This window comes from Desmodus rotundus, chromosome 5, assembly GCF_022682495.2.
Source record: "Desmodus rotundus isolate HL8 chromosome 5, HLdesRot8A.1, whole genome shotgun sequence".
In the NCBI taxonomy this organism is placed as follows: Eukaryota; Metazoa; Chordata; class Mammalia; order Chiroptera; family Phyllostomidae; genus Desmodus; species Desmodus rotundus.
Window position 1 is genome coordinate 11,148,275 of NC_071391.1, and position 63,894 is coordinate 11,212,168.

General features: G+C 37.3%; 7 protein-coding genes across 9 annotated transcripts in view; all 7 read right to left on the minus strand.

Annotated features, from left to right (window-relative positions):
- Nucleotides 1-1,787: 1,787 nt before the first annotated feature.
- Nucleotides 1,788-6,280, minus strand: LOC112319918 (olfactory receptor 8K3). Its single transcript, XM_024577311.4, has 2 exons — nt 6,257-6,280; nt 1,788-3,490 (listed from the first exon to the last, which is right to left on the minus strand). Exon 2 carries the CDS (start codon nt 3,465-3,467, stop codon nt 2,526-2,528), a length of 942 nt encoding a protein of 313 aa, XP_024433079.2. The 5' UTR covers nt 3,468-3,490; nt 6,257-6,280; the 3' UTR covers nt 1,788-2,525.
- A 4,082-nt stretch (nt 6,281-10,362) lies between these two features.
- Nucleotides 10,363-11,384, minus strand: LOC112319928 (olfactory receptor 8K3-like). The gene has a single exon (XM_024577321.3). It carries the CDS (start codon nt 11,382-11,384, stop codon nt 10,422-10,424), a length of 963 nt encoding a protein of 320 aa, XP_024433089.3. The 3' UTR covers nt 10,363-10,421.
- An 8,448-nt stretch (nt 11,385-19,832) lies between these two features.
- On the minus strand, nt 19,833-24,883 carry LOC112319927 (olfactory receptor 8J2). 2 transcript variants are annotated; one of them, XM_045185314.2, is made up of 3 exons: nt 24,837-24,883; nt 23,956-24,110; nt 19,833-21,726 (listed from the first exon to the last, which is right to left on the minus strand). In XM_045185314.2, the coding sequence occupies exons 2-3, from the start codon at nt 24,035-24,037 to the stop codon at nt 20,768-20,770; spliced, it is 1,041 nt and encodes a 346-aa protein (XP_045041249.2). In that variant the 5' UTR covers nt 24,038-24,110; nt 24,837-24,883; the 3' UTR covers nt 19,833-20,767. The 2 variants fall into 2 exon arrangements, with proteins under 2 accessions (XP_045041249.2, XP_045041250.2); XM_045185315.2 differs by lacking the exon at nt 24,837-24,883 and having other exon boundaries at nt 19,833-21,722; nt 23,956-24,042.
- A 5,011-nt stretch (nt 24,884-29,894) lies between these two features.
- LOC112306645 (olfactory receptor 5T7) lies at nt 29,895-34,243 on the minus strand. 2 transcript variants are annotated; one of them, XM_071221619.1, is made up of 2 exons: nt 34,226-34,243; nt 29,895-30,859 (listed from the first exon to the last, which is right to left on the minus strand). In XM_071221619.1, exons 1-2 carry the CDS (start codon nt 34,241-34,243, stop codon nt 29,915-29,917), a joined length of 963 nt encoding a protein of 320 aa, XP_071077720.1. In that variant the 3' UTR covers nt 29,895-29,914. The 2 variants fall into 2 exon arrangements, with proteins under 2 accessions (XP_071077720.1, XP_024418362.2); XM_024562594.2 differs by lacking the exon at nt 34,226-34,243 and having other exon boundaries at nt 29,895-30,865.
- Nucleotides 34,244-39,623: 5,380 nt separating this feature from the next.
- Nucleotides 39,624-43,290, minus strand: LOC112306646 (olfactory receptor 8J2-like). The gene is made up of 2 exons (XM_053924996.1): nt 43,142-43,290; nt 39,624-40,913 (listed from the first exon to the last, which is right to left on the minus strand). The coding sequence occupies exons 1-2, from the start codon at nt 43,221-43,223 to the stop codon at nt 39,955-39,957; spliced, it is 1,041 nt and encodes a 346-aa protein (XP_053780971.1). The 5' UTR covers nt 43,224-43,290; the 3' UTR covers nt 39,624-39,954.
- Nucleotides 43,291-48,976: 5,686 nt separating this feature from the next.
- LOC112319925 (olfactory receptor 5T2) lies at nt 48,977-52,143 on the minus strand. Its single transcript, XM_024577319.3, has 2 exons — nt 52,123-52,143; nt 48,977-50,050 (listed from the first exon to the last, which is right to left on the minus strand). The coding sequence occupies exons 1-2, from the start codon at nt 52,135-52,137 to the stop codon at nt 49,106-49,108; spliced, it is 960 nt and encodes a 319-aa protein (XP_024433087.3). The 5' UTR covers nt 52,138-52,143; the 3' UTR covers nt 48,977-49,105.
- A 7,946-nt stretch (nt 52,144-60,089) lies between these two features.
- The window catches only part of LOC112319946 (olfactory receptor 5T9-like), a 4,802-nt gene continuing 997 nt past the window's right edge, over nt 60,090-63,894 (minus strand). Inside the window, exon 2 of the mRNA XM_024577339.3 lies at nt 60,090-61,235. Coding sequence (XP_024433107.2) covers nt 60,090-61,082 — 993 coding nt within the window. The 5' untranslated portion in view covers nt 61,083-61,235. The remainder of the gene's footprint in view (nt 61,236-63,894) is intronic.

Below are 63,894 nucleotides of genomic sequence, written 5' to 3' on the forward strand. Positions count from 1 at the left end.
ATTAGCTTTTTCACTTAGTAATATACATTTCAGATTTTACCACATTTTTTATTGCTTGATAGCTCATTTCTTTTTAGTGCTCAATAAAATATCATTGTCTGGATGTACTATAGTTTATTTGCCCCTCCACCTATTGAAGTACATCTTGGTTGATTTGTATGATGCACTTTTAAAATTTTATTCCAGTGAAGTATTTTAAGTGTGCTTTGGCTGAACATTGAATGTTATTGCAGGATAGTGAGCAAAGCAAATATTGTAGACAAATAACTTTAATAAAATCCCAGAAATATTAAGAAAAATAAAAATACACAAAAGAAAAATAGCATATTAAAAGTAAGCATATGGGAAAACTTGGAGAGTGACATGGAGCTACTATGCACAAAAGGCAAAATGACCACACCCTTGGTATGTATTAGACTGCACTTACATTAGAAATATGCCATCGTGCAAACAGCAGGATTATTTTTCTTTGCTTCCCACAATAATCAATCAATGCAGTTAAACAATAAAAGCCAGTTAAAACACAGTGCTTAATCAATAGTGATCAAAATCAGGAAATATAGAACTAAGACTCAACAAGAAGAGGGTATATGCAGCCCGCACAGTGGGTGCATCTCAAGTACCCAGTTTGGGTGATAGGGGAGGCTGTGCACTGGACCCTACAGGACACCTACTACATTAGGCCACACTACCGAGACATGGAGTCAAAACAGCTCTACTTAATACATAGAAGCAAACACAGGGAGCCTGCCAAAATGAGGACACAAAGAAACATGGCCCAAATGAAAGAACATATCAAAACCCCAGAAAAAGAGCTAAATGAAATGGAGATAAGCCCATCAGATGCAGAGTTCAAAACACTGGTGATAAGGGTGCTCAAAGAAATTAGTGAGGACCTCAGCAACATAAAAAAGACCCAGTCAGAAACAAAGGACACATTAATTGAAATAAAGAACTATTTACAGGGAAACAACAGTAGAATGGATGAAGCCAAGAATCAAATAAATGATTTGAGTCATAAGAAAGCAAAAAACAACCATAAAGGACAAGAAGAAAAAATAATCCAAAAAAAAACGAGAATAGTATATATAATTAGCCTCTGGGACAAGTTTAACAGGTCCAACATTTGCTTCATAAGGGGGCCAGAAAGAGAAGAGAAAGAGCAAGAAATTGAAAATCTATCTGAAAAAACAGTGAAAGAAAACTTCCCTAATTTGGTGAAGGAAATATACATGCAAGCCCAGGAATCTCAGAGAGTCCCAACCAAGATGAATGCACAGAGGCCCACGCCAAGACACATCATTATTAAAGAGCCAAAGGTTAAAGATAAAGAAATATAAAGATAAGAAAGAAAGAAAAAAAGAAAGGAAGGGAAGAAGGAAGGAAGGTAAGTTAGTTACCAGAAAGTTGCCAGATGAGAGGGGGGAGGGAGAGAATGGTTGAAGAGATGAGGGGATGAAAAAGCACAAATAAGTACTTACAGAATAGACACGGGGGTGTAAAGTACAGGGAAATGGAGCAGTCAAAGAACTTATGCTCATCATCCATGGACATGAAAAATGGTGGGGGGATTGCCGGAGGGACTGGGGGTTGCTGGGTGGAGGGGGCAAAGGGGGAAAATCAGGACAACTGTAATAGCACAACCAACAAAATATAATTTAAAAAATTTGGAAATATCAACTTAAGAAAAGGGGAACAGCACAATTAATGTTCATAGGATAGTTCCCTTACCCAAGGTTACCAAAAATAGCTTTTAAACATGGATAATTACTTTTTTCAAAGAGATAAGGAAATACTACAATCTCAAAAACGGAATAGCCAGTAATTAAGCAACAACTAGTTGAGGGGAAAACAGTACTAGGGATTTCTATGTGGCCTCAGAAATTTCTCTTACTTTAAATTCTCTGATATCAACAAAATAGACCAATTAAGACAAAACTAGGTGCCAGTCAGAGCCTATGGACGGCTGAATTAGAAGTATATTCAGTTAATAGACTCAGACTTGGAAAAAGTGGGATCCCAATGTTTGGAAGGGGTACTTGAGCAGAGTAATATGACTGAGAACGTCAAATCATCAGATATCACAGACACAACCATCAGTAAGTACAGTTCTGAAACATACCGGAGAAGGGCATGAAAGCTGAGACAAAAGGAAGAAAGGGCACACACACTCACACTCACACTCACACTCACACATACCCATGCTGGGATTTTATTCTGATGGATGAAGAAACATCAGAATCCTTGACAGTTTTTTCTATATTCACCTAACACGTTCTGCTACATTATAACACTTATGTAATTTAAGTATATAATTTATCTTTCCCCTGAAGAAAGAATTTTTTTTTTACTATTTTGTTCATTAATCTATTTACAGGAATTAGACATGCCTAGCATCTGTAAGAAAATTGATAAATATATGTCAAACTCAGTTGTGCTTGCTATCTCTTTAGGAGGTACATACAGCAAAATTTAAAGTCCTTAATCTAGGTCCTAGTTTATAGGAATCATATTGTATGCAAACCTTACGAAAAAGTGTTGCATAGCTTTGTCCACACCCTTTGTAGTGCACATTTGACATCTTTGTTCCTCAAGCTGTAGATCAAGGGATTCAACATGGGGATCACAAGGGTATAAAATAGGGAAGCCACTTTATCACTGTCAAAGGAATGACTGGACTCGGGTTGCACATACATAAATATCAAAGTCCCATAGAATACAATGACCACAGTCAGGTGGGATCCACAGGTAGAAAAAGCCTTGTGCCGACCCTCAGCGGAGTTCATCCTGAGAATGGATACCAGAATGAGGAAGTAAGACACAAGAACTATCAGAAGGGATGAAATCAAATCAAAACCTGCTAAAATCAGAATAATCATTTCAATTTCATGCGTATTGGAGCAGAGTAAAGATAACAAGGGGAGACTGTCACAGTAGAAATGTCGGACAACATTGTAGCCACAGAAAGATAAATTAAAAATCTTTGTGGTGACTAGAAGAGCAACAAATGTGCTGTAGAGATAGGGAACAGCCACCAGCAGCTGACATGTCCTTTGTGACATGATGACTGGGTAGAGCAGAGGGTTACAGATGGCCACGTAGCGGTCGTAGGACATGGCGGATAGAATAAAAATTTCACTAACAATGAACACAAGAAAGAAAGCCAGTTGGATAGCACAGAAACAATAGGAGATTGTATTTTGATCCGCAACAAAATTTACTAACATTTTGGGTCCTACAGTTGTTGAATAACCAAGATCAGTGAGAGCCAGGTGTCTGAGAAAGAAGTACATGGGTGTCTGGAGCCCCGAGTCCACCTTGGTGAGGATGATCATGCCCAAGTTGCCCACCACTGAGATGACGTAGATAAGGAAGAAGAGCCCAAACAAGGGAGCCTGCAGCTCAGGGCGGTCTGTGATCCCCGTGAGAATGAATTCACTAAACACTGTTAAATTTTGTGTTTCCATGCAGTGTTTTCAGGAAAGTTATTCTGGAAAAAGACATCAGCATAGTTAATAGATTTCACATTTTATACCTGGCAAATATTTAGCGTGCAAAGCTAGTATAAATAAGATAAATCCAAATTTTCTAATTCAGAATATATGAAAATAGGCCTGCCCCACAAAAATAATATTCATAAATAGAGCTAGAAACAGATAGTCAGGTGTTCTCAACTGGAGGTGATTTTACTGAGCAACAACACTGACCAATATCTAGAAGACATTTCGGTTGTCACAACTCGGAGGTAGGGTGCAACTGGCACGTAGTGTTAGAGTCAGTTATGCTTCTAAACATTCTGTAATACCCAATTTTTAGCCCAAAATATCAACAGTGCCAAGGCTGGGAAACCAGAATGGTAAGCTAAATATATTATAAAGATAGATGATAGATAGATAGATGATAGAAAGAAATAGATGATTAATAGGAAGATGGATAAACAGATACATAGAAACACAGAAAGATACATAGATAGAGATGGGCATACAGTACATAGATAGAAATACATATAGATATAGACATATATATAGATATATAAAGAAAATATAAAAAGAGTTAAAACTACACTAAAAATTTGGGTGTTGTATAAATTATTGTTGTGCTATTCTTTAGCGTTTTCTTTAGTCACTTATAAAATTGCAATCATATAGTGGCAGTTGTAAATTACATGTAATAATGACTTAATACATATGCCAAGTCTATAATAAATTATATTGTACAATTCAATAATAATGATAGTGACAATTTTAAACCACAAATTCCAAAAATATATGGAACCCACTACTTGAACACATAATCCTGCAAAATTCCTTATGCCTACAGGTGATACAGGCTGAAACCCTAATACAATTGACAGAAATTAGACACTGTATAAATAAAAAAACTATAACAAATTGCAGCGAGAATTATTTGCCTTTATATGGAGAAATATTGTGTGTGTGACAACTGAAATGTCTTATACATATATGCGTATATATATATAATGTCAGTTATATCTCCGTTTATGGTAAACACAAAAATTTGGGCAAATATTTAACTTTTTCAATACTCTCACATGTAAAACCAATACTTTGGATCATTTAATTTTCATTGATCCCTCCCAACAAAACTGCAATTAAGTATTGGCATTGTTTATAATGAAAATTTATAAAAACTCCCTTTAGATAAAGAGATACTGTACTCTTTGATGTACGTTTAAAAGTGTGTGCATTGAATATAATAGCTTTAAGTCACTCTGTTACACAACACTGCAGAGGAGAAATAAAATATACTAAAGATGAAAGATCCACGGATTCTTGAGTATTACTTTAAATTCTTCTACACCTTAAGGCCTCAAGTATGCCTTCAAAGTCTGACATAATACAAAACACAGATAAACATTTTATAAAATCAAATAAAAATGTATCTGAATACCCTTAATAACACACAGATTAAGAATGTATAAAGAACCCATGGACAAAGACAACAGGGAGGGGAGGATTGAAGGTTGGAGGTGGGGGTGGGTAGGGCAGGGGAAAGTAAAGGGAGAAAAATGGGGACAACTGTAACTGAACAACAATAAAAATATATACCAGAGTAAGTGGTGAATGGCAGATTAAGGTAATTATTAGATTTAAAACATTGTGAGCATGAATGCTTCCTTAAAAATATAGAAATAATACTGGTTACATAAAAACTGCAGTGACAGCAGTCCTCAAGTAGTCTAAAAAGGAAAAAAACTTCATAACATTAAATATAAAAGTCATCACATGAAATTTGCATTTAAATCACCTAAAGTATTGCTCATAACCATGTGACCTCCTGAGAGTCTACCCTGCTTCGCTTTTCTCATATCAGAAATGTGGACATGTGCATTAAAAGGTAGTAATTTTAGAAAAATATCTTCAGTGAATTTAATAAGAAGCAGTATAAATCTTGTTTTGTGTGTTTTTGTTTCATTTTGTAAATACCGAAGGCTGAGAAAAATCCTACTTGTTAAGTTTCAGTTTTTCTATGTGGTAAGGAAAGATGAAAGTGTGTGTATCTTTTTTTCTCACACCAAATTGTTCTTTCGTAGTTTAACATCTTTGTTGCATATTGACTTACTATTTTTTAAAAGCTATACTCTTTGAGATAATTATATCTGCTTTCTGTCAGATTCAACCCGAAATTTAAAACCATGCTGAATTATCATAATACTGGGTACTTAAAAGTCTTCTAATATCCACATAATGTCTTTCATATCTCCATATGATGTGGAAAGAATCCGATTTATGCATTTATTTGACTAATCAATTATTAAATATTATTTTATATCAAGAGTGTCACAAAAAAGAGCCTAGAACCACTAAATAACTAAAAGTTTGAAAGATATCAACATGATAGATTGAATACCTGCAGCTTTGTAATTTTGCCAATTTTTAAAAGTTCATATTTAGTTATGCTTGATTTGCACTCAGTTTTGGCCTGCATTTCAAATATAATTATTCATATAAAACAAATATAAGCAACAGCATCATGATATTTCAAAGATCCTTCTGAACATTTAGTCCATCAACCCATGTGAAAACACTCAAAAACATTAATATGTTAAGATAAGGAAAGGGGTTCTATTCCTGATCAGGCATTATGGGGTAGTAGACAGCAAAAGAACCACATCAGAAATGGAAACATTCTGCTAGAATTTGTCATTGAATTAAAGTGACACTTTGCATATGTCACTGAAACATTGTGAATATTGGTAACATAGGACACCACATGAAATGTTCTATCTTTTTACCTGTGATGAAATCTCTCTCTTGACTCCCTCATGTGTTTCTTACGTGGCTCAGTGAGGACCATTTATGGATGTTTTTTGCCTTTTGAGACTGTCCCTGAGGAGATGACAAGCAATCTGTTGATTGTCCCTGCAGTATTTAATAGCACAATTAAAAGCCTGGAAGTTGTCTTTTAATTGTTATGGACAATTGGTATTCACCTTCTTTTCCTTCCTCTCCTTCTTCCTCCCTCCCTCCCTCCCTCCCTTCCTTCCTGCCATGTTTCACTCTTAACCTTCCTTTTGTACTAGACAGGACTCCTGACTGTGATACTGTATCCTAAGCAGGCCCATGAACACTCCTCATTTACACAACGGTCTCCTCAAATGAGTGACACTGTAGAAATGTGTAAATACTGTCCTACTATTTGAAAACGTGTAGGGAATTAAAATAATATAGTGCTTCTTTGATTGGCTTGTCATGTTGTTACTGGTCCAAAGTCCATATCCCAACACTTTTAAGAGGCCAAAACTCAAATCATCAGAGTTTGGAGTAAGGAAAGATTTATTGATTGAGAAGGTGCCAGCTAAGAAGATGAGAGCTTTAATGTTCAAATCCATCTGAAGAAAGTACCAACTTCAGGCTGGTTTTTTTTTTTTTTTTTTTTTGTCAAGGGAAGGGAAAATAGGAGGGGCTTTTTGGAAAATCAAGCCTCAGGCAGGATTCCACTAATGATTAGCATGTCTATGTGAAAGACAAAGGCAGAACTCTTAGCCTGGAGGCCATGAGAACAATGCGGGCCTGAATAATATTAAGTCAGAGAAACTGAGCAGTTCACTCTGTTGCAATGTAATTTTTTGCCTTAAGGAACAGAAATTAGCTACTGTTACTTCTCATTTCATTGTGCGATTTTATCATCTGTCTTTTCACCACTTGTCATTTTCTTTACAGCTTATTGCACAATTTCAGTTACTCTGTGCAGACCCACTCCCATAGAGGTATATTCCATTAAACCAAAGTTCCCTCTGGCAACTCCTTTACAGCCACATGCTGTGCACTGATCTCAGCCAGTTAATAGTCAAAGTTGTAGCTGGACCAGCCCCTGTGGTTTTTATGATTGATTGAAAGATGCCCTCAGCAATAACCTCCAGGAAACTTTGAAAAGGTACAGTTTTATTATTTACAAGACCTGCAAATGATACAGCATATCTGGGCCACACAGTAAGTTCTGGGTATGGTGGTGGAGAAGGGAAGGAAAGCTGAGGGGAAAGGAGAAGAGGGAGGGGAGGAGAACAGGGACCTGGGGCAATCAAAGCTTAAATCCATCACTTGTATTACAAAAAAAGAAAAAAAATACCGGGGTTACAGTATAACCTCCTCCTCTGCCACTGTTTCTAACCCTTGGCAATCACTAATCTGATTCCATCACTCTGTTTTTGTCATTTGAAGAATGCTGATGAATAATGGCATACCACTGGCAATATTTGGGGACTGGGTTTTTCCACTCAACCTAATTCTCTTATGATTTATTTGTCCCTTTGTGTGTATAAATCACTTGTTCCTCTATTGTTGCTGAGTAGTATTCCTTGGTAGGGAAGGTTCAGTTTTCTTAGCCAATCACTCATAGACGGGCATGTGGGTTCTTCCCAGTTTTCAAGTATGATGAATAAAACTTCCTGGGACATTCACTCAAAGATGACTATATAACATTCATTTCATTCCCTTGGGGTGAGCTCCCAAGAGTGTGATTGGTAGGTTGTTTTAATGTTGATAAAGTCCATTTACCAAGCTGTTGTACAGATTATGCTTTTGATGTCATGCTGTTATTGGTGAACAGTCTGCCTGAAGTGCCAGGGAGTCTTCCCCATTGGCCATGAAGGCAGCAGAAGGAGGTTCTTATATTCCTCCTTCCTGAGGAGTCTAAGAAAAGCTGGAAACATCAATGGATAGGGCCTGAGTGTAAAAAGGTAGCAAGAGAATGGGATAGAGAAAGCCCTTCCCCTGCCAACCAAATTATGGGTGGGACCAGGGGAAGGCAGGCACAGGTGCCATAAAAGTCAAAATGGTGCAAGGGGAGGTACTGACCAAAGAGGCCTGTCAGTCTAGCCTGGGAAAAGGAGGGATTGGTTTGGAGGTGGACCCACCCAAAGTGTGCTAAAGTTTGGGACGTTGACTGGCTATTTGGGGAAAGCACCAGGCCTGTTTCACACCCAAGTTAATATAATCCCAGGGAAACAGAGGCTTGGGCTCATGGCTCTTTTGCTGGTGACCTGCAGTTGCCCTCACCTGTTCTCTCCATGGGCCATGTGGCCTTAGCAGGTCTCACTCCCTCTGGGCCATCTGGTGATGTACCCGCTGGTGCATTTCTGCACTCTCCTGACAGTGTGACTCTGCAGCCCTAGCAGCTGCATGACTCATGGCTGGGTGGTCTCACATGCAGGCTCCAGCAGGGAGCCTAAAATGAACACCAGCCAGGAGCAAACTAAGCTACCTGGGTGGGGACTGGGACTGTTTAGCAGCTGCCTTCAGTCTCCAAGGGACTGTACTTTGAAATGGAGCAGGAAGTCTGGACGCTGGCTTTTGGCTTGGTCTTGCCAAGGAGATGGGTTTTGAGACAGGAGTTCGCCATTCTCCCAGGTCGTGCAGCACCTGACTAAAAGCTCTTTCCTTGTGCACCAGCATCTGCCTCACGTGTTTGGCTTTTGTGGTGACTGGCAACCAAACCCCTGCTTCTGTTTCGTTACACCATCTATACACTTTGTTCCTCTGTCACAGAGTCTTTCCTTGACTGCTTAGGTTTTATTTACCAAGAGCTGTGAGAAATTTGATTATGATGTGACTTTACATAGTTGTTTATGTGCTGTTTGTATCCAGGGCTTGTTAATATTCTTCAGTCTGAAGGTTTTACATTTTTATCATATTTGAACATTTTCACAATATTTTCTTTAAATATATTGCCCATTTCTCATTCTGCCTATTTCTGTTTTTTCTCTAAGCCCCATAAAGAGAGGGGTTTAGGTTGTTCAATTGACAATATGTGTTTATTACCTTGAATGAACCCATTTCTATAAAATCTATCACGCATTCTTTTTAATGCCTTTCACCATGTTAGGCGCTACAGATACAACTACGAAGGTGATGTCAGAGTCCCTGGCTTTCTAAAAATAACTGTCTAGTGCAGGAGAAATGCATTTCGCTATCCATGAAGAATAGCAACAATCTGATTTGAAATTAAATATAGGTTAGTATGTGAAGCATGAACAGGAAATAACCATCTGTTAGTGATATATTTTTTATCATGCAGATGGCAAATAGACTATGAAAAGATGCTCCACATCACTAAATCATCAGAGAAACCACAACAAGGTATCATCTCACATCTGTCAGAATGGCTATAATCAATGCATCAATGAATAACAATTGTTGGTGAGGATGTGGAGAAACGGGAACCCTTGTACACTGTTGATGGGAATACAGATTGGTGCAGCCACTCTGGAAAACAGTATGGAGATACCTCAAAAATTGAAAATGGATCTGCCTTTTGACCCAGCAATCCCACTTCTGGGAATATACCCAGAGAAGTCCGAAACACTAATTGAAAAGAACGTAAGCACCCCTGTCTTCATTGCAATGTTTTTTACAATCGCCAAGATATGGAAGCAGGAGAGGTGGTGTCCATCAGTGAATGGGTGGATACAACAACTCTGGGTAATTTATACAATGGAGCACTACTCAGCCATAAAAATGAAGAAAATTCTACCTTTTGTGGCAGCATGGATGGACTTGGAGAATATTATGCTAGGGGAAATAAGCCAGTCAGAGAAAGACAAAGACTGTATGATTTCATTTATATGTGGACTCTAATGAACAAACTGAACTAACAAGCAAAATAGAGACAGACTCACAGAGAGAGAGGAGGATAGCAGCCTGGGTGGGAGGAGAGGTCAGAGGGTGGAGGGATGGAGCAAAAAGGAAAAAGGACAACAGTATGGTGATTGTAGGGGAAGGGGGTGGGTATAAGGGAGCTAAATGATAATGGAAAAATATGCAATACAATTTTTTATAAAAAAATTTATGTATATTTTTTTATTTCTAGGTTTATACATCTATTCTTTCTCATGCCATGGAGATAACAGTATAAGTTTAAAGCAATCCAGTTATTGCATACATTGGTCGATACATCAGTTGCTAGCGTATCCTACAGTGGATTTCAAATAGAATATTTGCACACATTCCCCAGGTTCTACTTAGGGCATTCTTCACCTCTTTGTTCCGCAAACTGTAAATCAATGGATTCAGCATGGGGATGACCAAAGTGTAAAATAAAGAGGCCATTTTATCAGTATCAAGTGAATGACTGGACTTGGGTCTCACATACATAAATAACAGGCTACCATAGAAGATGACAATGACTGTCAGGTGAGAGCCACAGATGGAGAAAGCCTTGTGCCTGCCCTCTGCAGAGTTCATCCTGAGGATGGCACCCAGGATCAGAATGTAGGACATAAGCACTATCAGAAGAGAATAAGTCAAAGTAAAAGCTGCAAAAAGCAGAATGATCAATTTAATTTCATGTGTGTCCGAGCAGAGCAAAGATATCAATGGCAGACTATCACAGTAGAAATGCCTGATGACATGATAGCCACAAAATGATGAAATGAAAATTTTTATGGTGGTCAGCAAAGATAAAAAGACACTGTACAGGTAGGGTATAGCCACCAGCAAGTGACATAATCTTTGTGACATGATGACTCTGTAGAGCAGAGGGTTACAGATGGCCACATAGCGGTCATAGGCCATTGCTGACAGAATAAGATTTTCACTAGTGATAAACATACTGAAGAAAGTGAGTTGGACAGCACACCAATTATAGGAGATTGTATGCTGATTTACAGCTAAATCTACTAGCATTTTGGGTCCTACAGCAGTCGAACAACTGAGATCACTGAAAGCCAGGTGTCTGAGAAAGAAGTACATGGGTGTTTGTAGCCTGGAGTCTATCTTGGTAAGGATGATCAAGCCCAGGTTACCCACCATGGAGACCATGTACACAATGAGGAACAGCCCAAACAATGGAGCCTGCAGCTCTGGGAGGTCCGTGACCCCCAGCAGAATGAATCCATTCAACATTGTTAGATTGTGTTTGTCCATCCAGACTATTCAGGGAATCTGTAACAGGAAAAAATAGAAAAATAGTCATTAACTTTCATGAGTTATGACTGAGATTACCATTGTAACAAGTGATTAAAGGCTTAAATTATTCATTTATAGCTTGTGGCATTAACTGGCTACTCTCTAACGCTTGGCGGCTCAATTCTCGGTCTCTCTCAGCTCAGTGAAGCTCTTGACAGGTTTCTTACATCTGACATGAAAAGCACAAAGAACAAAAATAAAAATAGGTAAATTGGACTTTATCAAAAATGGTAAAACAGACATTTGTGCACCAAAGAATGAAAAGATGACCCACACAAAGAAAAAAATGCAAATTATTTATCTAGTAATAGCTTAGTAGGTAGAATATCAAAGGCCTTTTGTTACTCAACAACAAAAATGAACAATCCAAATTTATTTTTTATTTTAATTTTTAAAATAATTTATTTATTTTATTATTTTTTTAGCAATTAAAAAAATTTTTTTGGTATTCAATTACAGTTGTCTGCATTTTCTCCCCTCCCCCCACCCCACCCCAGCCAAACCCACCTCCCTCCTCAGCCTCCACCCTACCCCTTGATTTTGTCCATGTGTCCTTCATAATAGTAGTTCCTGTAAACTCCTCTCCCCACTGTCCCCTCCCCACTCCCCTCTGGCTGAACAATCCAAATTTAAAAGCAGGCGAAAGACTTAGACAGAAGATTTACATATTTCTTACAGAAGATAAACAAATAGCCAAAAGCACATGAAAAGATGTTCAACATTTCTAGTCATTAAGAAAATGCAAATCAAAACCACAATGAGACACCACTTTATACCTCCGAGGATGGCTATAAGAAAAAAGATTACAGATGTTACAAATGCTGGCAAATGTTAGGAAAGATTAGAACCTTTGAACATTTGTGCAAGTAACATAAAATAAAATAGCCACCATGAGAAGAGTTATGCAGAACGGCCTCATTCACAAGAGTCAAAAATGGGAACAACCCCAAAGTCAATGAACTGGCGAATAGATAACACGAGTATTATGTGCAAACGATAGAACATTAATGCGCTATAAAAAGGAAAAAGGATTGATACATGCTACAACATGGAATAGGTGTTAAAACATCTAATGGTAAGTGAAAAAAATAAAAGCTATATATTGTACCTATTGTACAATTGCATCCTATGAAAAATCCAGAATAAACATATTTGTAGAGATAGAAAGCAGAAAATGTATGGTTTGTTCAGGAACACTGAATTAATTCTTAAGAGAGACAATACACTTAGGTACATTTTCTTTTTTACTGGATATCTAAAGTATTATAAATCTCATGGAATAAATGAGAGTTTTAAAAATTGTGCTCTTTTCTAAATCTCTGCTAGTAAATACCAGTCACCCATATGTGAGAAAAGATATTTTTCTCATCATTTTTAGAGTTGTATGTAAAACACAAAACCTCTTTTAATATTGCAATACATTCATTTATATTATTTTATGTGATTTTTGAAGATGACTTGATTCTGATCTTTTAAATCTGTTTTCTTTTTCTTCTCAAGACTTTCCAAACATGTAAAAGGTACAATGGGCAGAACTTAGCATTGGGCACTTGCTAAAAAACTGCCCTAAATATAGAGCTCACAGAAGTCGTCATTCCCCAGTCCTGCCTCCCTCCCTGTGCAAAATACAGCTTTCGACACTAACATAAGTGGCCATAAATGAATTACACAATGAGAGATCAATAAATTTGCATTTAGATGCATGTATTTAAACATCTCTGTAATATTTCAGTTGGAATAAAGGGAGTTTAAGAAAGAGCCACTAAATAAATATGGAGTGGAAAAGATATTTTAATTTTAGGTAAAAGACACATTCCTGCTTAAATCTGTATTGATGCATATTTTAATCTTGTTTCCAGTATCCATTAGATGTGTACTCCGATGTGTACCTAAAATGACAATTGTCTTTTAATTGTCATTTAAAAGACAATTGGATGACACTTCAAACACTCTTCCAAGGCTAAAGGAGAGGGTGAGAACTCCTATGAGACTGGTAGGATGGAGGGATGGTAAATCCACGATTTGATATTTTGCTTTGGCCTCACCTCCCACTAAAAGTGGTGATTTGCATATGATACTGATGCTTTCAATGATAACTGAATTTGGAAAACACGTGGCATTTTTGAAAATGACAATTGCAAGGATTTTAAAGATATTAATATAATCATTTTCATTTAGAGGTAACTGGAGAAAATTATGAGTGTGTTATTATTTATGGTTCAAAGTTCTGAAACATACTCAATTGACTACAGATAACAATATCAAATTTGACATCTGGATTAAGGGTCCAAGTGAAAAAAGACACGACTATCTTAAGTTTTGGGAGGCAGACTTTTTAAATGTAACTCTCTTTTCAAAAGTTGCTTTTTTTTTTAACTATTCAAAGAGTACCTACCACATCAACATAAATGTCTAGCTTTTGTAAAAAATCATAATGAAGATATTTACACCAGCATACTTGCCTGGAAACTTCAATTATTGAAGCAGGTTGTTAAAGCTCTGGCTAAACAATCCCCAAGGTGGGGTATTAAAGACTGACAGTAAAAGTGGGAGAAACAGATACCATCTACCCACCTCTAATGAGGAATCTCTCTGTGCTCCCCATGTACTCTGAACATAACCCCGTAAGAAGAATTTATAGGATTCTTTGGTCCTTTGAGACCCTCCCTGTGGAGAAAGGGCACAATTTGTTAATTATGCTTAAAGCATTTGAATGCGTCAAACAAAGCCAATGGGATAGCCGCTAGCTATCCAGGATATCTTTACATGCCCACACAAATGACATGAGGTGCTTTGCCTCAGTTTCTCTTGGTTAAGTCTTTTCTAGGGCAACACGGACAGCGGTAATCAAAACATCATTTCTGAAAGAGGGGAGTTTTAGTTTTTCTTGCAAGCCTTGTCTCCTTTGAAAGGAGTGAGGACATAATAGAGAAATGCTTGAGCATTTATTGCATTGTTTTAAAATTTGCAAAGGAAAATATATGTGAAGCCATTTTCCCCTTATTTATGGTGTTTTTTGCTTGCTATTAAAGTATAATACATGTATTAACAAATACATAAATCGTAAATAAATTTTATAAAAATTAACACATCTGTGTAGCCAGAATCCAGATTAAACAGAAATTACAACCACCAAAATAAATAAAATATTATCAGGACTCCAGAAGCATTCTTCATTCTCTTTTCTATTATGACTGTGCCCCACACCTCCCCGCACACCGAAGTAACTACAACGCTGACTTCTAACAGCATCAATTATTTTCACCTATGTTTGTTACTTCATATAAAAGAAATCCTACACATGTGTTTTATGTGTGTCTGGGCTTTTTCACTTGATATATTGTCATAGGTATTTCTAGATTGCTTATTTTTATTTTTGTGTACAATTCCATTTTCTAAATATGTCACAATTCATCTGTTATTCTCTTTTTAATTATTGGAATTGGTTTCAATTTAGAGGTTTTATGATCAGTGATATTGTTAACATTCTTTCAATTTTATGCTTTGAAAATAAAATTCTTTTCATATTTTTGGGTATTTATAAAGTAATAACATTTGGATTTATTAAAGATAATCACTTATAAAAATATTGCCCTGATATAGGTGAGGGTTTCCTGATAATGGTAACTAAAAACTACTCTCACACCCAGATACTTTTTTCCCCTCAAGCAAAATATACAAATTACCTAATATCCTTTATTGAAAAGATTACTTGTTTTGTTATGGAAAATAGTGATGCCTCTATTACAAGTTGGGTGACTGTGTGTGTGTGTGTGTGTGTGTGTGAGTGCATTGGTTTCTGGAGTCACTCTTCTATCCCATGGATCGGAATATCTGTCCTCAGGACAATCTTGTGTTTTTTAAAAACTGCTATAGCTAATAGCTACATCTGGTTCTGTAACTCCTGCAACTTTATTCTCTTACTTCAAGATCATCTCTGCTGTTTTTAGGTGTTTTGCCTGTCTGAATAAATTATATAATTAGCTTCCAAAGTTCTAAAAGGAAGAAGTAAGAAGTAAAAGAAAGGAGGAAAGAAGGAAGGAAGGAGAAAAAGAGAAAGAGGGAGGGAAGAAGGTACAGAGGGGAGAAGGGAAGATGGGAATAAATTAAGTAGAAAGGATTTATGTTGGCATTATATTGAACTTTTAGATCAATCTAAAGATATTTGACTTTGTTACAAAATTATGTCTTTCATTCTGTGGACAAATTTGGTATAAATTTTCTTTGATATATCTCTTTTAAATACTGTATTAAATTTTTATTCAAATTATTACTGAGGTCTTACATTTTTTAAAATGAATTTATTCCTAAATTAGGTTTATTTTTTAATGGTTTCATAAGTATTATCTTTAATTTTATTTTTAAAATTTTTCTGGATGTGATGTAGAAATAAATTTGATTTTTCTAAATTTATTTTGTATACAATTTATCACAGAACTATTTTATTTTTCTTTTAACTAATGATATTGTTATTGATTTAACTTATGTAATTGGTTTTCAACTGTAAAATTAACCATCAACCTTGCATTCTTACATACAGGCACTACTTTTTAAAAACTCTACCACACATTCTAAACAAAGTGTATAACTTACATAAAGTACCCATATGGCACAGCTCAATATCATTTATATTTTTCCCAATATCAGTATAATTTTGGGAAAGTCTGCTGTTTTCCACTTAGCATTGCATTTTACTCATTTCTCTTCCTCCTCCTCCTAACCGTAACCCTAACCCTAACCCTAACCTTACCTGTACCCCTACCCCAACCACATGATTCACCCTTATACGGGATGTAAAACTGAAACTCATAGACACAGACAACGGTGTGGTGGTTACCAGAGAAAAGGGACTGGGGGAGGTTGTAAAGGGTGAAAGAGGCCAAATAAATGGTAACAGAAGATGGCTCAACTTTGGGTGGTGAATTTACAATGCAATATACAGAGCATGTATCATAGAAATATATATTTGAAACATATATGGTCCAATTAACCAATGCCACCCAATCAATTTAATAAAATGAAAAAAAAAAGGTTTATGGTTTAGAATCACAGTCTAAATGTAGAAGTCGTAACAAAAAGAATGAGGATGCCTTGCCCTGGCCAGGTGGCTCAGTTGGTTGGAGCATCACCCCATACACCTAAAGGCTGCAGATTCAATTCCCAGTCAGTGCACATAGCTAGGTGTGGGTTTGGTACAGGTCAAGGGGTGTATGGGGCACGGGGGTGCGGGTAGGGGAGCCACCAATCTATGTCTGCTTCTCACATCAGTATTTTTTTCTTTGTTCCTTCCTCTCTTTCTAAAATCAATAAAAATCAATAAAAATATATCCTCAAGTGAGGGTTTAAAAAACAAAATAGATGGGGGATGGTTAAGAATAGTATAGGAAATGGAGAAGCCAAAGAACTTAAATATACAACCCATGGACATGAACTAGGTTGTGGGGAATGCTGCAGGGTGGTGGGGGATGGGGATAAAGGGAATACAGAAAAAAATGAGGGCCCTTACTAGCATCAGAGAATATCATACAGGGGTACAAACATATAAGTACTCCAGAAAACATAGTTACAAAAAGAAGGTATTGATATTTATGGTATAATGTATTGAATCTGGCAGTGGTGATTACACTCATCTCTAAAATTTAAATTAAAGACAGGCATCTCAAATCATCACTGGAGCTCATCTAATTAGGTAATAAGTACCATCTACTTACCTAAAATGGAGAATGAGTTCTTGTTTCCCCATGCGATTACAAACATAACTGAAATCAGAATTTATGAGTGTCTCTCCCCTGTGAGACACTTTCTGGGAGCCTGATTGCAATTTCTTGGTTATTGCCAAAGCATCAGAGAATAGGACATTTTGCCACGGTCTTTGTTAATTATCCTGGGTACCTTATATTTTTTAATGAAGAAATGGTCTCTTACCTAATTTACCTGTTTTCCTTTGTTATTATCTTTTTTACTTTATCCATTCAAATATATGGGTGTAAGTATACTACAAATTACTTCAACATTTAGCATTTTCCATAATGAATTCTTCCAAGTTTTATGTCTGAGGATGAAGACAAAACTCTTTAAATGTGTCCTATAGTGTTTTAAAGATTCAGAAAAAATAAAATTTAAGAATATGTGTGTAACTCTTTTATTTTTTTAATGTAAAGGACTACATTGAGCTAATGTACCCTAATTCCATAGCCATAATCATCATAGTTTTCATTTCCTAACTTCAATTTCCCTTCCCCACACAGAACTTTCTCTGTAGAAATTGAAATAGGTCCTTAAAAGAAGAACAGCTTTCTAATGTCAATATAATGTATATTTAATGTGCACATATGTTATTATATAATTCATTTTGTATTTAAAAGTTCTCACTCAACTATATATATTTTTAACTACATTCATTTACTACATAAATATTTATAATATTTGACTCACTTCTGTTTTATAAAATTACTATAATCTGGGTCAGACCTCTTTAATATATTTTTTGTTGTGGACACTATTACAGATGTCCCTCATTTCCCCCTCCTTGCTCACCACCCAGCACCCCATCCCCCCACCTTTACCACTTTGTTGTCTGTTTGTTTAAATGGTAATAGGCACTTAGTAAGTGACCAGCTCTTGATTTCTGCATGTATCACCACAATTAGCAACATTGTATACATGATCTCCACTGATCCATAAATGAATCTTTCTTGAAATGGGTGCCTGATTTGGAAAAAGATAAGCACATTTAACTTACTTAAACAAAGACAGATCTATTTCAAGATTTCTTTTATCAATATACATTCCACAATCAATATCCTAGAATTTCATGCTGTGGACACTTATGAATATGTACTGCTTGTAAGGGATTGCAATAAATAATTAAATCAGATATAATTATAGGAACAATTTCAGCTTTAAAACTAAAATTCTCCTACTTGTGTTAATACATAGTTTTAAAAAATAATCCAAATAAAGTTTTGGATTTCAAGTCGAAGGTGCACTAAGCACAATCTGTGTTAACAAAAAAGTTGAGAGAAAAATAAAACATAACTTTAGTATGGTTTTAATATTTGAATGTTCACAACAGTGATAAGACTGGCGTCTGGGATACTGCGGGGGAAGGAGTTACTGAAGTGACGCAGAGCACTGGCGCCCAGTCGCACAGGCGGGCTGGCTCACCGCCGGATCTTTCTACCTTTCCTCCTGGGCCCCACGCTGCACTATTGGTCCTCGTCCTTGCATTAGCTACGAGAAGAATGATTTCAACAGAAGCGAAGATGCCACCACAACCAAGGAAGTATTTGCAGCTATTTTGATTATTCAGTGATTAAGCAGCAATATTTTAAGCATCCACATCTTAAAAGTAAAGTTTCCTACTCACCTTATTTTATAAAGGGGTTGAAATTAATATAATATCATGAGTCCATTTCTGAAAATAATCATGTTTTATGATTGTGGAAACATGAATAACCTTTATCATTCAGTGATATATTCTATTGGATCTTCGACAGATACATTTTCTGAAGTGCTTTTTTTTTTTAGTATTTGTAACCCCCCCTGACCATTTTAGCTCAAAATGCTATTGTGGTTAGAATCACTTAATAAGGATTATAAATTCTGATACTTATTTAAAAGTACATGTTTTCGTATTTAGTTGGATATTTTTGTTAACCGCAATTCATGTACATTTTGTGGGATAAAATAAAGACTTTATTTTCAAAGTTCCTTTTTCAATAAAATTGCTCCAACATAGACAATGGTGGTTCTTTAAACAAATGCCTTTATAAGTACTGAAATAATAAAACCAATCCTGTAGAGAAACTTGGAATGGAAGGTGACAACTGGGGGTATAATTTACAGGTGGATCTCAAGCTTCAAAAAGTAATAGCTCTGTTTATAAGAAGGATAGACAAAATTTATGCTGTAATTGAAATACAGCGAAAAAAGGAAAGGAGGCATAAGAAGGAGGAGTAAGAGAGAGGAGCCAGCACAATGGTTCCTCTGTAAGGCTGGGGAACGTGGACAGGCAACTGGGAAATTCAGCAGTTCAGTTTCTCTGAGAAGGAGGCCCAATGCTGTACCATGACCTCTGTCTGGCCTCCTTCCACTGTATCTGCAGTGAGTTTACTCCATTTTCAAAGGATTTCTTTGGAAGGACTTTTTCATTCTCGTGGACCCACCCTTCAGAAAGCAGCCATGATCAATGTGAATCAGGACAACTGGACAACCAGTATGAAGTCCTATGGACTTCTGGTGAGAGCATCAGGGTTCCAACCAAATTCATCCACAACATAAAGGGCCAGAAAATCTCCATGGAAAACCTTAAAGTTTCTCAGTTTTACTTTTGAATTGAAAAAGGATCTGAACTGGTCCAAATTCTATTATCTTGACTTGCATGTCATGCCCACTCTCTTTACTAAATGTTAGTGATGTTTTGCAGGTACAGAGATGGGGCAGGTAATGAGTGTCGATATGGGGGCAGGGGTGGAGGTGATGGGTGCCCTTAAGAATTGGTGTCACTTTGAGGATGACTTTTTTTCTCTGTTTGTTTAATAACATTTCATTCCAAGATACAGCAATAAAATTGGTATAAGAAGAGTTTATTGTTAAGACTGTCTAAAAAAGTCAACAGAACCCAACAGTGTGTAGTATAAGACTATAATATGGAAAAATTGAATATATGTCATTTTTGAATAAATAGCAATGCTTTGCTTTCATGTACATGCAGCAAGTGAAAGGGATAAAGTGAAAGGCATAAAAAGGTAAAATCCCCTTTTACATATTTTTTCACTTGTTTAGCCAAATGTCCTGTTTCTTATTTTCATGTCTACCAAAACGTTTTTGTTCAGTTTTCATTTTGTTTTGAAGGTTCATTTTTTCTGTGTGATATGAATCTTTCAAGCTGAAGACAAAAATGGTTGCAACAGGTTCAGAAATTGATAGAAACAATGCTATAAAAATAATAAATCTTTAGTAGCTGAACAAAAAAAAGTTATCTGTGGCAGGAAAGATGATCTCACTGGACCACTTTCCAAGAAGTGCCCCACATGTGCCTTCACCACCAGCTATCAGGCTTGCTCTTCCTGTTTAGAAATTATAAAAACCTTGGAATAAGTTTAACTGTATTTTAAAATGTGTTTATTTTAATATTATTGCTTATTACTTACATAACTGTGTTTTCTGGGGTCAACTAATGCATTTTTTAAAGGAGAAGTTGAGTATTTGAGATTGGGATAAAAAGGATTACGATTTTCCCATTGAAATTCATGGACTTTTAAACTATTTGTTACTTCTTCACAGCAGGATTGTCAGAGGCCAAAGAAAGAAAACCCTTCATGAAGATAGTTTTGCATTTATGTTAGTTTTAGTGATTGAAATGGGTTATGCAGGAACCTCTTCAATGCATCCTTCACATCCTTGTTCCTTAGGCTATAAATGAGGGGATTCAGCATTGGTATCATGAGGGTATAGAAGACTGAGGCCATTTTATCAGTATCTAGGGAGTGGTTGGTCCTTGGCTGCAAGTACATGAAGAGAAGAGTCCCATAGAACACAGTGACGGCCATCAGGTGAGAAGCACAGGTGGAAAAGGCTTTGTGTCGCCCTTCTGAGGAATGAATCCTCAAGATGGCAAGGATGATGTTAAAGTAGGATATCAGAACAATAATCATTGAGAAAATCAAATTGATGCCCGAAAAGGAAAAAGCAGCAGTTTCTGGAACATAGGTATCAGAACACGACAATGCTAATAAAGGGACATTATCACAGTAAAAATGGTTGATCACGTTGGAGGAGCAGTAGGACACAGAGAACACGCTGGAAGACATAGTCAATGCTATGGTCAGGCTGTAGAAGTGTATGAGGAACACCAGCAGAAGGCAGATCTGTGGAGACACCACCACCATATAGTGCAGGGGGTCGCACACGGCCACGTAGCGGTCATAGGCCATTGCAGCAAGCGTGAAAACCTCAGCCACGATAAAATGTACAAATCCACCCAGTTGCACTGCACACCCATAGTAGGAGATGGTTTTCTTGGAAACCAAGAAGTTAACCAGCATTTTAGGGGCAATGACAGTAGAGTTGCCAAGATTGACCACAGCCAATTGCCGGAGGAAGAAGTACATGGGGGTCTGAAGTTGAGAGTCAACACTGGTGAGGGTGATGATGCCCAGGTTCCCTGCCACGGTCAGCCCATAGATGACCAGGAAAACAAAGAAGAGTGGGATCTGGAGCTCCGGGCGGTCTGAAATGCCCATGAGAATGAACTCGGTCACCTGCGAGAGATTCCCTGGTGCCATTGATTTTCTGGCTTCCATCAAATCATGGGGACAATGAAAAGAGATGAATAGACAACAAGATGTTTTCTCTGTTTGATGCCACATTGTTAAAAGGTTCATTTAAAATCAGTGTATTTGTTTATTTTTTATTGTTTGTCATTGCTTTCTATTTATTTTTATAAAATTTTTATTAAATTGATTGGAGTGACATTGGTTAATAAAATTATATATGTTTCAAGTGTATGATTCTGTCACACACCGTCTGTGTATTGATCAATTTTTTTTGGTTCACATCTTTTTTTCTCTCAATCTTTTCATAAAATCCTGAAATACAAACTCACCAGAGACCAATTTCAGAATCTTAGAACTGTTTGAGTAAGGTACTGATTTATTCTTCACTGCTGGCTATAGTTTGTATTGGGTGAATGCACACTAATTCATTACATGTATTATATTGACATGCATATATTAGTTATATTAGTATTTGTTATTTCTTGAATATATATACATTCCTATGTATATTTACTTGTGCACACATATCTCTGAGCGTGTGTGTTTGTGTTTCCAATGATAAAACAGAGTTACCTATAAGAACCACGTGAGCCAGAGTGACTTCCAGTTATTTTTCCTTAGCTGCCACAGGCCTCCTCTCCAAGCCATATCTTGTCTTCACCATCCTTGGAAATTTCAATAGTTCTATGGGTTTTTCCTTATCAATTTCCACTGCACTGCTCTGCTTCACTGCCCACAGACAGACTACACCTCAATACTGCTTCTTCTCAGCATCAGTCAGAAGCTGTGTGCTCTTCACTGATCCACACTTCCTTCTTTTACCAAATAAGCCAGTTCCATCCTATCACTCTGACTTCTGGTTGTTCAGTCTTTTCTCCACTGGTTCTGGGAGCCTTTCCTTTCCTTTTCAGCTTATATTTCTTTTCTTTAAATTGTTTAAAGCATGTTTTGATTTTTTGTTATTACTTACAGTTTTGATTTGTTAAAGCTTGATCAGTCTGTTCTAGCTGGATAGAGAATTAATGTGGGAGAGAACTGGCATTCTTTAGTGTGCACCTACTCAGTACCCAGAGCTGTGCCAGGCATTCTGCAACAGTGATCTCCTTACTCTGCAGGAGAGTCCTAGAACACAGAGGTAAATATTTCTATGTCTAATAGAAGTATTATTGAAGTTCAATAGGATTAAGTTAAACAACGAGTCTGTATAAGTCTCTGGTTAATTGTAGGGTTTTACGGTTTTCCTTTAATGTGTTTTGTTTGTTTTTTTGGTTGGTGAGTTGGTTGGCTGCCTGCTGGGTCTGTAATTGTTAGCTGTGTGGTTTTTTTCAAGTATTTCTATTCTTGTACTACGTGAATTACATGAGATGATGAACATAAACAGGTTAGGTAGCACAGCTCCCAGTAACAATGAATGCAAATTAATTGGTAGCACTAGTAGTGTTATTGACATGTTTTGAATGACTTTTAAAGTGTGGTTTTTCATTTCAGCCCTGGGAACTCATTCTACCTTACTGAGGGCTTTTCTAATTAACATAGAAATAGCAAGTGAATTATACTTTTGCATATTGAAGAAACTGGGACACAAGATATCCAGCTATGTATTGAACAAGCAGATCAGGCTGTGCTCTCTGACAACCTCATTCTCTTAAAACCGTGGTGTTTGTTTGTTTTAAAGATGCTGACTCCCATCCCTCAGCTGTGCATCTAATGAGCTAATCTGATGCTGTTGCACTAGCAATCCCACATCTCGACTCCTACTCCTGCATGCAGAAAGCATTGCACAGGTAAGCTTCTGCTGGAAAACACTGTGGCAACACTCCCTGGTCAAAATGTTTCGTCTGCGCCCTGGCTGGTGTGCGTGGCTCAGTAGACTGAATGCTGGTCTGTGAGCTGAAAGGTCAGCAGTTGTATTCCCAGTGAGGACACATGCCTGTGTTGTGGGCCAGGTCCCCAGTTAGTGGTGTGCGAGAGGTAACCAATTGATGGTACATTGATGCCTCTCTCCCTCTCTTTCTTCCTCCCTTCCCCTCTTTCTAAAAATAAATAAATAAAATCTTCAAACAATAATCTACTTTTTTGCTACAAGTCAAGCAACTCAGTGCATATTTTACTCTGAGATAATATATTCAGTAAACTTACCCTTAATTTATCGAAAACAAAGAAGTCCATCAACAATAGCAATGATTGATTACATACTAAGAATTTGTGCAATTAGCCTTTGGAAAGGAGAATATATGTGTATGTCCTACCTGCTATGTATTTCCTCTTCTGCAATATAACCGAAGGCAAAGCTACACAGGGCTGTTCCTTATTTCGATAAGCATATGCCATTGGAGTAGAGTCTCTCTGGGACAGCCTCAGTTTTCTCCATTTCTTCAGAACCTTGTTTGATACAGCATTGTTCCTGAAAAGAGAAATTTTACTTCTTTACAAGTAGTTATTTTCTATTTTGTTTTTAATATATATATATTTTATGGGTCTACCAAGACAATACATTCTTGGCAAATAAAAAAATTAAAATGTACCTAATTTTCATCATTTTATCTTATAATTGTAATAATAAATGATAGTGCAAATTAATTTTAAACAGCTTCTGGTATGATTTCAAAACACTGCACCCTGATGTGAGCTCTCTGTGTTCACCAGCAAAAAAGAGACTGGGAACATCAGGGAATCTTTCCACCTAAGGTTTATCGCCCTGGGCTATGCAAAAAGCAGGAAAGGGAGACTTGACATTTCACTAATGTTAAGTAATTGAGTTGGTCTTCCTTGAAGACTTATTACAAAGACACTGGTATCTAGTGTAGAGTACCCTCTAAAATGTCCATCAAGTCTGCCAATTCAAAGGTAAAAAATTCCTTATTATATTAAGGTGAAATATACTGTCTGTAATGACTACTCGTCATTCTGTATAAATGCTCAAGCAGTCTGATTTATCAGTAGGGATGCTGGACACTATTTTGCAAGTCTATTACCATCACTTCCACTTGGCACTCAGTGGGCAGAGATGAGACAAGAGAACAGAGCAGGGATCATTTCAGTCCTGCGTCTGATTTGAATGAATAAATTTCCAAGATGCTTGCTCCACACATCCAGAATTAGTAACAAGAAAGGTATTAGTTTAACCTACCTATATACAGAGATTGCTGAGACCCCCTTGTAAGGTTGTTGCAGGAAGCATGCTAACGGGTTTTGCCAGTGTCTGAGGTCCCTGCAGATCTACACACTGAAGTATGTTTGTATAGGGCTCCAATCCCCAAACATGAGACCCACAATTCCCAGATAAAGTTCTGATTCCCCGTGGAAAGAAAGACAAGTACAATGCTCACTAATCAGGCCTCTGTGCAAAACTCTCACCCAAAGAATAAAAAATGTGGAGATAGCCTAGGGACTTAGATAGTCATATTAAATAATAATCACACGTAATGATCCCACCCTTTGTTTTGAATTGCACCCCTATCTTTGGAAATTGTTGCTGGCCCTTGAGGTGAAAAAAAATTCAACAGTTAGAAAATACAGCATTCTAATCCCAGAGTTCAATTATAATGTAAATGTTTGGGAGTAGACTGAATGCAAAGCCTTTATTCTTGAGTCAAAAACAAGCCCTGGCGTAGTTGCCATAAATACCACATGGTATAAAACATAAATTAAAAATGTGACTGTTTATAAGAAGAGTGAACATAATGTTTTATTGAAATCAGTAAGGCACCCGTCAGGAACCTGGTCCTATTTCTAGTTTTTGATTAAATTGTTCAAAAGGAAAATGTTTTTTATATAATCCAGACATCATTTGTCAAGCACATATAGATGTTATAATTAAATATTATAATATTTTTATGTTCTTGTGTGAAATTTTGTAGCCCATAAGTCTAAATAGTTGGCCTTTGTAATAACAGCTGCTAAAATAATACTGAGAAAAAGTATATGTTCAAAAGATATTTCAAAACACTGACTAATGAAGTGATGAATAAGTGAATGAATAAATACAATAACCTTCTTAAAACTGTGAGATAAATATTGAGTTGTTTTGTTTTCGGAGCCATAATCTACCTTTCATATAATTTTAACTTTGGTAAAGGAACAGTGACATCATGCATATCATTCTCTAGAATATTCTGTTCTTTAGGGCAGGACACAATTGTTCTTTCTTCAGCCTGGTATATTGAAGAAGATTATGGCACATTCTAAGCTTTAGAATTAATAAAGGAATAGACAAATTGTGACCGATAAAGAGGACATGATGAAGATTTTTACCGACTTCAAGTTATCATATGATACATTTAAACTGGGGTTCTTTTCAGGCTCCAATGGCAGCACGAAGGTTGTATGGTGGCTTCCTCTCTAATGCGCATTGGATATTGCCTTTCGTGTGACCACAGACACAGTGTGCTCTATTCTCAGTCAGCATGACTTTCATTCCTCATCAGCTCTGCCAACTCCCCATCTATTTAGCATTTCTGTAACATTGTAAAGATTTTAAAATCTATATCTTTTGTGCTTTCTGTTGTTACCGATGCTTCATTTTACAACTTCACCTCCCATTTAAATCTTACTGTTTATTTTCCATTTCCTAAGTCTTGGTTAGGCTACTCAATAACTTTACCTTGGTCAAGCAGACAAAACTCTCGTACTACTATCATCGGGTCACAAGATTCACCTTCCAAAGTATGTTTGGAAGAAACACACACATGTCTGTATGCACACACACACACAAATACACAGAAAAATAACCTTATAAATATCATGTTTTTATCACCCATGTTAAACAATATTTTTATCTTGTAATGTTCAAAATTTTAAAGTGATACACAATTACACATAAGCTAAATTTCCATTGATCCAACCTCTCTCATTTCCATTCTCTCCCAGCCATCTAGAGGCAACAGCTGTTAACACTTTCAACCTTTTTCTGTTTCCAGATATTTTTATTTAGTGTTATTGTGGCACGAGCACTCAACATGACATCTACCCTCTTAGCAAATTTTTAAGTATCGAATACATCAATGTGAACTACAGGCACAGTGTTGTACACATAGTCCAGCATGCAATGTGGAGATAGCTCTTTCACAACTGAAACTTTATGCTGATTGAATAGCAACACTCATTTCTCCTTCCTCACTCCCTGGCAACTGCCATCCTACTCTCCATGTCTATGTGTTTGACTATTTCAGATGCCTCATGTAAAAGGTATCATGCAGTATTTGAATTTCTGCGACTAGCTTATTTCACCTACTATAATGTCCTAAGGAATATACGTATTTTTAAAAATTAAGTGTGTTTACTTGTATATTCTTGGATACAATTATACATATACCCACCTATAAGCCCACGATATAATGTGTATAATCCCCTTATATAATATACACACATTCTATAATCACCTTATATAATATACACATAATACATGTGTATACATTATATGGTGTGCTTGTATGTGTATGTAAGTGGCCTTAAAATGTTTACATCAGTTTGTGCTTGGTATGTATATTTCTCAGTCATCCTATTTTCAGATTTAATTATTCTGATTTCTATGGATTTGGTTCATGCACAGTAGATGGGCATTTTAGTTGCTTCTAAATCTTCTCTGTAAGAAACAACAATAAAGTTTACATATTTTTACGCCTTACTTGATAGTTCCAGACTTTTCAATTTTTGCCAATAGTACAAGTGTAGCAGTGTTTTACATCATTTTACACTCATGCTTTCCAAATAATTATTAATGTTAAATATATTCATTGGTCTACAGGTTGCTCCATTTGTGAATGGTCTTTGAGCACTCTTTACCGATAGTTCTATAAAGTTTTAACATATTTTTTAATTTAACAGAAGAGTACTTGTATCTATTTTCTATTCTCTATGGCTAATTCTTTTACTGTATTTGTGATTACTTTTTTTATTCAGACTTTTAAAGTTGTAAAGCAAAAATTTATCCATCTTTGTGATTTTAGCTGTGTTTAAGGATGCTTTCAATACGAAATCTCTCTCTCTCTCTCTCACACACACACACACACACACACACACAGAGTCAGTCTTCTTTATCACCTGCTAGCTTTGGATTTATGAGGATGATGAATATCAGTGACTATGGTTTAGTTTTGACATTTAAGGAGGGGTGCATGGCGGGGTGAGCCTTTTAAAGAGGAGACAATAAATGAGAACATACTTTTCTGCATAATTGTTGAGGTGTTATTTAAACATAATTATCGGACTGTAGGGAAATATTCTTAGGTTGGACTTTAATTCTAAGGAGATTATCTGGCTTAATTTTTCAAAAAGGACACCGCTTTATGAAGAGAATGTTTTAATAAAATAATAAGTAAAAATAGATACAAAACTTGTATAAAGGCAGGAAGGATGGGAGAACGCTACAACTTAAATTTTTTCTTTTATGTAGACATACTTTTGCAATGAAAATGAGGCCTGTTGGAGGCTGGGCTAAATGTGAGCATAGGAAAGACTCACTTTGTGTGCTGGTTTTTGAGCCTGGGCCAATCGTGGCAGGTGCAAGGACACTACAGAGGGACAGAGGTCAATAAAGGGAGAGCTGAAACTTGAGTCAGAACCAGGCCTGTAAGGAATCCCACGAATATGGGCTGGGACTTAGTTCTGAAGACACCCAATCTGCCAGCAAGTTGCACCTTCCTCTGAATTATGCTTTTCTTTTGTCATTTTTGAATTTTAGTATGATCTTGATGAATGTTAATGCCTAGAATGGGGGGCTCCACTCGCCGGCCCCCCCGCCCCCGGCCACCACAGATGAAAATAAGTCTACCAAGACATGATCTGCCTGGGGAGGAAAGGTGGCCGATTTCTCAAAGGAGAAGGGCCAAGAGCCTTTTCCTCAACGGGCTTTTATTGGGTTCAATTTGCACAGGAATACAGATAAAGCTCGTCAATCATAGGCAGTAAGGATCAAACAATAGATAACAAACAAAGAACTCTGAGGGCTTATTCTGAGTCAGGGTCAGTTAGCTAAAGGGCTATAAGATTTTGGGAAACAAACTCATTTCAGGCCTGGACCCTTATCATTTAAACTGAGGGTATTAGCAAAGCAGGTTTCACAGGGTTTTATGCATTCTTTCTTAGGCCTGATCACCCTGGGGAATCTGCCCTTTCCAGCACAGGACTGTACTGCCCTCTGTCATTGTTTCAGGCTTAAGTCAGGCAGGGGAAATAAGGCAGCCAAGGGATTAGGAGACTTCTTGCAGACAGAATGAGGACTCAGGCTATGTCAAAGCCAAGGGGTGAAGGTCCATCACCCCCTTTTTCTATAGCCCCCAAGTCCTTCCCTGTGGGCCTTTTTCATGGCCAGCCTGTCTTAGGTCATCCCTGCCTGAGGAATCTTACCTGTCATTGGCTAACCGGTCATGCACTGGGGGCCAAGCAGGGCGAAGTAAAGTGGGCAGAGGTGGTGCCCCTGCCAGGGAGATAAGCTTTGTCTCCTTAGTGGCTTATGCTCCCAAGGTCTCTGAGTCAGCCTTAACCATGGGGGGTTATAGCTTCTGAAACCAAGCAGGGCGGTTCCCAACACCTCGACTTTGTCTTCTGTGTGATATGAGAGATGGGTTTAATATCTATGGTCTGGATGAAGGAACAAAATGTGGAGAAATGCACGTCACAAACAGCATGGCAATGACACTAGGAATGTGAACACACGGTCTGTGGTCCCCACAACACAGACCGTGATCAGACTGCTGCCAATGCGTGGACGTGAGGATGGAGCAGAGAGCTTTGAAGTGACTCAGATGCCAGTGGTTTCACGGAAAGCTGTCTGGGCTAATGTCCGCTGTGGTGTTGTTACTTACTAGGTGGTATGTGATCGAGCTAGTCAGGGAAAATTATAATAGTATTTGTGGTTGCATCTAATAGAGCCTCTATGTTACATGGAGAGAAAAAACAATTTACAGCTTCCTAAAGTAATGATTACATACATGTATGTGTGTTTTGCATTGGTATTATTATATCAAGCAGGATCAGAATCCACATACATATATGTGTAAATACATATATCAGCAAGAAGACGTTAAGAAGAAAATAGATAACAACTTTTTTAAAACTAAAGACAGAATAGGCAGAAGGTTGACTATGATCTTTATTATAAAACATCCAGGAAAACAGAAATTCACTAGTAAACTAAGGTGAAACATTTTCATAATATCTTTTTGATATTGAACACAGATAATGACTCTCAATTCTTTCCATTTGTTTTCAACTATAAGAAGATACTTTACTGATAAACATATTTTTCCCAAACACTCTTTTCATTGCCTTATGCACATCTTTGTTCCTCAGACTGTAGATGATGGGATTCAGCATGGGAATCACGATGGTGTAAAATATCGACACAATCATGTCATGGTCCAAAGAATAGCTGGAACTTGGTCTCACATACATGAAGAGAACAGTCCCATGAAAAGCTGATACTCCTGTTAGGTGAGAGCCACACGTAGAGAAGGCTTTTCTCCTTCCCTCAGCTGAACGCATCCTCAGAATGGCCAACAGAATGAAGCCATAGGAGATCAGGACAATCAGGATAGTGGATATTTCAATAAATCCCGCAATGTAGAAGAGTAGAAGCTGGTTTGTGTGAGTGTCAGAACAGGAAATAGCAAGGAGAGGAGGGACGTCACAAAAGATATGTCTGATTTCATTGGAGGCACAGAAGGATAGGCTAAATGTGGCCACTGTGTGTACACAAGCATGCAAAATGCCACCAACATAGGAAGCAATGATGAGTGGTACATAGACTCTGGGTGACATGCTGACTGTGTACAGCAGGGGGTTGTAGATTGCCACATAGCGATCATAAGCCATTGCAGCCAAGAGGAAGCATTCTGTGGTCCCAAAAGTAACTGCCAGAAACATCTGTGTTGCACATCCAAGGAATGAAATGACTTTATTCTGTGACAGAAAGTCTACTAACATATTTGGAGCAATTACTGAAGAATAGCAGGCATCCACAGATGATAACACACTCAGAAAATAGTACATGGGATTGTGGAGCCAGGAGTCCCCAATGACCAATAAAATCAGCCCTAAATTTCCCATCAGAGTAAACAGGTAAATCGCTAGAAACAGGAAAAATAAGACAATCTGCAGTTCTAGATTGTCTGTGAAGCCCTTCAGTACAAAGGTAGTAACTTCAGTGACATTCTTCATGTTGAAACCTCCCTTGTGTTCAAACATAAAGAAGTTCGTACAATTATAATTCATTTACTACAAAGAAAGTAAGTGTAATTGTGACTCAATGTTGTGATGCAAGGGAACATGAGATATGGCTTCATATTTATGTTTTGGCAACATAAAGTTTCCTTGTTGCAGACAAGACAGTGACAAGACAGTGGGTCAAGTGTTCATGCCACTCACTAAAATTAAATGGAAAAGATGGGTGTCCAGTCACTATGTGAATCCATGACATTTCCAAAACCAGCAAGTCAACTGATTAATTTACAACTGTATTGTATCAGCTGTTTTCTCATTAAATCACACTGAACACCAACTGATTGGTTAAAAAATAATTTTCCTTTTGTAATGACACACATGAGGTAGTATATCAGTGTAGAGAGCATTGAGATAGAAAGTCAGAATCGTAAAGCTTTCAGTGATAGTGTACAGTGATCTGCTCTAAACTAGTCTCCTGAGGAAAGAGAGCATTAATATTTACTTATTCTCCAATATTGGAGTAAAAATTGAAAGACAAAAATATGTTAATAAACTTGAATCTTGACAATTATATCAAAGAGGCAATTGCTGAATTAGTTTGGTTCTACAGAGTAGTTGCATCCTGGATTGTAATATTTTATGAGCTAATCTCTAAACATTTTCGAACTCTACTAGATCTTCTTGGTTCTACCAAAAGAATGAAGCAAGAATTTTTAAGGACGATCCCCACAAATTAATTAAACCAAATTAAGAAATAATAACACTTTGATGAACATGATGAAATCTAGGTTTTAAGATGTGATCAAGAGTCATGAGAAAAAGATCAGCCTGAATACAATTCTTGACATCAATTCAAAGATTCGCCTGTTGAAGACAAATGACATAGGATTTAGATCTGAAAGTGTGTGTTCACGGGTTCACGATTCAATGTCAGGTGTCCGATTAGGGTTAGGCTTTCTCTTCCAAGTTTACTTCTCTTTAAAGTAGTAATACGTTTGAGTGACCAGGCAGCCATAGTGGCATATAGCCAGACAGACTGACTAAATGTGTAAAACCATAAATAAAGCAGTTCCCTTTAAGTGTGTCAATTTTTGGTTATAAATTTAAGATGCCACAATAACTGAAGTTTTGTCATCAGATGTAGTTTTTTTAAAACATTGGTAAATATTAGGCCCTAAAACTAATTTTATAACTAATCATCTAAAAGTATGTGACCAGAGCTTTGAATCAGATATTTCATTCTTTGTTGACATTTAACATATTTGTTTTGTGATTAATAATCCTCACTAAAACTTTATTCTTTCAGGATTAAATCCAATGAATTGTATTTTGATTGTGATTTTTTTTCCCCTCTACTCACACACAGCTCACCACCATTCCATTTGCTACTATATTACTGTGCACTTAATTTCACCTGGGTAAGTACAATAGTGAAAGACTCCAATGTTAAAAACTTCAGCTAAATTTTACTAGATGCCAAAATAAAATTTGTCCTAAGTACAGCTAAGTCAATATTAAAACATATTGAAAGCACCTAGAGTTATAAGTGCTTTATAGGGAATTAGTAATATAACATCAGCTTTTAAAATTAATGAAAACCACTTGAAAAACAGTTTTGTATTTTATTTTTTATAGTTTATATTATTAGAGTTGTCTTTACTTTCCCCTTTTTGACACCTCCACCCAGCCCTTGCCCCTCTTTCCCTCAGGCCATTAGTGCTCTGCTGTCTGGGTCTATGGGCTGTGCATACATGTTGTCTGGATAATGCCTTCACCTTCTTTCATCCCCTCACCCATCCTCTCTGATTGCTGTCAGTCTGCCTTTTCACCCCACAATCCCACTTCTGCAAATGTATCCTAAGAATACCAAAATGCCAATTCAACAGTATATATGCACCCAGTACATTCATATAAGTGTTATTTACAATAACCAAGATCTGGAAACCGCCTTACTTACCATCAGTAGATGAGTGGATAAAAAACTGTGGTGCTTTTACACAGTCGAATACTATGCAGCCATAAAAAAGGAACTCCTACCTTTTGAGACAGCTTGGGAGATTATAGGCTAAGTAAAAAACAGACAGACCTGGAGATTATTATTCGAAAAAAATAAGCCAGTCAGTGAAAGACAAATACCATATTCTCACTTATATGTGAAATCTAATGAACAAAATAAACTAACAAACGAAATAGAATCAGAGGTATAGATACATAGAACAGTCTAAAAATAAAGTTTTAAAAGAAGGCAGAAAATTCCAAATATCTTTGCCTCAACACTGAAACACTAAGTTGGCCAAGAGGAGCAAAATAGTAACGGACATGCACTGGGCACACGCAGCAGAAATGGACTTTGTGGACTTTCCAGCAACTCTCACAGCTAAGCAGTCCCAGAGCCAGCAATCAATCCTGCATCTCTCAGAGGGCATGCCCACTCCCAGTGTTACTCTGTCTGCTACAGTATCATGGCCTCATTCTGTAGAGGCCCTCCCCAGCTGTCACTCCCGGTGAAATAAAATGTGATTCTTGATAAATAGTCAGATAAATTTTAAACATTAGGACTAGATAAACATTATGAAATAGCATTAACAAAGTGGCTTCTATATCACAAAGCTAGCAAAATAAAAGATGATTGCTTCCTGATTAAAGCAAAATAAACCCCCCAGGCAGTTGAATAGGTCAAGTGTTTTCTTTGTTGTTATTGCTTTAATCTTACCTTCCTTCTTCCATCAGAAAAATGAAAGCAGACATTTGATTTGGAAAACTCTTACTTAACTCCACAAACATAAATTCAGTAGTTTATATTTTCTTTCTTGTAGTTACTTTCCTATGTAATAGGCTACAACTAAAGAGCTTAGTACTAGGAATTTTGTAACATTTGTTCTCAATATTCTTAGGCTCCTCCTCATAAAATATTTTTCAAATGACCTACCATTTTCTCTTCTTAACTGTGTACCAGCAAAGACAGGTTTAGATACACTATGACTACAATTAATTTAGATTATTTATATTCCTTTATACAACTGTTGATGAAAATCACTAGAATTTCCCCAAGGGGAACATGCTCCAATTATCTCCTGGTTCAAGATAGCAACATGATGATTTACTCAATAATTATAAAGAAAGTGGTTATGGAATAATTTACTACATGTTGATATTTATTTAAAAATCAGACTCCTCTGGCTTCTGAGCACAATCACGCTTTAGATTTGCATTTTCCTGATGATTGGTGACATTAAGGTTTTTTTGGCTTGCATCTGTACTTAATGTATTTCTCTTTGTTTTATTTCATATTGAACTTATTAGGAAGACATTGGTTGATAAGATTATACAGGTTTCAAGTGTACATTTGTATGATACGTGATCTGTATATTGCATTGTGTGCTCACCACCCAAAGTCAAATCATATTCTGTCACCATAGATTAGTCCCCTTTACCCCTTTATTACTCCCCTAACTCCCATCCCTCTGGTAACCACAATACTATTTTCTGTGTCTATGACTTTCAGTTTTATGTCCCACATTTGAGTAAAATCACATGGTTCTTAGCTTTTTCTGACTGATTTATTTTCCTTAGCATGATATTTTCAAGGTCCATCCGTGTTGTTGTAAGTGGCAGTATTTCATCTTTTCCTATGGCTGAGTAGTATTCCATTGCATATACATACCCCATCTTCCTTATAGACTCATCTCTGAAAGGACACTTGGCTTGTCTCCAGGTCTTGGCCACTGGTAATAGTGCTGCAATGAACATAGGGGTGCATATATTTTTGCAATAATGTTTTCAAATTTTGGAGGCAGATACCCAAAAGAAGGTTGCTGAGTCACATGGAAACTCTATTCTTACTTTTTGGAGGAACCTCCTTACTGATTTTCATACAAGCAGTGAATGAGGGTTCCTTTTCCTCCACAACCTCTCCAACAGTTATTTTTTGTCTTAATGATGATAATAGACATTCTAACAGATGTGAGGTGGTATCTCATTGTACTTTTGATTTGCATTTCCTCAATAGCTAGTGAAGTTGATCATCTTTTCGTATTTCTTTTGGCCATTTGTATGTCTTCTTGGGAGAAGTGTTTGTTGAGGTCCTCTACCCAAATTTTAATAGGATTGATGTTGAGTTGAGTAAGTTCTTTATATATTTTGGATATGAAGTCCTTGTCACAGTTGTTGTTTGCAAATACCTTCTCCCATTTAGCTGATTGCTTTTTTTGTTTGTAGTTGCCTTTGCTGTGCAGAAGCTTTTTGGTTTGATATAGTCCCATTCATTTATTTTTGCCTTTGCTTCTCTTGCTTTTAGGGTCAAGTTTACAAAATATTCTCTAAGACCAAGGTCCATAACTTTAGTACTTACGTTTTCTTCTGCTTAATTTATTGTGTCAAATCTTACATTTGTTCATACTACTCTGTTGGCCATTTGTATGTCTTTTTTTGTTGTTGTTGAGCAATGTCTACTGAAGTGGTTTCCAAGTATTTTCTCCCATTCCATAGTTTGCCTTTTCACTCTGTTGATTTTTCCCTTTGTTCTGCAGAAGATGTTTAGTTGTATTTATTCTCACATAACTAATTTTGCTTCTGTTGTCTGTGCTTATGGTTCACGGTGTCATGTCCATGAAATCATTGCCAAGTCCAAAGTCAAGCTTATTTCTTATGATTTTTCTGAGAGTATAAAAGTTTCATGTGTTCTGTTTAGGTGTTAAGGGAGGAGAACAGGGACTTGGGGCAATCAAAGATTAAATTCACAACTTGCATTTCAAAATAATTAAAATATGCCAGCCTTTACAGTATGCTATGCCCACCTCCTCCTCTGCCACTGTTTCTAATACTTGGCAATCACTAATCTGATTCCATCACTCTGTTTTTGTCATTTGAAGAATGTTGATGAATAATAGCATACCACTGGCAATATTTGGGGACTGGGTTTTTCCACTCTACCTAATTCTCTTGTGATTTACTTGTCCTTTTGTGTGTATAAATCACTTGTTCCTCTATTGTTGCTGAGTAGTATTTCTTGGTAGGGATGATTCAGTTTTCTTAGCCAATCACTCATAGATGGGCATGTGGGTTCATCCCAGTTTTCAAGTATGATGAATAAAACTTCCTGGGACATTCACTCAAAGATGACTATATAACATTCATTTCATTCCCTTGGGATGAGCTCCCAAGAGTGTGATTGGTAGGTTGTTTAATTTTGATAAAGTCCATTTATCAAATCATTGTTTATAGATTATGCTTTTGATGTCATGTTGTTATTGGTGAAAAATCTGCCTGAAGTGCCAGGGAGTCTTCCCCATTGGCCATGATGGCAGCAGAAGGAGGTTCTTATATTCCTCCTGCCCGAGGAGTCTAAGAAAAGCTGGAAACATCAATGGATAGGGCCTGAGTGTGAAAAGCTAGCAAGAGAATGGGATAGAGAAAAAGCCCTTCCTCTGCCCACCAAATTATGGGTGGGACCAGGGGAAGGCAGGCACAGGTGCCATAAAAGTCAAAATGGTGCAAAGGGAGGTGCTGACCAAAGAGGCCTGTCAGTCTAGCCTGGGAAAAGGAGGGATTGGTTTGGAGGTGGACCCACCCAAAGTGTGCTAAAGTTTGGGACGTTGACTGGTTATTTGGGGAAAGCACCAGGCCTGTTTCACACCCAAATTAATATAATCCCAGGGAAACAGAGGCTTGGGCTCATGGCTCTTTTGCTGGTGACCTGCAGTTGCCCTCACCTGTTCTCTCCATGGGCCATGTGGCCTTAGCAGGTCTCACTCCCTCTGGGCCATCTGGTGATGTACCCGCTGGTGCACTTCTGCACTCTCCTGACAGTGTGACTCTGCAGCCCTAGCAGCTGCATGACTCATGGCTGGGTGGTCTCACATGCAGGCTCCAGCAGGGAGCCTAAAATGAACACCAGCCAGGAACAAACTAAGCTACCTGGGTGGGGACTGGGACTGTTTAGCAGCTGCCTTCAGTCTCCAAGGGACGGTACTTTGAAATGGAGCAGGAAGTCTGGACACTGGCTTTTGTCTTGGTCTTGCCAAGGAGATGGGTTTTGAGACAGGAGTTCGCCATTCTCCCAGGTCTTGCAGCACCTGACTAAAAGCTCTTTCCTTGTGCACCAGCATCTGCCTCACGTGTTTGGCTTTTGTGGTGACTGGCAACCAAACCCCTGCTTCTGTTTCGTTACACCATCTATACACTTTGTTCCTCTGTCACAGAGTCTTTTCTTGGCTGCCTAAGTTTTTATTTACTAATAGCCATGAGAAATTTGATTATGATGTGCTTTTACACAGTTGTTATGTGCTGTTTGTACCCTGGGCTTGTTAATATTCTTCAGTCTGAAGGTTATACATTTTTATCATATTTGAACATTTTCACAATATTTTCTTTAAATATATTGCCCAATTCTCATTCTGCCTATTTCTGTTTTTTCTCTAAGTCCCATAAAGAGAGAGATTTGGGTTGTTCAATTGACAATATGTGTTTATTACCTTGAATGAACCCATTTCTATAAAATCTATCATGCATTCTTTTTAATGCCTTTTACCAAGTTAGGCACTACAGATACAACTAGGAATGTGATGTCAGAGTCCCTGGCTTTCTAAAAATAAATGTCTAGTGGAGGAGACATTTATTTTAGGAAATCAGACTTAATTATAGAAACAACTTTAGCTTTAAGATTAAAATTGTCCTACATGTGTTAATACATAATTAAAAAAATGATCCAAATAAAGTTTTCGATTTGAAGTAGAAGATGCACTAAGCACAATCTGTGTTAACAAAAAAGTTCAAGGATAAATTAAAACATAACTTTAGTATAGTTTTAATATTTGAATGTTCACAACAGTGATAAGACTGGCGTTTGGGATACTGCGGGGGAAGGAGTTACTGAAGTGACGCAGAGCACTGGCGCCCAGTAGCACAGGCGGGCTGGCTCACGGCCGGATCTTTCTACCTTTCCTCCTGGGCCCCACGCTGCACTATTGGTCCTCATCCTTGCATTAGCTACGAGAAGAATGATTTCAACAGAAGTGAAGATGCCACCACAACCAAGGAAGTATTTGCAGCTATTTTGATTATTCAGTGATTAAGCAGCAATATTTTAAGCATCCACATCTTAAAAGTAAAGTTTCCTACTCACCTTATTTTATAAAGGGGTTGAAATTAATATAATATCATGAGTCCATTTCTGAAAACAATCATGTTTTATGATTGTGGAAACATGAATAACCTTTATCATTCAGTGATATATTCTGTTGGATCTTTGACAGATATATTTTCTGAAGTTTTTTTTTTATTTAGTAACCCCCCATGACCATTATAGCTCAAAATGCTATTGTGGTTAGAATCAATTAATAAGAAATATATATTCTTTTATTCACTTAAAATATATATTTTAGTATTTAGTTGGATATTTTCATTAACCACAATCCATGTATATTCTGTGACATGAAGTATAGACTTTATTTTCAAAGTTCCTTTTCAATAAAATTGCTCCAACATAGACAATGGTGGTTGTTTAAACAAATGCCTTTATAAGTATTGAAAGAATAAAACCAATCCTGTAGAGAAACTTGGAATGGAAGGTGACAACTGGGGGTATAATTTACAGATGGATCTCAAGCTCCATAAAGTAATAGCTCTGTTTATAAGAAGGATAGAAAAAATTTATGCTGTAATTGAAATACAGCGAAAAAAGGAAAGGAGGCATAAGAAGGAGGAGTAAGAGAGAGGAGCCAGCACAATGGTTCCTCTGTAAGGCTGGGGAACGTGGATGGGCAACTGGGAAATTCAGCAGTTCAGTTTCTCTGAGAAGGAGGCCCAATGCTGTACCATGACCTCTGTCTGGCCTCCTTCCACTATATCTGCAGTGAGTTTACTCCATTTTCAAAGGATTTCTTTGGAAGGACTTTTTCATTCTCGTGGACCCATCCTTCAGAAAGCAGCCATGATCAACGTGAATCAGGACAACTGGACAACCAGTATGAAGTCCTATGGACTTCTGGTGAGAGCATCAGGGTTCCAACCAAATTCATCCACAACATAAAGGGCCAGAAAATCTCCATGGAAAACCTTAAAGTTTCTCAGTTTTACTTTTGAATTGAAAAAGGATCTGAACTGGTCCAAATTCTATTATCTTGACTTGCATGTCATGCCCACTCTCTTTACTAAATGTTAGTGATGTTTTGCAGGTACAGAGATGGGGCAGGTAATGAGTGTCGATATGGGGGCAGGGGTGGAGGTGATGGGTGCCCTTAAGAATTGGTGTCACTTTGAGGATGACTTTTTTTCTCTGTTTGTTTAATAACATTTCATTCCAAGATACAGCAATAAAATTGGTATAAGAAGAGTTTATTGTTAAGACTGTCTAAAAAAGTCAACAGAACCCAACAGTGTGTAGTATAAGACTATAATATGGAAAAATTGAATATATGTCATTTTTGAATAAATAGCAATGCTTTGCTTTCATGTACATGCAGCAAGTGAAAGGGATAAAGTGAAAGGCATAAAAAGGTAAAATCCCCTTTTACATATTTTTTCACTTGTTTAGCCAAATGTCCTGTTTCTTATTTTCATGTCTACCAAAACGTTTTTGTTCAGTTTTCATTTTGTTTTAAAGGTTCATTTTTTCTGTGTGATATGAATCTTTCAAGCTGAAGACAAAAATGGTTGCAACAGGTTCAGAAATTGATAGAAACAATGCTATAAAAATAATAAAACTTTTAGTAGCTGAACAAAAAAAAGTTATCTGTGGCAGGAAAAACGATCTCACTGGACCACTTTCCAAAAAGTGCCCCACATACGCCTTCACCACCAGCTACCAGGCTTGCTCTTCCTTGTTTAGAAACTATAAAAACCTTTGAATAAGTTTAACTGTATTTTAAAAAGTGTTTATTTTAATATTATGGCTTATAACTTACATAACTGTGATTTCTTGGGTCAACTAATGCATTTTTTAAAGGTGAAGTTGAGTATTTGAGGTTCGGATAAAAAGGATTATGATTGTCCCATTGAAATTCGTGGAATTTTAAACCATTTGTTACTTCCTAAGGGCAGGATTGTCAGAGGCCAGAGAAAAACCCTTCATGAAGATAGATTTGCATTTATGTTAGTTTGAGTGATTGAAATGGGTTATGCAGGAACCTCTTTAATGCGTCCTTCACATCCTTGTTCCTTAGGCTGTAAATGAGGGGATTCAGCATTGGTATCACGAGGGTATAGAAGACTGAGGCCGTTTTATCAGTATGTAAGGAGTGGTTGGTCCTTGGCTGCAAGTACATGAAGAGAAGAGTCCCATAGAACACAGTGACAGCCATCAGGTGAGAAGCACAGGTGGAAAAGGCTTTGTGTCGCCCTTCTGAGGAACGGATCCTCAAGATGGCAAGGATGATGTTAAAGTAGGATATCAGAACAATAATCATTGAGAAAATCAAATTGATGCCCGAAAAGGAAAAAGCAGCAGTTTCTGGAACATAGGTATCAGAACACGACAATGCTAATAACGGGACATTATCACAATAAAAATGGTTGATCACGTTGGAAGAGCAGTAGGACACAGAGAACACGCTGGAAGAGACAGTCAATGCTATGGTCAGGCTGTAGAAGTGTATGAGGGACACCAGCAGAAGGCAGATCTGTGGAGACACCACCACCATATAGTGCAGGGGGTCGCACACGGCCACGTAGCGGTCATAGGCCATTGCAGCAAGAGTGAAAATCTCAGCCACAATAAAAAGTACGAATCCACCCAGTTGCACTGCACACCCATAGTAGGAGATGGTTTTCTTGGAAACCAAGAAGTTAACCAGCATTTTAGGGGCAATGACAGTAGAGTTGCCAAGATTGACCACAGCCAATTGCCGGAGGAAGAAGTACATGGGGGTCTGAAGTTGAGAGTCAACACTGGTGAGGGTGATGATGCCCAGGTTCCCTGCCACAGTCAGCCCATAGATGACCAGGAAAACAAAGAAGAGTGGGATCTGGAGCTCCGGGCGGTCTGAAATGCCCATGAGAATGAACTCGGTCACCTGCGAGAGATTCCCTGGTGCCATTGATTTTCTTGCTTCCATCAATCATGGGGACAATGAAAAGAGATGAATAGACAATAAGATGTTTTCTCTGTTTGATGCCACATTGTTAAAAGGTTCATTTAAAATCAGTGTATTTCTTTATTTTTTATTGTTCTTCATTGCTTTCTATTTATTTTTATGAAATTTTTATTAAGTTGATTGGAGGGACATTGGTTAATAAAATTATATATGTTTCAAGTGTATGATTCTGTCACACACCGTCTGTGTATTGATCAATTTTTTTTGGTTCACATCTTGTTTTCTCCCAATCTTTTCATAAAATCTTAAAATACAAACTCTCCAGAGAACAATTTCAGAATCTTTGTTTGACTAAGGTACTGATTTATTATTCATTCTTGATTAAAGTTTGTATTGGGTGAATGCACACTAATTCATTATATGTATTAATATTGACATGCATATATTAATTATATTAGTATTTGCTATTTCTTGAATATATGTATATCCCTATGTATATTTACTTGTGTACACATGTCTCTGAGTGTGTGTGTTTGTGTTTCCAGTGATAAAACAGAGTTACCTATAAGAACCAGGTGAGCCAGAGTGACTTCCAGTTATTTTTCCTTAGCTGCCACAGGCCTCCTCTCCAAGCCATATCTTGTCTTCACCATCCTTGGAAATTTCAATAGTTCTATGGGTTTTTCCTTATCAATTTCCACTGCACTGCTCTGCTTCACTGCCCACAGACAGACTACACCTCAATACTGCTTCTTCTCAGCATCAGTCAGAAGCTGTGTGCTCTTCACTGATCCACACTTCCTTCTTTTACCTAATAAGCCGGTCCTGTCCTATCACTCTGACTTCTGGTTGTTCAGTCTTTTCTCCACTGTTTGGTTCTGATAGCCATTCCTTTCCTTTTCAGCTTATATTTCTTTTCTTTAAATTGTTTAAAGCATGTTTTGATTTTTTTGTTATTACTTACAGTTTTGATTTGTTAAAGCTTGATCAGTCTGTTCTAGCTGGATAGAGAATTAATGTGGGAGAGAACTGGCATTCTTTAGTGTGCACCTACTCAGTACCCAGAGCTGTGCCAGGCATTCTGCAACAGTGATCTCCTTACTCTGCAGGAGAGTCCTAGAACACAGAGGTAAATATTTCTATGTCTAATAGAAGTATTATTGAAGTTCAATAGGATTAAGTTAAACAACGAGTCTGTATAAGTCTCTGGTTAATTGTAGGGTTTTATGATTTTCCTTTAATGTGTTTTGTTTGTTTTTTTGGTTGGTGAGTTGGTTGGCTGCCTGCTGGGTCTGTAATTGTTAGCTGTGTGGTTTTTTTCAAGTATTTCTATTCTTGTACTACGTGAATTACATGAGATGACGAACGTAAACAGGTTAGGTAGCACAGCTCCCAGTAACAATGAATGCAAATTAATTGGTAGCACTAGTAGTGTTATTGACATGTTTTGAATGACTTTTAAAGTGTGGTTTTTCATTTCATCCCTGGTAACTCATTCTACCTTACTGAGGGCTTTTCTAATTGACATAGAAATAGCAAGTGAATTATACTTTTGTATATTCAAGAAACTGGGACACAAGATATCCAGCTATGTATTGAACAAGCAGATCAGGCTGTGCTCTCTGACAACCTCATTCTCTTAAAACCGTGGTGTTTGTTTGTTTTAAAGATGCTGACTCCCATCCCTCAGCTGTGCGTCTAATGAGCTAATCTGATGCTGTTGCACTAGCAATCCCACATCTCGACTGCTACCACTGCATGCAGAAAGCATTGCACAGGTAAGCTTCTGCTGGAAAACACTGTGGCAACGCTCCCTGGTCAAAATGTTTCATCTGCACCCTGGCTGGTGTGTGTGGCTCAGTGGATTGAATGCTGGTCTGTGAGCTGAAAGGTCAGCAGTTGTATTCCCAGTGAGGACACATGTCTGTGTTGTGGGCCAGGTCCCCAGTTAGTGGTGTGCGAGAGGTAACCAATTGATTGTACATTGATGCCTCTCTCCCTCTCTTTCTTCCTCCCTTCCCCTCTTTCTAAAAATAAATAAATAAAATCTTCAAACAATAATCTACTTTTTTGCTACAAGTCAAGCAACTCAGTGCATATTTTACTCTGAGATAAAATATTCAGTAAACTTACCCTTAATTTAACAAAAACAAAGAATTCCATCGACAATAGCAATGATTGATCACATACTAGGAATTTTGCAATTGACCTTTGGAGAGGAGAATATAGGTGTATGTCCTACCTGCTATGTATTTCCTCTTCTGCAATATAACCGAAGGCAAAGCTACACAGGGCTGTTCCTTATTTCGATAAGCATATGCCATTGGAGTAGAGTCTCTCTGGGACAGCCTCAGTTTTCTCTATCTCTTCAGAATCTTGTTTGATACAGCATTGTTCCTGAAAAGAGAAATTTTACTTCTTTACAAGTAGTTTTTCCTATTTTGTTTTTAATATATATATTTTATGGGTCTACCAAGACAATACATTCTTGGCAAATAAAAAAATTAAAATGTACCTAATTTTCATCATTTTATCTTATAATTGTAATAATAAATGATAGTGCAAATTAATTTTAAACAGCTTCTGGTATGATTTCAAAACACTGCACCCTGATGTGAGAGCTCTCTGTGTTCACCAGCAAAAAAGAGACTGGGAACATCAGGGAATCTTTCCACCTAAGGTTTATCGCCCTGGGCTATGCAAAAAGCAGGAAAGGGAGACTTGACATTTCACTAATGTTAAGTAATTGAGTTGGTCTTCCTTGAAGACTTATTACAAAGACACTGGTATCTAGTGTAGAGTACCCTCTAAAATGTCCATCAAGTCTGCCAATTGAAAGGTAAAAAATTCCTTATTATATTAAGGTGAAATATACTGTCTGTAATGACTACTCGTCATTCTGTATAAATGCTCAAGCAGTCTGATTTATCAGTAGGGATGCTGGACACTATTTTGCAAGTCTATTACCATCACTTCCACTTGGCACTCAGTGGGCAGAGATGAGACAAGAGAACAGAGCAGGGATCATTTCAGTCCTGCGTCTGATTTGAATGAATAAATTTCCAAGATGCTTGCTCCACACATCCAGAATTAGTAACAAGAAAGGTATTAGTTTAACCTACTTATATACAGAGATTGCTGAGACCCCCTTGTAAGGTTGTTGCAGGAAGCATGCTAATGGGTTTTGCCAGTGTCTGAGGTCCCTGCAGATCTACACACTGAAGTATGTTTGTATAGGGCCCCAATCCCCAAACATGAGACCCACAATTCCCAGATAAGGTTCTGATTCCCCGTGGAAAGAAAGACAAGTACAATACTCACTAATCAGGTCTCTGTGCAAAACTCTCACCCAAAGAATAAAAAATGTGGAGATAGCCTAGGGACTTAGATAGTCATATTAAATAATAATCACACGTAATGATCCCACCCTTTGTTTTGAATTGCACCCCTATCTTTGGGAAGTGTTGCTGGCCCTTGGGGTGAAAAAAAATTCAACAGTTAGAAAATACAGCATTCTAATCCCAGAGTTCAATTATAATGTAAATGTTTGGGAGTAGACTGAATGCAAAGCCTTTATTCTTGAGTCAAAAACAAGCCCTGGCATAGTTGCCATAAATACCACATGGTATAAAACATAAATTAAAAATGTGACTGTTTATAAGAAGAGTGAACATAATGTTTTATTGAAATCAGTAAGGCACCCGTCAGGAACCTGGTCCTATTTCTAGTTTTTGATTAAGTTGTTCAAAAGGAAAATGTTTTTTATATAATCCAGACATCATTTGTCAAGCACATATAGATGTTATAATTAAATATTATAATATTTTTATGTTCTTGTGTGAAATTTTGTAGCCCATAAGTCTAAATAGTTGGCCTTTGTAATAACAGCTGCTAAAATAATACTGAGAAAAAGTATATGTTCAAAAGATATTTCAAAACACTGACTAATGAAGTGATGAATAAGTGAATGAACAAATACAATAACCTTCTTAAAACTGTGAGATAAAAATTGAGTTGTTTTGTTTTCGGAGCCATAATCTACCTTTCATATAATTTTAACTTTGGTAAAGGAACAGTGACATCATGCATATCATTCTCTAGAATATTCTATTCTTTAGGGCAGGACACAATTGTTCTTTCTTCAGCCTGGTATATTGAAGAAGATTATGGCACATTCTAAGCCTTAGAATTAATAAAGGAATAGACAAATTGTGACCGATAAAGAGGACATGATGAAGATTTTTACCGACTTCAAGTTATCATAAGATACATTTAAACTGGGGTTCTTTTCAGGCTCCAATGGCAGCACGAAGGTTGTATGGTGGCTTCCTCTCTAATGCGCATTGGATATTGCCTTTCGTGTGACCACAGACACAGTGTGCTCTATTCTCAGTCAGAACGACTTTCATTCCTCGTCAGCTCTGCCAACTCCCCATCTATTTAGCATTCCTGTAACATTGTAAAGATTTTAAAATCTATATCTTTTGTGCTTTCTGTTGTTACCGATGCTTCATTTTACAACTTCACCTCCCATTTAAATCTTACTGTTTATTTTCCATTTCCTAAGTCTTGGTTAGGCTACTCAATAACTTTACCTTGGTCAAGCAGACAAAACTCTCATACTACTATCATCGGATCACAAGATTCACCTTCCAAAGTATGTTTGGAAGAAACACACACATGTCTGTATGCACACACACACACAAATACACAGAAAAATAACCTTATAAATATCATGTTTTTATCACCCATGTTAAACAATATTTTTATCTTGTAATGTTCAAAATTTTAAAGTGATACACAATTACACATAAGCTAAATTTCCATTGATCCAACCTCTCTCATTTCCATTCTCTCCCAGCCATCTAGAGGCAACAGCTGTTAACACTTTCAACCTTTTTCTGTTTCCAGATATTTTTATTTAGTGTTATTGTGGCACGAGCACTCAACATGACATCTACCCTCTTAGCAAATTTTTAAGTATCGAATACATCAATGTGAACTACAGGCACAGTGTTGTACACATAGTCCAGCATGTAATGTGGAGATAGCTCTTTCACAACTGGAACTTTATGCTGATTGAATAGCAACACTCATTTCTCCTTCCTCACTCCCTGGCAACTGCCATCCTACTCTCCATGTCTATGTGTTTGACTATTTCAGATGCCTCATGTAAAAGGTATCATGCAGTATTTGAATTTCTGTGACTAGCTTATTTCACCTACTATAATGTCCTAAGGATTATACATATTTTTAAAAATTAAGTGTGTTTACTTGTATATTCTTGGATACAATTATACATATACCCACATATAAGCCCACGATATAATGTGTATAATCACCTTATATAATATACACACATTCTATAATCACCTTATATAATATACACATAATACATGTGTATACATTATATGGTGTGCTTGTATGTGTATGTAAGTGGCCTTAAAATGTTTACATCAGTTTGTGCTTGGTATGTATATTTCTCAGTCATCCTATTTTCAGATTTAATTATTCTGATTTCTATGGATTTGGTTCATGCACAGTAGATGGGCATTTTAGTTGCTTCTAAATCTTCTCTGTAAGAAACAACAATAAAGTTTACATATTTTTACGCCTTACTTGATAGTTCCAGACTTTTCAATTTTTGCCAATAGTACAAGTGTAGCAGTGTTTTACATCATTTTACACTCATACTTTCCAAATAATTATTAATGTTAAATATATTCATTGGTCTACAGGTTGCTCCATTTGTGAATGGTCTTTGAGCATTCTTTACCAATAGTTCTATAAAGTTTTAACATATTTTTTAATTTAACAGAAGAGTACTTGTATCTATTTTCTAATCTCTATGGCTAATTCTTTTACTGTACTTGTGATTATTTTTTTTATTCAGACTTTTAAAGTTGTAAAGCAAAAATTTATCCATCTTTGTGATTTTAGCTGTGTTTAAGGATGCTTTCAATACGAAATCTCTCTCTCTCTCTCTCTCTCTCACACACACACACACACACACACACACACAGAGTCAGTCTTCTTTATAACCTGCTAGCTTTGGATTTATGAGGATGATGAATATCAGTGACTATGGTTTAGTTTTGACATTTTAAGGAGGGGTGCATGACGGGGTGAGCCTTCTAAAGAGGAGACAATAAATGAGAACATACTTTTCTGCATAATTGTTGAGGTGTTATTTAAACATAATTATCGGACTGTAGGGAAATATTCTTAGGTTGGACTTTAATTCTAAGGAGATTATCTGGCTTAATTTTTCAAAAAGGACACCGCTTTATGAAGAGAATGTTTTAATAAAATAATAAGTAAAAATAGATACAAAACTTGTATAAAGGCAGGAAGGATGGGAGAACGCTACAACTTAAATTTTTTCTTTTATGTAGACATACTTTTGCAATGAAAATGAGGCCTGTTGGAGGCTGGGCTAAATGTGAGCATAGGAAAGACTTACTTTGTGTGCTGGTTTTTGAGCCTGGGCCAATCGTGGCAGGTGCAAGGACACTACAGAGGGACAGAGGTCAATAAAGGGAGAGCTGAAACTTGAGTCAGAACCAGGCCTGTAAGGAATCCCACGAATATGGGCTGGGACTTAGTTCTGAAGACACCCAATCTGCCAGCAAGTTGCACCTTCCTCTGAATTATGCTTTTCTTTTGTCATTTTTGAATTTTAGTATGATCTTGATGAATGTTAATGCCTAGAATGGGGGGCTCCACTCGCCGGCCCCCCCGCCCCCGGCCACCACAGATGAAAATAAGTCTACCAAGACATGATCTGCCTGGGGAGGAAAGGTGGCCGATTTCTCAAAGGAGAAGGGCCAAGAGCCTTTTCCTCAACGGGCTTTTATTGGGTTCAATTTGCACAGGAATACAGGTAAAGCTCGTCAATCATAGGCAGTAAGGATCAAACAATAGATAACAAACAAAGAACTCTGAGGGCTTATTCTGAGTCAGGGTCAGTTAGCTAAAGGGCTATAAGATTTTGGGAAACAAACTCATTTCAGGCCTGGACCCTTATCATTTAAACTGAGGGTATTAGCAAAGCAGGTTTCACAGGGTTTTATGCATTCTTTCTTAGGCCTGATCATCCTGGGGAATCTGCCCTTTCCAGAACAGGACTGCACTGCCCTCTGTCATTGTTTCAGGCTTAAGTCAGGCAGGGGAAATAAGGCAGCCAAGGGATTAGGAGACTTCTTGCAGACAGAATGAGGACTCAGGCTATGTCAAAGCCAAGGGGTGAAGGTCCATCACCCCCTTTTTCTATAGCCCCCAAGTCCTTCCCTGTGGGCCTTTTTCATGGCCAGCCTGTCTTAGGTCATCCCTGCCTGAGGAATCTTACCTGTCATTGGCTAACCGGTCATGCACTGGGGGCCAAGCAGGGTGAAGTAAAGTGGGCAGAGGTGGTGCCCTTGCCAGGGAGATAAGCTTTGTCTCCTTAGTGGCTTATGCTCCCAAGGTCTCTGAGTCAGCCTTAACCGTGGGGGGTTATAGCTTCTGAAACCAGGCAGGGCGGTTCCCAACACCTCGACTTTGTCTTCTGTGTGATATGAGAGATGGGTTTAATATCTATGGTCTGGATGAAGGAACAAAATGTGGAGAAATGCACGTCACAAACAGCATGGCAATGACACTAGGAATGTGAACACATGGTCTGTGGTCCCCACAACACAGACCGTGATCAGACTGCTGCCAATACGTGGACGTGCGGATGGAGCAGAGAGCTTTGAAGTGACTCAGATGCCAGTGGTTTCACGGAAAGCTGTCTGGGCTAATGTCCGCTGTGGTGTTGTTACTTACTAGGTGGTATGTGATCGAGCTAGTCAGGGAAAATTATAATAGTATTTGTGGTTGCATCTAATAGAGCCTCTATGTTACATGGAGAGAAAAAACAATTTACAACTTCCTAAAGTAATGATTACATACATGTATGTGTGTTTTGCATTGGTATTATATCAAGCAGCATCAGAATCCACATACATATATGTGTAAATACATATATCAGCAAGAAGACGTTAAGAAGAAAATAGATAACAACTTTTTTAAAACTAAAGACAGAATAGGCAGAAGGTTGACTATGATCTTTATTGTAAAACATCCAGGAAAACAGAAATGCACTAGTAAACTAAGGTAAAACATTTTCATAATATCTTTTTGATATTGAACACAGATAATGACTCTCAATTCTTTCCATTTGTTTTCAACTATAAGAAGATACTTTACTGATAAACATATTTTTCCCAAACACTCTTTTCATTGCCTTATGCACATCTTTGTTCCTCAGACTGTAGATGATGGGATTCAGCATGGGAATCACGATGGTGTAAAATATCGACACAATCATGTCATGGTCCAAAGAATAGCTGGAGGTTGGTCTTACATACATGAAGAGGATGGTTCCATGATAAACTGACACTCCTGTTAGGTGAGAGCCACACGTGGAGAAGGCTTTTCTCCTCCCCTCAGCCGAATGCATCCTCAGAATGGCCAACAGGATGAAGCCATAGGAGATCAGGACAATCAGGATAGTGATGATCTCAATGGAGCCCACAAAGTAGAAGAGTAGAAGCTGGTTTGTGTGAGTGTCAGAACAGGAAATAGCAAGGAGAGCAGGGGGATCACAAAAGACATGTCTGATTTCATTGGAGGCACAGAAGGATAGGCTAAATGTGGCCACTGTGTGTACACAAGCATGCAAAATGCCACCAACATAGGAAGCAATGATGAGTGGCACATAGACTCTGGGTGACATGCTGACTGTGTACAGCAGGGGGTTGTAGATTGCCACATAGCGGTCATAAGCCATTGCAGCCAAGAGGAAGCATTCTGTGGTCCCAAAAGTAACTGCCAGAAACATCTGTGTTGCACATCCAAGGAATGAAATGACTTTATTCTGTGACAGAAAGTCTACTAACATATTTGGAGCAATTCCTGAAGAATAGCAGACATCCACAGATGATAACACACTCAGAAAATAGTACATGGGGTTGTGGAGCCGGGAGTCCCCAATCACCAATACAATCAGCCCCAAATTTCCCACCAGAGTAAATAGGTAAATCACTAGAAACAGGAAGAATAAGATAATTTGCAGTTCTGGATTGTCTGTGAATCCCTTCAGTACAAACATAGTAACTTCAGTGACATTCTTCATGTTGAAACACACAAAACAAATGTAAATATATTTGTACAATTAGAATTCATTTACTATAAAAAAGAATAAGCAGAATTTGGACTGAATAACACAAGGGAACATGAGCTATGTTCTCATATTTATGTTTTTGCAATGTAAAAATTGTCACCTACACACAAGAAGACAGTGACAAGATAATGGGTCAAGTGTCCATGCCACTCACTGCAGAATTAAATGGAAAAGACGAGTGTCTGGTCACTATGGGAATCCATGTTATTTCCAAAACCATCAGGTCAACTGGTTATCTTACAACTGTTTTTTTTAGCTGTTGTCATATTAAATCACATTCAAACATGCAGTGATTATTTAAAAATAATTTTCTTTTGACAATGACACACATGAGGTAGCATGTCAGTGTACAGAGCATTGGAATAGAATGTCAGCATTCTAGACTTTTTAGTAGTGGTTGAAAGTGAATGCTCTAAGCTAAGTCTCCTGTAGAATGAGAACATTAATATTTATTTATTCTATAAGTTTGGAGTAAAAATTGAAGACAAAAATATGTTAATAAACTTGAATCTTGACAATTCTGTAAATAGAGAATTGTTGAATTAGCTTGGTTCTACGGAGTAGATGTGAACTAGATTTTAACATTTTATGAGTTAATTACTAAAAATTTTCTAAGTCTCGTATATCTTCTTGGATACATCTAAAAGAATGAATCAAGGTTTTTGGGTCTTTTTTTTAAGGATGATGGCCCATGACTGAATTAAACTAAATTTAGAAATAAAATGCAAACTTTGATGAGTAAGATAAAATCTATTTTTAAAAAATATAAACAAGGGTCTCAAGAAAAGATTAGCTTCAATACAATTCCTGACATCAATTCAATGATACACCTGCAAGACATACAACATAGACTTTTGATCTGAAAGTATGTGTTCATTGGCCAGGTTTATGATTAAATGTCATGTGTGAGAGTTGGCTTTTTCTTCAAAGTTCACTCGTCTTTCAAATAGCAATATGTTTGGATGAGCAAGCAAATATAATAGTAGAGAGCCAGGCACACTAATCAAGTGTGTAAAGTAATAAATTATGAAGCAATTTCTTTTAAATATGTCAGTTTTGGGTTGCAAATTTAACATGACTATATAATTGATCTTTTGTCATCTGATGTATTTATTTTTAAAATATTAGCAAATACTAGGTCCCAAAACTAATACTCTACCTAACCATATAAAAATATGTGACCAGAGCCTTGAGCCAGATAGTTCATTTTTGTCCACATTTAGTGTATTTATTGTGTGATTATTGACACACACTGAAATATTATTATTTCAGGATTAAATCCAACAAATCATATTTTGATTATGATTATTTTCTCTACCCACACAGCTCACCACCATTCCTTTTGCTACATTACTGTGGGCTTACTTTCACTTGGATAAGATAGCGAAAAACTGCAATGTTAAATATTTGAGCTACATTTTACTAGATGCCAAAATAAAATTTATACTGGGTATAGCTAAGTAAATATTAAAATGTATTGAAAGCACTTAGAGTTATAAAGAGAAAATGTATGATTCTTGGAGAATTTAGTAATAAAGCATTACCTTTTAAAATTAGCGCAAAACCAGTTTTCTAATTTTTTTTTTAATTTTATTTTTTATTGTCTAGATTATTACGGTTGTCCCCATTTATCCCCCTTTTGACACTTCCACCCAGCACTTGCTGCTCTTTCCCTCAGGCCATCACCGCACTGTTGTTTGGGTCTATGGGTTATGCATGTATGTTGTTTGGATAATCCCTTCACATACTTTCATCCAGTCCCTCCCTCCCCACTCCCCTCTGACAGCTGCCAGTCTGCCTTTTGACCCAGCGATCCCACTGGTGCAAATATATCTGAAAAGCACCAAGTCATCAATTCAACAGTATATATGCACCCACTACATTCATATCAGTGTTATTTACAATAGCCAAGATCTAGAAATGGCCCAAGTTCCCATCATTAGATGAGTGGATAAAAAAGCTGTGGTACTTTTACACAATGGAACACTACACGGCCACAAAAAGGAAAGATCTCTGACCTTTGGAGGCAGCATGGATGGTCCTGGAGATTTTTATGCTAGTGAAATAAGCCAGTCACTGAAAGACAAATACCATATGATCTCACTTACATGTGAAATGTAATGAACAAAATAAACTAATGAACAAAATAAAAACAGAGGCATAGATACTTGGCACAGTCTGAAAATAAAGTCTTAAAAGAAGGCAGGAAATTCCAAATATCTTTGCCTCAACACTGAAACACTAAGTTGGCCAAGAAGAGCAAAATAGTAACGGCCATGCACTGAGCACACTCAGCAGAAATGGACTTTGTGCACTTTCCAGCAACTCTCACGGCTAAGCAGTCCCAGAGCCAGCAATCAATCCTGCATCTCTCAGAGGGCGTGCCCACTCCCAGTGTTACTCTGTCTGCTACAGTATCATGGCCTCATTCTGTAGAGGCCCTCCCCAGCTGTCACTCCCGGTGAAATAAAATATGATTCTTGATAAATATTTAGATAAATTTTAAACATTAAGACTAGAGAAACATTATGAAATGGTGTTAATTTAAAATGGATTCTATATTACAATGCTAGGAAAATAAAGGATAATAGATTGTTTCCTCCTTAGAGCAAATACAAGCCTGCAGGTAGTTGAGCAAGTCTAATGTGTTCTTTATTGTTCTTGTATTAATCTGATCTGTCTTTTTCCAACAGAAAAATGAAAGCATACACTCAATTTGTAAAACTCTTTTTTGACTCTACAAACATAAATTCAATAGTTGCAATAGGCAGCAACTGAAGTTTTTAGTACTGAAGATTTTATAACATTTGACCTTCACATTTTTAGGCCACACCTAGTAAAATGTTTTTCAAGTGACCTAATTTTTCTCTTCTTACCTGTGTATCAGCAAATGTGGGTTTAGATACACTATGAATACAGTAATTTAGATCATTTATATTCCCTTACTCAACTGTTGATGAAAACCACAAGAATTTCCCCAAGGGGAACATGTTCCAATTATCTCCTGGTTCAAGATAGCAATGTGAATTTACTCACTAATTAAAAATACAGTGGTTATGGAATAATTTACTATGCATTGATATTTATTAAATAATCACAGTCCTCTGGCCTCTGAGTACAATCATGCTTTAGATTTGCATTTTCCTGATGATTGGTGACATTAAGGTTTTTTTGGCTTGCATCTGTACTTAATGTATTTCTCTTTGTTTTATTTCATATTGAACTTATTAGGAAGACATTGGTTAATAAGATTATACAGGTTTCAAGTGTACATTTGTATGATACGTGATCTGTATATTGCATTGTGTGCTCACCACCCAAAGTCAAGTCATCTTCCATCACCAAGGGTTGGCCCCTTTACCCCTTTACTACTCCCCTAACTCCCATCCCTCTTGTACCACAATACTGTTTTTGTGTGTATGAGTTTCAGTTTTATATCCCACATTTGAGTAAAATCATATGGTTCTTAGCTTTTTATGACCAATTTATTTTGTTTAGCATGATATTTTCAAGGTCCACCCATATTGTCACAAATGGCAGTACTTCATCTATTGCTATGGCCGAGCAGCATTCCATTGCATGTACATACCGCATCTTCTTTATCCACTCATCTCTCGAAGGACACTTGGTTTGTCTCCAGGTTTGGGCCACCGTTAGTATTGCTGCAGTGTACATAGGGGTGCATATATTTTTGCCAATAATGTTTTCAAATTTTGGAGGTAGATACCCAAAAGAAGGTTGCCGAATCACATGGAAACTGTATTCTTACTTTGTGGGGGAGCCTCCATAATGTTCTCCATAGTGACTGTAGCAGTTTATATTCCCACCAGCAGTGAATGAGGGTTTCTTTTTCTCCACAACCTCTCCAACACTTGTTAATTTTTGTCACAATTATGATATAGCCATTCTAACAGGTGTGAGGTGGTATCTCACTGTAGTATTGTAATGCATTTCCCTAATAGCTAGTGAAGTTGAACATCTTTTCATATTTCTGATGGCCATTTGTATGTCTTCTTGGGAGAAGTGTCTGTTCAAGTCTTCTGCCCAATTTTAATGGAATTGTTTGTTATGTGTTGAGTTGTATGAGTTCTTTATGTATTCGGGATATTAATCCATTTCCACAATGTTGTTTGCAAATATCTTCTCCTATGTAGCTTGTTGCCTTTTTATTTATTTATTTTTTGGAGGTTTCTTTTGCTGTGCAGAAGCTTTTTAGTTTGATATACTTCCATTTATATATTTTTGCCTTTATTTCCCTTGCCTTTGGGGTCACATTCATAAAATATTCTCTAAGCCCAAGGTCCATAAGTTTAGTACCTATGATTTTTTCTATGTAATTTATTGTGTCAGATCTTATATTTATTCATATTGCTCTGTGATCATTTTCATGTCTTTTTTTGGAGAAATGTCTATTTAAGTGGTTTCCAAACATTTTCTCCCACTCCATAGTTGGCCTTTTCACTCTATTATTTTCCTTTTATGTGCAGAAGATTTTTAGTTGTATTTATTCTCCTCACTTACTAGCTTTGCTTTTGTTGACTGTGTTTATTGTGTCATGGTATCACATCCATGAAATCATTGTCATGTCCAAAGTCTAGCTTTTTTCTCATGTTTTCTTCTAGGAGTTTATTTATGTATTTATTTATTTATTTTGTATTTTTTGTTTCTTTCAATCACTTTTCCCAGAAGGGCCCTCTATTTTATTTTACCTTATTTTTTATTTTTGTTGACATGTTTTTTATCATTCAAGTACAGTTTTCTGCCTTTCCCCGCACCCCTCCCCACCACCTCAGCCCTCCCCACCTCCCTCCCCTCTTTCCACCACTTCCTTGCTATTGTCCACATGTCCTTTATAATAATTCCTGCAAACTCTTCACCCTTTTCCTCTAAAATCCCCTCCCCTCACCCCTATAATCCCCTTCCCTCTCCCCTCTGGTCACTGTCAGCTTGTTCTCAATTTCAGTGTCTTTGGCTATACTTTGTTTGCTTGTTCATTTTGTTGATTAGGTTCCTGTTAAAGGTGAGATTATATGGTGTTTGTCTTTCACTGCCTGGTTTATTTCACTTAGCATAATGCTCTCCAGTTCCATTCACACTTTCACAAAGGGTAGGAGCTCCTTTCTTTCTGCTACATAGAATTCCATTGTGTAAATGTACAATAGATTTTTGATCCATTCATTTACTGGTCGTCACTTAGGTTGCTTCCAGCACTTGGTTATTGTAAATTGTACTGCTGTGAATATTGGGGTTCATAGGTTCTTATGGATTGGTGTTTCAGGGTTCTTAGAATATAATCCTAGCAGTGGAATGACCAGATCAAAAGGCAGAAAATTTTTATTTTCTGAGGAAATTCCATACTGTTTTCCATAGTGGTTGCACCAGTCTGCAATCCCACCAACAGTGCACTAGGCTTCCCTTTTCTCCACAACCTCTCCAACATTTGTTGTTTGTTGCATTGTTTACGATGCCCATTCTCACTGGTGAAGTGGTATCTCATTGTGGTTGTAATTTGCATCTCTCTGATAGCTAGCAATACTGAGCATCTTTTCATATGTCTCTGGACCCTCTGTATGTCCTCCTTGGAGAAGTGTATGTTCAAGCCATTCACCCATTTTTGAATTGAGTTGCTTGTCTTCTTAGAATGGAGTCGTGTGAGTTCTTTATATATTTTGGAGATCAGGCCCTTGTCTCAGGTGTCATTGGCAAATATATTTTCCCATATGGTTGGTTCCCTTTTCATTTTGTTGCTGTTTTCTTCAGCCGTGAAGAGGCTTTTTATTTTGATGAGGTCCCATTTGTTTATTCTTTCCTTTATTTCCCTTGCTCTAGGGGACATATCAGTGAAAATATTGCTGTGTGAAATATCTGAGATTTTCCTGCCTATGTTCTCCGCTAGGAATTTTATGGTGTTGTGATTTATATTTAAGTCTTTTATCCATCTTGAGTTTACTGGTGTGTATGTTGTAAGTTAGTGATTGTGGCTGTCCAGTTCTTCCAACACCATTTTTGAAGAGATCGTTTTTACTCCATTTTATGCATCTGCACCTTCTATCAAATATTACTTGGCCATAGAGACATGGGTTTATTTCTGGGCTCTCTATTCTGTTCCATTGGTCTATGTGTCTGTTCTTAAGCCAGTATCAGACTGTTCTGATTACAATGGCCTTGTAACATAGTTTGATACCAGTGATTGTGAACCCTCCCACTGTGTTCTTCTTTCTCAAAATTGTGGAATCTATGTGGGGTCATTTTGGTTCCATATAAGTTTTTGAAGTGTTTGTTCTGTATCTGTGAAATATGTCATTGGTATTTTAATAAGGATTGCATTGAATCTATAAGTTGCTTGTTACCAAACTATAGCTCACGTACTACTTACCACAGAATCATTGGAATCTGACTCCAGATAAAAGCACTCTGCTCCTCCCTTAGGTCCATGCATCAGCAGCAATCTGAGTACAGCCTGTGGTATGCAGACCACAGGTAATGTTTGTGAATTCTTGGTGTCATTACCATGTTTTCTGTGATGGTGCATTTCACTGCCTTTTATTATTTCATCAAAAGAAGAACCAAAATCCATTCCTGCATTTCTCACAATATACAGAGAATAGTCATGAACATTTATAAAGATCATACTTAAACTCAAACATGACAAAAGACAAGCACAATTTGGAGGGTGAGGCACACTCGGCTTGCAGATGGAACTCTTCCCACAACTGAGCCCCAGCTTATCTGGATGCTTTTCTCTAGAGGCCAGGTCCTGACTCAGCTCTGGTTCTGTTTTACTCTGACCCCTCCCACCCTGTGATGCCCCTACAGATTCTCCCACTCTTCAGGCCCTGTACCATTGCTGTGCTCATGTTCGGCCCTGCTTCCCACAGACCTCACTTTCATTGCAAGTGAACCTGTCCTTCAAGAACAACTTTTAGTGGCAGTAGTCCTTCCTTCTTCCCTTCTGTTTTCCTTTATTCTTTCATTCTGTTATGGTTATTGGCATAGTTACCAATATTACTATTGTTATTATTTTTTTTCTATTTATGAAAACCCTTTTAATTTCAGTGAAAAGAAATCTCCTTAGACCATAGAACACTAAGAATATTTCTCTAAGGTTGGATTAAGTTTAAATAACACCGTAGGGGGACAAACACAAAGCATCTCTTTTCACAATAATTTCCCCCCAAACAATTTTTCTGCATTTCTCTTCTCCTGTTTGAATTCTCTGCCCACTGCCATTCACCCATTTCCCTCCTTTAAATGTCTCTTCTTAGTGAGCTCTCTTTCTGTTGCTACATTATAATCGTTTCACAATTTTTGCTTTCTCTTTCTTTAATTTTCAATTATCATTTATACTTAAGATTATTCTGCTGTAGTTTCAGATGTACAGCAAAGTGTTTAGACAATCATTTACTTTACAGAGTGGTCGTCTCTCTGCTTCACGTACCCACCTGAGTCTATAAACATTTATCACAATGTCATTGACTGAGGTCTGTCTGGAAGAGGTCCAGCCATTGTTACTATAACGAGAATGGTTTACAACGCTGATGTAACCTGGCACCAGGGAGAGTGGACTGGAAAGTGCATGTGTGAACAATGCTGACTTCACTGTACTAGTCAGTGGGTGTGGTAGACGCCATTGGGTGAGCATGTGTTCTGTGTGGCCATCTCATTCAAAATGCCTGAGCAAGTAGAACAATGAATCTGCATCAAATTTTTCATTAAACTTGAGCATTCCTCTACAAAAACTATTCAGATGATTCACAAGGCTTTTAGGGAAGATGCAATGACTGCTGCACAAATAAAAGTGTGGCACAATTGATTCAAAGATGGTCAAAAATATGTTGAAAGTGATCCCCATTCTGGAAGGCCTATAAGAAGCAGAACACCTGAAGTGTTGAATGTGTACGTGCTGCAATCAACAAAGATCAGCAACTGACCATGGGAGAAATAGAAGCTGACCTGAGGATTCCAAAAACTACCGTGTCTGAGATTTTGCCACAAGATCTTGGCATGAAATATGTTGTGGCAAAATTTGTTCCATGGCTTCTGCTACCAAAACAGAAGGAACATCGTGCTGCAGTTGCTCATGACTTGATTCAACCCACTACCAATGAACCAGATGTCCTCAAGAAAAGCGTAATCAGAGATGAATCATGATTCTATGGCTATGAACCAGACACAAAGTACCAGTCATCCAAATGGAAGTCTCTTGGTTCTCCATGGCCAAAGAAGGAGCAGCAAAGCTGCAGCAATACCAAAACCATGGTAACTGTGTTTTTTGATTTTGAAGGTTTTCTCGAACATGAGTACACCCCTCCAGGCCAAACAATTTATAAAGAGTACTACATCAAAGTTATTCATTGGTTGAGAGTTGCAATAGGATGAAAATGGCTGCTGTTATGGGCAACTGGCGATTGGCAGCTTCATCACAACAATGAGCCCCTTCATGTATCACATCTCATGCAGAGTTTTTTGCAAAACATCAAATCACGCAAGGGACTCAGCCCTACCACACAGATTTGGCACCCTGCAACCTCTGGCTTTTCCTGAAACTAAAGTTACCTTTGAAAGGGAAGAGGTTTCAGACCATTGATGAGATTCAGGAAAACATGAGGGGACAGCCGATGGTGACTGGGAGAACTGTATGAGGTCCCAAGGTGCCTACTTTGAAGGGGACTGAGGTCTCATTGTCCTATGTACAATGTTTCTTGTATGTTGTGTCTTCTTCAGTAAGTGTCTGTATTTTTCACATTACATGGATGGATTCTTTTTGGACAGACCTGAGAGTTCCTGTGCTGTACTCAGCATTTCTGTGGCTATTCATAACTACCAATTTGTACTGGTTAATCCCTTCCCTTTTCCACTTGTTACCCCAGCCTCTCTCTCCTTTGAAAACTGTCAGTCTGTTCTCTGTGTCTATGAGTCTGTTTCTATTTTGTTTGTTACCTTATGTAGTTCATTAGGTTCCAGATGTCAGTAAAATCATAGGGTACTTGTCTCTCTCTCTGATTTGCCTATTTTGCTTATTGTAAACCCTCTACACCCATCCATGCTGTTGCAAAAGGTAAGATTTCTTTCTCTTTTACGGCCGAGTGGTATTCCACTGTTTAAACTAGCACAGATTTTTTTACCCACACACCTACTGGTAAGCACTTTGGCTGCTTCCAAATCTTGGCTGTTTAAATAACTCTGCAATGAACATAGAGGTGCATATATTTTTTCAAATTAGTGTTTTAGTTTTCTCCAGATATATTTCCAGAAGTAGAATCATTGGGTCTTAAGGCAGCTCCATTTTTATATGTTTAAAATATTTTTCAACTTAAAAATTTTTTAATTTATTTTTTCATTGAATTTATTAGGATGACATTGTTTAAATAATTATATAGGTTTCAGGTGTACATCTCTATTCTACCTCACCTGTACATTGTATTGTGTGTTCATCACCCCAAGTCATGTCTCCTTCCATCACCATGTATCCTCGCTTTTTCATGCAGTTCTATTTTTAAATTTTTGTTAAATAGATTTTAAAAAGATTTTATTTATAGTATTTACTCTTTTAGGAGAGGAGAAGGGAGTGAGAAAGGAAGTGAAAGAAACATTGATGCAAAAGAGAAAGATAGATCAGTTGGTTGCTTCTTTTACTTGCCCCAACCAGGGATGGAAACCACTGCCCAGGCATGTGCCCTGACAGGGAATCTAACTGGAGACCGTTCAGTCTGTGGGATGGTGCGCAACTAGATGAGACGCAGTGGTCAGGGCTCTGTCTTTACAGTTTGGATTGACTCCGTACTGCTTTCCATACTGTTACAGCAGCTGCCCCAGCCTGCATTCCCACCCACAGTGCACGAGGGTTTCCTTTTCTCCTCATCTTAGCAAACAATTGTTGGTTGATTTATTGCTGACAGCCATTCTGACAAGAAAAGCAAACATGCTCATCATATCTTTTTAATATTGAGCCATAGAACAAAACTGTCAATTTTTATATTCATTTTTAACTGTAAAAAAATACTTTATTGAAAAACCCATTTTTCCCAAACACTCTTTTCATTGCCTCTTTCACATCTTTGTTCCTCAGACTGTAGATGATGGGATTCAGCATGGGAATCACGATGGTGTAAAATGTGGACACTATCATGTCATGGTCCAAAGTGTAGCTGGAACTTGGTCTCACATACATGAAGAGGATGGTTCCATGATAAATTGACACTCCAGTTAGGTGAGAGCCACACGTAGAGAAGACTTTTCTCCTCCCCTCAGCAGAACGCATCCTCAGAATGGCCAACAGAATTAAACCATAGGAGATCAGGACTATCAGCATAGTGACTATTTCAACAGAACCCACACAGTAGAAGAGTAGAAGCTGGTTTGTGTGAGTGTCAGAACAGGAAATAGCAAGGAGAGGAGGGACGTCACAAAAGACATGTCTGATTTCATTGGAGGCACAGAAGGATAGACTAAAAGTGGCCCTTGTGTGTACACAAGCATGCAAAATGCCACCGATGTAAGAAGCAATGATGAGTGTCACATAGACTCTGGGTGACATGCTGACTGTGTACAGCAGGGGGTTGTAGATTGCCACATAGCGATCATAAGCCATTGCAGCCAAGAGGAAGCATTCCGTGGTTCCAAATGTAACAAAGAGAAACATTTGTGCTACACACCCAAGATAAGAAATGGCTTTGTTCTCATTCAGGAAATTAGCCAACATTTTGGGTGTGACAACTGAAGAATAACAGGCATCCAAGAAGGACAACACGTTCAGAAAATAGTACATAGGGTTGTGCAGCCGAGAATCCATCATGACCAATACAACCATCCCCAAATTTCCTATCAGAGTAAAAAGGTAGATTGCTAGAAATAGTAAAAACAGGAAGACTTGTACCTCAAAATCATCTGTGAATCCTGTCAATATAAACATAGTGACTTCAGTCACATTTTTAATCTGAATCTTGCGTAAATCAAAATTTGAAGTCGACTGTGACATTTTATTTTTATTTACAGATTTTAAAGCAATATTTTTTAAAATAGCATCTACCGTAATTTATCCCCTTGATTTTTTCTTAAAGGGCCTGTTGAAATCCTTGGTGGTGAGGGCATAAGCACTGATGAAGAAGATGGGGCCAATGAACACATTACCCTGTTAAATTAAAGAAATTTTGGTTAAATGACTGGCTACATTTGTCATATTTTTTTTTAAATCTCAATTTATGTGCTTTAATTTCCAAATTATTTTCTGTCAAATTTACTTCCACCTAGTTTCATATCTCGTCATCTTAACATTCACAAAGATGAATAAATATAGAAATTTTAACTCAAAATATTGTAATAGAAATTATACATCTGAATAGGAGGTCTAGATTTGCTACAGTGCACATGAGATGCCTTTCCTTACCATGTACAATTGTTAAAATGAAAACAACCACACTAATATCACACGATTGTGTGTAAATTAGAATTGTATTGTATTAAATGAGAAAAACGACGTAAAAATTGTTTTTAGATCATTGTCAGATGACTGGAAAATGAGTTATGTCAGAATTACATTTCAGCTTGTCACATGGGGCAGCCTTTTCCCACCAAACCACGTATATCCTCTTTTTGGCTGGAACCCCTTCCCACTAGTACTTCTAGACACTGGGGGAGGCACCTTGTACACAAGTCATCATAGAACATTGGTTTGGTTTGGTTGTCAGTTTTCTTCCTTGATACACCTATCACCAAGTTGTCCATTAAGGCATGCACAGTTTCATATATTGTTAATAGTTGTCCAATTTAAGTTAATGCCAATGTAAGATATTTTTCTATTTATGTACTCTTTAGTCTTATAAAATCCTTGGATGTATTTTTAAGACTTAGGTATGTCAAAAATAAATGCTGACCATTTCTTTAATATATTACAGTTTCTTAAGGAGTCACTAAAATCACTATAAAAGAAAAATTACCCAGTAATAGATTATAACATTTATAAAAGCTATTGTGAAAAGACCAAAATTACAATAAGAGCCACAAGGTAGTGTTTTATTTGTAATGTGTTTCCTTTGCTTCAGACCGTTTCTCATGCAGTGAAATGTGAAAAGAAGGAAGTGTATAAACAAAGTGAAATGTTGTCTGTACCTGGGATGAATTCTTCATGGTTTAAACACAATGAAATGTAGCATCTACCATATCTAGGAGCAAGATTTAGGGAGTGGGGTTCCTGTTTCCCTTCAGTGTGTCACAGACTGAAGGAGTGAAAAACTGTAGTGTGGGTCCAGGGACACACCACTGACTTATATTTGTGACACGAAACACACATTTTTGTCAACGCTCACACACCAAGAAAAAAAGAGAGAAAATCTGCATATTTTTATTTTCCAGAAAGGTCTTCCCAGATCCATGTGGAATACTTTAAATCAAAGAATAAATAGCTTTTCAAATGTGGGAATACAATTCCCCCACTACACAAAATGCTCATTTAATCCTTAGTGATTCTAGAGTAAAAAAATACAACTAAGCTAAATTTCAACTCTGTGTAAATACAGACAACTAACTATACTCCTGAGAACACAAATACACAAATGTCTTATAGTAATTTTCAGTTTACTTTGAATAGTTACATTAATAAAATAAGATAAAATCAATTAATAATATAATTATATATTAGTGTATTATTTGAGCATCATAACCAATTTTTTTCTGTTTAACAAAATTTCTCACTGTCTGTCTGTCTCTCTCACCCATGTTTGCCCCAACAGATTCAGGGACAAAATAGGAATGAGGCAGATCAGAAGTACAGTGAGAACAGCAAAAAGTATGCAAGCCACTTTAGAAAATGTATCAATGTGCGGTCCACTAAAGGTGTCCGTTACAAAGTGCACGTTGACTGTTACACACAGGAGGAATTTCAGCAGCAGCACAGCCCTGACCTTTACTTAATGGTGTGTCTGAGATCATACACTTGTGTAAGGTGAAGAACATTATATTTGTACTCTACGACCTTGTATTAAAATTCTCAGATGAGCATCTAGTGACAGTACAGCCTTGAAAAAGTAACTTCATTTCCCCAAACCAAAGAATAACTAAGATTAACCAAATTTTCAGGCATGTCTTGTTCAATAATGTGACCGTGGCGTGATTCCAGAGTGTTTATTTATAAGATGCATTACAGTGTATATTAAAGTGTTTTTATTTTATGTGAAGGATACATCCATGTGGAAACATGGCTTCCAAATTTTATTTAACTACAATATATGAATAGGGAGTTATGAAATTAGCTTTTTCTTCAAAGCATTGAGCAATGGCTGAGCACCAAACTGGAAGCTAAGTATTCTTCTTTTAGTTATACATATGTCTTTTCAATATGGTACTTAAGATATATTTAAATGCCTTTCTTATGAGATTATATCCAGTGAGTCCCAATATTCTATGGTATCGAGAACCTTAAAAAGAAAGAACTTTAGAATACATTTCTGTCTTTGCATTTTGACTCTAAGCAAGACAGTAAAATAACATCTTTGCACACATTCTTCTGGTAATTTTGAGCAAAATAATATTCTCATAACTCTTGATTTCTCTGAGTTTATCTGTAGTGTAAGATAGTGGCTTATGAATGAAGGCATATTTTAATCCAGAGTATGTTCCATTACTGCGATTAGCTTCCTCACTGTGGGGAACTGGAGGGGTGAGAGACAAAATGTGTGGGGTTCACCTACCTCACTGAGGATACTCTTCAAACAGGCACTTCGGTCAACTAATCTCTAGGACATGAGAACTGATTGTGGCTACATGTAACTAATTTCACTTTAGGAGATAGACAT

Excerpts from the sequence above, each read along its gene's own strand:
- LOC112306646 (XM_053924996.1), bottom strand. The coding sequence starts at position 43,223 with ATGGCATATGCTTATCGAAATAAGGAACAGCCCTGTGTAGCTTTGCCT. Across the intron at positions 40,914-43,141 it reads GAAGAGGAAATACATAGCAG|CAAGAAAATCAATGGCACCA; the intron begins GTAGGACATACA and ends GATTGATGGAAG.
- LOC112319918 (XM_024577311.4), bottom strand. The coding sequence starts at position 3,467 with ATGGAAACACAAAATTTAACAGTGTTTAGTGAATTCATTCTCACGGGG.
- LOC112319927 (XM_045185314.2), bottom strand. The coding sequence starts at position 24,037 with ATGGCATATGCTTATCGAAATAAGGAACAGCCCTGTGTAGCTTTGCCT. Across the intron at positions 21,727-23,955 it reads GAAGAGGAAATACATAGCAG|CCAGAAAATCAATGGCACCA; the intron begins GTAGGACATACA and ends ATTTGATGGAAG.
- LOC112319928 (XM_024577321.3), bottom strand. The coding sequence starts at position 11,384 with ATGGACAAACACAATCTAACAATGTTGAATGGATTCATTCTGCTGGGG.